This window comes from Stomoxys calcitrans, chromosome 1 (assembly GCF_963082655.1).
Source record: "Stomoxys calcitrans chromosome 1, idStoCalc2.1, whole genome shotgun sequence".
In the NCBI taxonomy this organism is placed as follows: domain Eukaryota; kingdom Metazoa; phylum Arthropoda; class Insecta; order Diptera; family Muscidae; genus Stomoxys; species Stomoxys calcitrans.
In genome coordinates, this window is record NC_081552.1 from 254,627,615 (window position 1) to 254,690,240 (window position 62,626).

General features: G+C 38.6%; 9 protein-coding genes across 9 annotated transcripts; 5 read left to right on the top strand and 4 right to left on the bottom strand.

Annotated features, from left to right (window-relative positions):
- The first annotated feature begins 915 nt into the window (after window positions 1–915).
- LOC106089026 (larval cuticle protein 65Ag1-like) lies at window positions 916–1,353 on the top strand. The gene is made up of 2 exons (XM_013254769.1): window positions 916–1,086; window positions 1,155–1,353. Exons 1-2 carry the CDS (start codon window positions 974–976, stop codon window positions 1,351–1,353), a joined length of 312 nt encoding a protein of 103 aa, XP_013110223.1. The 5' UTR covers window positions 916–973.
- An 11,332-nt stretch (window positions 1,354–12,685) lies between these two features.
- On the top strand, window positions 12,686–13,296 carry LOC106089030 (larval cuticle protein 65Ag1). The gene is made up of 2 exons (XM_013254773.2): window positions 12,686–12,851; window positions 12,920–13,296. Exons 1-2 carry the CDS (start codon window positions 12,724–12,726, stop codon window positions 13,113–13,115), a joined length of 324 nt encoding a protein of 107 aa, XP_013110227.1. The 5' UTR covers window positions 12,686–12,723; the 3' UTR covers window positions 13,116–13,296.
- A 6,619-nt stretch (window positions 13,297–19,915) lies between these two features.
- Window positions 19,916–20,224, bottom strand: LOC131994146 (larval cuticle protein 65Ab1-like). Its single transcript, XM_059360531.1, has one exon. The coding sequence runs from the start codon at window positions 20,222–20,224 to the stop codon at window positions 19,916–19,918; it is 309 nt and encodes a 102-aa protein (XP_059216514.1).
- A 2,150-nt stretch (window positions 20,225–22,374) lies between these two features.
- LOC131994130 (larval cuticle protein 65Ab1-like) lies at window positions 22,375–22,776 on the top strand. The gene has a single exon (XM_059360467.1). It carries the CDS (start codon window positions 22,405–22,407, stop codon window positions 22,711–22,713), a length of 309 nt encoding a protein of 102 aa, XP_059216450.1. The 5' UTR covers window positions 22,375–22,404; the 3' UTR covers window positions 22,714–22,776.
- Window positions 22,777–40,860: 18,084 nt separating this feature from the next.
- LOC106089033 (larval cuticle protein 65Ab1-like) lies at window positions 40,861–41,169 on the bottom strand. The gene has a single exon (XM_013254778.1). The coding sequence runs from the start codon at window positions 41,167–41,169 to the stop codon at window positions 40,861–40,863; it is 309 nt and encodes a 102-aa protein (XP_013110232.1).
- A 3,770-nt stretch (window positions 41,170–44,939) lies between these two features.
- On the top strand, window positions 44,940–45,248 carry LOC106089032 (larval cuticle protein 65Ab1-like). The gene has a single exon (XM_013254777.1). It carries the CDS (start codon window positions 44,940–44,942, stop codon window positions 45,246–45,248), a length of 309 nt encoding a protein of 102 aa, XP_013110231.1.
- A 2,792-nt stretch (window positions 45,249–48,040) lies between these two features.
- On the bottom strand, window positions 48,041–48,343 carry LOC106089045 (larval cuticle protein 65Ab1-like). Its single transcript, XM_013254790.2, has one exon. The coding sequence runs from the start codon at window positions 48,341–48,343 to the stop codon at window positions 48,041–48,043; it is 303 nt and encodes a 100-aa protein (XP_013110244.2).
- A 1,924-nt stretch (window positions 48,344–50,267) lies between these two features.
- On the bottom strand, window positions 50,268–50,576 carry LOC106089035 (larval cuticle protein 65Ag1-like). The gene has a single exon (XM_013254780.1). It carries the CDS (start codon window positions 50,574–50,576, stop codon window positions 50,268–50,270), a length of 309 nt encoding a protein of 102 aa, XP_013110234.1.
- Window positions 50,577–57,253: 6,677 nt separating this feature from the next.
- LOC106089038 (larval cuticle protein 65Ag1-like) lies at window positions 57,254–57,559 on the top strand. The gene has a single exon (XM_013254782.2). It carries the CDS (start codon window positions 57,254–57,256, stop codon window positions 57,557–57,559), a length of 306 nt encoding a protein of 101 aa, XP_013110236.2.
- The last annotated feature ends 5,067 nt before the right edge of the window (window positions 57,560–62,626 follow it).

The window sequence follows — 62,626 nt, forward strand, 5'->3', positions numbered from 1 at the left end:
ATATAGACCGATCTCTCGATTTAAAGCTTTGGGCCCAAAAAAGGGGCATTTATTATCCAATGTCGCCGAAAGGTGTGGCAGTGAGTTGTGTTAAGCCCCTCGACATACTTCTACAAAATGGGACAGATCGGTCCTGATTTGGATATAGCTGCCATATAGACGATCACTCGATTTAAGGTATTGGGTTGCCTAAATTTGGGACAGTGAGTTGTGTTAGGCTCTTCAACATTTTTCTGCAACTTTGCTCAAATCGGTCCAGATTTGGATATAGCTGCCATATAAACCAAAATCTCGATTTAAAGTTTTTACTTGTTTTATTAGAAGAAGCAATTTAAAATTTTTTTTCTGCAACCAGTATACATTTTATTGAAATATTCGAATCGAACTTTATGGCAAAGCTAATTTTTTTTAATTTTGTTTCAACCAATTCACAATTTTTTCCGAAAAAATAAATAACCGAATTCGCAATATATAGTCTTTGATGAATTTCGAATATGTCTCAAGCGATTTGCATAAAATTGAAAGCACATGTCATTGAAGTAAAGTCGAGATCTGTCAAAGATAAAATTGAAGTGATTTCAGCCATCTAAATGATATCAATCAACAGACATCAGAAAATACCAAACTATGGCACGGCTGAATGAGCAGTAAATGGGTGGCTACTGACTTGCTTGCTGCACTATTGACTACTTGGGTTTGTAATTAGCATCTCCATCTGATTAGCAGATTGTAAAACTTTAAGGTGTGAACTCTAAAATTAGTGGCTATCCGGAAAGATTTTTATACCAAATTAAGGCAATAAACCAGTTTTTTTAGTGCTTACACTAAAACGCATAGAAGCCATTGTTTTTATGGGGAATGACAAAAATGGTCTTCGGGACTATAAAACTATTGTCTGGAGCCATCATAGCTCATACAACTTAGAGACTTTGGAATTAAACCGTCATCAGCTGCCATTCAACAATCAATCAAAATGAAATTTGTCATTGTCTTTGCTGCTCTTCTCGCTGTGGTCTTGGCCGCTCCCACCGATGTAGAAATCGTGAAGAGCGAATCTGATGTTGGTCCCGAATCCTTTCAATATGCGTAAGTATCGCTTATAAGCAGTAGTAGTACGAGAAGTTAAAATAAATGTTGTCTCCTCTTCTTTTTAGTTATGCTACGAGCGATGGCACCAATGGCGAAGCTCAAGGCAAATTGAAAAAGTTTAATGCTGAAGATGAAGCTATTGTGGTTCGTGGTTCCTATTCCTATGTTGGCGATGATGGCCAAACTTACAGCATCCAATATACCGCTGATGAAAATGGTTTCCAACCTCAGGGAGCTCATTTGCCTGTTGCTCCTCAAGTCTAATAATGTGTTGTGTTAAATAAAATTATTCTTTAAGAAAAAAGTGTGATTGATTATTTAAATTTAAGGAAACATTCATTAAGACATCCATGGAAAACAGTAACTAATTTCAGAAAACTAAACCTTAAACCTTTAGGGAAAAGTAAATTTAAATATGACTGACTTTAATGGAAAATGTTTCCTCAGAGGCAAAAATGCAAATGCAAATTTGCCCTTGAACGATTCAAATTTGAAGCTCAATGATAAAGGACCTCCTTTTTATAGCCACATTTAGTATCCGCCACCTTCAGATTTAGACATAGCTGTCATATGGACCAAACTCTCGATTTAAGGTCTTGCGCCCATAAAAGGCACATTTATTGTCCGACTTTTCCAAAATTTGGGACAGTGAGTTAAGTTAAGCCTGTCGACATACTTCTGAAATATTGGCACAGATCGGTCCAGATGCCATATAGACCGATCTCTCGATTTATGGCGTTGGGCCTATAAAAGGCGCATTTATTATGCGATTTTGCCAAAATTAGGGACAGTGAGTTGTGTTAGGACTTTCGACATCCTTCTTCAATTTGGCCTAGATCGATCAAGATTTGCATATAGATGCCACATAGACCGATCTCTCGATTTAAGGTTATGGGCCCATAAAAGGCGCATTTATTGTCCGATGTCGCCGAAATTTGGGACAGTGAGTTGTGTTAGACTCTTCGACATTTTTCAGAAACAAGGCGGTCTAGATTTGAATATAGCTGCCATGTAGACCGATATCTCGATTTAAAATCTTGGTCCCATAAAAGGCACATTTATAGTCCGATTTCACTGAAATTTGACACAGCGACTTATGTTAGGCTTTGCGACATCCGTGTCCTATATGATTCAGATCAGTTCATTTTTAGATATAACTACTAAAAAGATCAATATTTTGTTATACACAATTGAACAATGACTTGTACTTTTTAAGATTTGGTTCTAATCGGAATATATTTCGATATAGCTACAAGCTTTTTTCACAGGATTTTGACGAGAGGTTGTTTATGTATATAGCCGAGGTGGTGGGTATCCAAAGTTCGGTCCGACCGTACTTTACGCCTTTTTACTTGTTTCATAGTAATTTCTTTAAGTTTCCTTGGGCTACTAGCTAAGGCCCCAGCCTATCTTTTATCGTTCTACAGGTGTACACTTGGCATAGTTTAGCTCACTACCTTTAACGGATGTTAAATGTAGCTACCTTGGTGACACCGCGGGGAGCTTTGTTTTCACATTCGAGATGAGAGAAGAGTCACCCTCGGGTGGCCATTCCTGGGCCAATTTCTCGTTCGTGTCCTCGGTTAAGTAAACACGACCATTACCAGAGCTTTAACTGGAAATTTTTCAAGTTCGAAGATAGGCTATATCGGACTATATCTTGATATAGCCCCCATATATACCGATCCGCCGATTTAGGGTCTTAGCCCTATAAAAGCCACATTTATTATCCGATTTTGCTGCAATTTGGGACAGTGAGTTGTGTTAGGCCAGTCGAAATTCTTCTTCAATTTGTCTCAGATCGGTCCAGAGTTGGATATAGCTGCCATATAGAACGATTTCTCGATTTAAAGATTTGGGCATATAAAATGCGCATTTATTGAGCGATTTAGCCGAAATTTGTGATAGTGAGTTGCGTTAGGCTCTTCGACAACTTTCTATAATTTAGCTCAGATTGGTCCATATTTATATATAGCTGCCAGATAGACCGATCTCTCGGATTAAAGTTTTGGCCCCATAAAAGGCACATAATCCGATTTCGGTGAAATTTGACACATCCGTGTCGTATATGGTTCAGATCGGTCTATATTTCGATATGGCTACCAAAACGTCCAATATTTTGTTCTACAAAATTGAACAATGACTTGTACTTATTACTCAGCTCAATGTCCATGTCGAATTTGGTCCAAATCGGACATTTATCGGTATAGCTTCTATGGGGCCATAGATTATGCATTTTTAATCGGTTTATTACGAATGGTGGTTTACATACATACCCGAGGTGGTGGGTATCCAAAGTTCTACTTTGTCGAACACCATAGAATGGGGGTATACTAATTTCATCATTCTGTTTGTAACTCCTCGAAATATTCGTCTAAAACCCCATAAAGTATATATATTTTTGATCGTCAAGACATTTTTAGTCGAACTACCCATGTCCGTCCGTCTGTCTGTCGAAAGCACTTTCGAAGGAGTAAAGCTAGCCGCTTGAAATTTAGCACAATTACTTCTTATTAGTGTAGGTCGGTTGAGATTTTAAATGGGCTATATCGGTCCACGTTTTGATATAGCTGCCATATAAACCGATCTGCGATCTTGACTTCTTGAGCCGCTAGAGGGCACAATTCTTATCCGACTTGACTGAAATTTTGCACGAGGTGTTTTATTACGACTTCCAATAACTGTGCCGAGTATGGTTGAAATCGGTCCATAACCTTATATAGCTGACTTTCAACAACTGTGCTAAGAACTGGTCAAATCGGTCCCTAACCTGATATATTTTCCAAATAAATCAATGGGAGATCTTGACTTCTTGAGCCTCTACAGGGAGCAATTCTTAACCGATTTGGCTAAAATATAGCATGATGTGTTTTGTTATGACTTCCAACAACTGTGCTGAGTATAGTTGAAACCGGTTCATAACCTGATATAGCTGCCATATAAATCGATCTGGGGTCTGGACTTCTTGAGCCACTAGAGGGCGCAATTATTATTCGATTTAGCTGAAATTTTGCATGAGGTGTTTTGTCATAACTTTCAACAACTGTGCTAAGAATATGTCAAATCGGTCCCTAACCTGATATAGCTGCCATATAAGCCGATATGGGATCTTGACTTCTTGAGCTTCTAAAGGGCGCAAGTATTACCCGAATTGGCTGAAATTTTGTACAACGGCTTCTCACATGACCTTTAACATACGAGTCGAATATGGCATGAATCGGTTTATAACCTAATACAGCTCGCCTATAGATCGATCTCCCTATTTTACTTCTTCAGCCCCTAAAGTGCGCAATTCTTACTAGATTTGGCTGAAATTTTACACAATGACTTATACTATGGTCTCCAATATTCAGTTCAATTATGGTCCGAAATGAACCATAACTTGATATTGTTCCAATAACATAACAATTTTTTTCTTTCATCCTTTGTTTACCTAAAAAGAGATACCGTGGCACGAGCTCGACAAATACGATCCATGGTGGAGGGTATATAAGATTCAGCCTGGCTGAACTTAGCACGCTTATATTGGGTTGCCCAAAAAGTAATTGCGGATTTTTCATATAGTCGGCGTTGACAAATTTTTTCACAGCTTGTGGCTCTGTAATTGCATTCCTTTCTTCTGTCAGTTATCAGCTGTTACTTTTAGCTTGCTTTAGAAAAAAAGTGTAAAAAAAGTATATTTGATTAAAGTTCATTCTAAGTTTTATTAAAAATACATTTACTTTCTTTTAAAAAATCCGCAGTTACTTTTTGGGCAACCCAATACTTGTTTTCTTTTGAAAACTGTGCATCCCATTACCTGTTAGTTGGTATACCATGATTATCTATGTCATTTTCACATCATATTTTAAATGACTCTTGACTAGAGTTTCAACAGTCAATGCATGATGGATGACATGAAAAAAGAGTTAATCATAATCTTGCAATCGGAGGTGTTTCAATGCTATTTTGTGGGGTGCTAATTTGCAACACCCTTTGCCGCATTATGAACCACTAATCGTCTTTCATTAAAAGCGTAATTGGTTTGCGTTGATAATACAAAACATAAAGCCAGATTAGACTTTTGTTATTTATTAATTAAATACCTGTTGTTTTATTAGTTCGATGCAAAGCGAATTTTCTTAGAAAAAAACCGGGTTTTTATTTGGTTGTTTGTTTTCTGCTCAACAAGAAACCATTCAACTTCATGTCCATTATTCTATTGTTCTATAAATTATGATTTTATTTATTTCGCTTTGGCATTGCGATGTCACGAGAACGTTAGCATTCTTAGTTCATTGATAGCTTGGAAATGCAATGCCTTCTGTGTACCATGTTCTATACGATATTACAATAGGTATGCAAAATTAAAGTCTGACTAAATTTGGATATGTGCTTTATATTAAAAGTACTAGCTGGCTCGCTCCGCTGCGCCTTCTTTAACTCTCTAATATCTATTAAGGGTGAGGACACTTCGCCCTGAATGTGATATCCTGCTACTGTAGTCAATGTCCGCCTATGACGCTGAACGCCTGCGTTCGAATCCTGACAGAACTTCGGAAAAAATTTAAGACGGTGGTTATCCCCTCTTAATGCTGACGACATTTTCGAGGTACCATACCATGCATGGTCATGTAAAAAATTCTCCCAAAAAGGTGTCACACTGCGGCACACCGTACCGCCTTGGCTATAAAAAAAGGCCCCTTATCGTTGATAAACGCAACTTGAATCGGAAAGCGCTTATTGATGTATGAAAAGTTTGCCCCTGCTCGGTTCCTGGGCAAATTTTTACTCTACTCTATGCCTTTCTTTTGAGCCCCATATTACTGTATTGGTAAATATTTCGGGTTTAGGGGGTATATCGGGGGTGGTCACTTGGCCATCAAAGTAAATATAAGATTCGTGCTCTAATTTCAGTAACATTTCGTATGAGTCCCATTATGGCATGAACGGTTAATAAGTTGTGTTTGAAGGTGGGTGGACCCCATGGTCTTTGTCCCGAAAATGAATATAAATTTCCCGAAAATCAATAAATTTCCACCCCAAATAGCTTCTATATAATAGGGAGGGGTGGGGCGGCTCCCCAAACACATGGCTCTATATTGTCGTGGTTGGTGTCTATAAATCCATTTGGCGGGTTTTGGCGGCACCCATTCCCAACAAAAGAAACCATTTTTTTTATTTTGTGATTATTAGAGTGCAAAAAAATAACGAACTAATCGCATTACCAATTTCCGAGAAATGGTATTTTTGAAATTAGGGTAATGAGAAATGCTTTTTAGGGGAGATATTTGAACTCAAATATGGATATCAAATTCATGTCCACTCCCAAATCCCTTTACTTTAAACCCCATTTTGTCATGGTCGGTAAGTATGAACCGTTTGTAGTGTGTTTTGGGGCTGGGGAGGCCACCGGCACTTTGCCCTAATAATAGATATCAAATTCGTTCTTTACTTCCAAATACAGTTGATTTGTGCTCCATATTGCTATAGTCGGAAATAAAGTTTAGTTTAAGGGGTGATTTAGGGCGTACCCCCATAACTGGATATCAAATTCGTTTTCTACTCTCAAATATCCTTATTTGAGTCCCATATTGCCATAATGGGTCAATTAATATATTCGACGTATTTTTAGGAGGAAAAGAGCCACCTTGACTTGAACGCAAATGTTAATGTCATATTTTTAATCTACTCCCAAATATCTATCAGTTGAATCCTATATAGCCTTGGACGGCTGATATGCCCATTTGGGGGTGAGGCGACGGACGGATACTTTTTATATGAGTCCCATATTGACATGAACTTCGAATATATCTGTTTAGAGGAGTTTTGGGGTTGGGAGGCCCGCTGGGTACTTGAACCCAAAATTTAATATGATATTCTTTTTCTAGCCTCCAATACCTTTCATTTGATACCCATATTGTGCCCATCAGCCCTCTTTTGGTTTTGAGTGGAGTTTTTGGTGTAAGGGGGAAGGTCAGCCACCATCTGATATCCAAAAATTATCTATGTTTCCTTTTTTTGATTCTACGGAACAAACAAACAAACCAAGTTTCACATAGTCATGATGGATCATATGCCCGTTTGGGGGGTGGCGTGACCCCCCTACACTTCGATCTGATTTTGTGTACCAGATTCGTAATGTGCTTCCGAATACCTTTCATTTAAGCCCCATATTGATATGGACGACTAGGTTGTCTGTTTTTAGACATTTTGGAGTTAGGGCGACTTCCTGGGTACTTGGACACAATTTTTAATACCATATTCATATTCTACTCTTAAATACCTTTCATTTGATATCCATATTGTCTACATCGGGTGGTATTTTTGGGTGGTATTTTTGGGGTAACGGGAAGGGTCCGCCCCCTTCCGTTATCAACTAATTGTAAAGCATATTTCTTCTTCCTAACCATATTCGTTATCTACTCCCGAATACCTTTCATTTGAGTCCCAAATTGTCATGATCGTCAAATAAACCTATTTTAAGGGGTTTTGGGGCTGGGGCGGGCCCCAGTTATTTGGACCCAACTTTTATTATTATTGAGTCTTTTTTTTACAACATTGTACTCTACTCTTGAATACCTTTCATTTGAACCCCCTATTGTCCCGATCGGTCAACTTTTAGTTTTGGGTAGTACTTTTGGGGTAAGGGGGAGGGTCCGTCCCCCTCCCGATATCAAAAAATTATATAGCCTATGTTTCCTTCCAGACCAACCTACACAATCTGTGAAAATTTCAAGGTAATCGGTTCAGCCGTTTTTGAGTCTACACGGAACAAACAAACACAAATTGAATTTTATGTAGACTCGGTGGTGTAGTGTATTATATGGTCGGCTCCGCCCGACTTTTGCCTTTCCTTACTGGTTTTTTGTCTATTAAAATGTACATTGTACATACTTATAGGGTATATCATTGTTATCGCCTCCTTCCTATCTTAACCCTAAACATCTTATTTATGTTTTCTATGAGGTTTCTATTTGAAAAAACATGAATGCTGACTTGCATAAAACGTTTAAATGGTTTATTTATTAGCTCTTTGTTTGTATACTCTTCCCATACATAGGCAAACATAACACGAGCTGCACAAAAAAACCATACGAAATGGTGATAAGCCAGAAATGTGCAAATTCCAATGCATTTTATGTGCTACTATTCGCACTCATTTGTGGCACTATGAGCATCATTTAAGTATTATACCATCTACCAACTAAGTGTGGCAGAAGCTGCAATTTACCTTGCCAAATATTAACGAAACCTCTAATTAGCCTAACACTAATTCGGGACGCATAAGCAAAACAATGGCAACAATGGGGTTGCGAATGGTTAAGACGAATAGGTCAAGCCCTACACACCAAAAGTTAAATATGTTATATGAACATATTGAATTGCCATTAAAATTCAAGAGTGCACCGATTTCCAAAATATTTTACCATCTACTAATACATATATCCGGAAGTATATCTAGGCTAGTTTTTAGTGGCAGTCTGAAATCATATTTACTTAAGGCTCTATTATGCGGTATGTAGGTGTAAATGCAAAGTTTGCCCATGCATTCCACTAAGGAACAGAGGCAAACTTCTCACATAACAATGAGTGCAGTCCGACTCAAGTTTTAAGCTCAATGAGAAGGATGTCGAAAGCCTAACATAAGTCACTGTGTCAAATTTCAGCGAAATCGGATTATAGATGTTCCTTTTATGGGCCCAAAACCTTAAATCGAGAGATCGGTGTATATGGCAGCTATATCCAAATCTGGACCGATCTGTGACATATTGCAGAGGTATGTCGAAGGGCTTAACTTAACTCACTGTAACAAATTTTCGGAAAATCGGACAATAAATTCGCCTTTTGTGGGCTCAAGACCTTAAATCGAGAGATCGGTCTATATGGCAGCCATATCCAAATCTGAACCAGTCTGTGCCAAATTGCAAAAGTATGTCAAGGGGCGTAATTTAACTCAATGTCCCGAATTTCGGCGACATCGGACAATAAATGCGCCTTTTATGGGCCCAAAACCTTAAATCGAGAGATCGGTGTTTATGGCAGCTATATCCAAATCTGGACCGATCCGTGCCATATTGCAGAAGTATGTCGAAGGGCTTAACTAACCTCACTGTCCAAAATTTTGGGAAAATCGGACAATAAATGCGACTTTTTTGGGCGCTGGACTTTCAATCGAGAGATCGGTCTATATGGCAGCTATATCCAAATCTCGACCAATCTGGGCCAAATTGAAGAAGAATGTTGAATGGCCTTATCAATTCGAATAATTAATGTGGATTTTATAGGCCTAAGACCCTTTATCGACGGATCGGTCTATATGGGTGCAATATAGAGATATAATCCGATATAACCCATCTTCTAACTTAACCTACTTATGGACAAAAAAAGAATCTGTGACTGAGACTGTAGCGTGATTTCAACAGATAGACGGACAGACCGACGGGCATTGGTAGATCGTATTAGATTTTTACGCTGTTCAAGAATATATATACTTTATAGGGTCTGAAATGGATATTTCGATGTGTTGCAAACTGATTGACAAAATGAATATACCCCCATCCTTCGGTGGTGGGTATAAAAACCCAGTATTACGTTACATTTTATTGCACATACATGTAAGAAACTTTTGTTATACCCTCCACCATAGGATGGGGATATACTAGTTTCGTCATTCTGTTTGTAACAACTCGAAATATGCGTCTGAGACCCCATAAAGTGTATATATTCTTGATCGTCATGTCATTTTAAGTCGATCTAGCCATGTCCGTCCGTCTGTCTGTTGAAAGCGCGCTAAATTTCGAAGGAGTTAAGCTAACCTTTTAAAAATTTGCGCAAATCCTTTTCATTAGTGTAGGTCGGTTGGGATTGCAAATCGGTCTATGTTTTGATATAGATTTGAATGAAAATTTGCACGTGGTTTTTGGTATTACTTGCAACAACTGTGTTAAGTATGATTCATCGATCTGGGATCTTGACTTCTTAAGCCAATAGAGCTCGCAATTCTCATCCGATTTGACTGAAATTTCATCATCAGTCATCTACATATTTGGTCAAAAATCGCGGTTGGCTCGTCAGTTTATCAATACAATTGTCTAGTAGTTCCTCCATGATTGTGTCTGCTACAATCGGCGATAATGGAGATCCCATTGGCGTGCCCTTTTTCTGTTCATAAAACCTGTCGTCTGGAATTCTTTGTACACAAGTTTATCATCTCTATAAGTAAATCCATTGGAATTTTTGTATATTCTTGAATAATTGTCCATTTTTCCTTTATTGTCGATATTGCCAGATTGACAGGAACACTGGGGAACAAGGATACAACATCGAACGAGACTAGTAATTCCGTGTCTTTAATCTCTTGGTCGTTGATTCTCGTTTTGAATTCTATTCCGTCCTTTATGTTGTATATTGAGTCCTTCGTAGCATTGTTTAATATCTCTGTGATGTATTTGGATAATCCGGGAGCTTGTTTTATGAATTTTTGGTAGTCCATATATCCTTGGAGCGTTAGCAGTTTTATTCAATAACTTGTTTCTAACCGTCGTGTTAATGATGTTTTGATTAAAAAGGATGTTTATTTGTTTTTGATTTGAATTCCTGATGTTGGGTCTCTTTTTAGTCGTCGATACGTGCAGATGTCTCCTAGGGTGCATCTCATTTTCGCGTCATTCTCTCCCTTTTTCATCGCCACAGTTTTTCTTCCTTTATCTGCGCTTGATATTAAAATTTTTCCTTTAGAAATTTTCGAGTTTGCCCCCCTGTGCTTAGAATAAATGTGTGTCCCCTACCCAAATTATCTTTCTGTAAGTGGTTGTCTATCAATGTAACTAGTCTCACTCTCGCATTTTCTTGCATTTTTCTGCTCTCCAAAGTCTGTACACACTCCTCCCCCTCCGCCAATACATTAAACAGTGGAAATGTTGTTTTTGTTGTCGGAAGAGAGAGTTTGGGGCCCAACGACAATAACCATTCAACATTGGTTGGAATGTCTTGGTCTGTGTTGTTGCCTTTATTTGCCTAAAAAGAGATACCGCGCATAGAACTGACAAATGCGATCCATGGTGGAGGGTATATAATACTCGGCCCGGCAGAACTTAGCAGGCTCTTACTTGTTCAGTATCACTTCTTTTATAAAACATACAGAAAGAATCATGCAAATATCTCTATTCCATCCGATTTTATATAAGCGGCAAAATAAAATTTTCAATTTTTTCAAAAAAAAAATCCAATTTTCCAAATTTTGTTGTTGCCATCATCTTTGATCATGAAAAACGACCATCTTGCTAACGTGATACACCTTACTTTAAAGGAAATATCCATGCCTTTTTCAACGATGTATAAAACATTCTCAATTCGGTTTCTATCTACTCTAAATTCAATTTAGACTTCTCGAAACTAGATGTAAAAATCTTTATTTATGAAATGTTCCTTTATATAGCAGCTTCATCAAAAGAAGTTGTAGACTTATTTCCATTTTTTTGCCGTTTGGCCCACTGTGTGTTGGGAGATACGTATGAGTACGTATGCATTATGTGAAAGATTGCAGAGGCCTCTATAGAGTATGTCCTAATTATTCATGTTCATGGTCAAAAAGAGAAATTTACGGATCAAACACATAAAACAACTGTTCTAGAAGGAATCAGAGGATTGCTGGGAAATTGTTTGTTGTTGCTTAGGGCTGCTTCTTTTCTCTCTCTCTCTCCTCTCTATCTCCTTATATAGATAAGAAGTATTCAAATTATTTTTTACCATCTTCAAACAATCAAATTGTTCCTTAATAATTCAATAACAGTGGTGAGATTAGGGGAGTAATAATCAATAGAATAGCTTCTTTGGTATTTAAAACTAGAATTCTTTTGTCAGCAGTTGTTGTGACAAACGCTACCACAAACTTAATAGACAATCCTGTGCGCTAATGAGGTAGAGTTCAAAAGTTAAGCTAACTTATGATGATCTATTCATGACAGCCAAGTCACATTAATTTTGATTTATTTATGGAGTATGCAAATTAACGAACTACCCATCCGTTTGTCCGTCCTTCCATCCAGCTCTCTGTGCAAACACTCATCCGCATACAACTCGGAAACGAACATTATTATCAAGCCAAAATTAGACAAAAAAATAAAAATAAAAATAAGAAAAAATTTGTGTTTCCTTAGAAATTTGCCTGCAAGAGTATCCATTATTCGTCAAGTATGTTTCGATCCATCGCACCTAACATGGCCAAAATGAGATAGAAGGCGAGATAAGTAGAAAAAATTATAGAAGAAGAAGAAGACAACAAACCTAAGACTGAAACAGAGTGGAAGATTAGATGTCGGATTAACAATAAAATTTTGACAAAGTGTAATTACGGCTACGATGACGATGGTATGGATGCTGACGATGACGATGTGGCTGCTGCCGCCGCTGCTGCATGATAAATATCTTCTTTTATTTTCGGGTCGGGGGAAACAATGGAAACGACATGAAGAAAGACTCTTTTTTTTAAATTATTAAGTTTTAAGAGCAGGTTGTAGCACCGTAGCCAAATGGCTTGCTGTTGGATCTGGCAATGAAATAACTATAAAAATGGAAAGAATCTCAATTTTAGACATCATAAATCTTACAACGTTCTTTGTGAATACAACAATCAACAGATTTCGAACAAATATGAAATTCGCAATTGTCTTCGCCGCCCTCTTCGCTGTTGCCTTGGCCGCTCCAGCCACTCAGGATTATGCCAATGCTGAAGTTATTCGTTTGGAATCCGATGTCAGGCCCGAAGGTTATAACTTTGCGTGAGTATAAACTGAGCAATCAGAACTGTTCCGAATCTAATGGCATTCATCCCCCTTTTGTTTTGTAGTTTGGAAACCAGCGATGGCAAAACTCACCAAGAAGAAGGTTCCTTGAAGAATGTCGGCTCCGAAGATGAAGCTATCGTGGTCCGCGGTTCTTACTCCTTCGTTGCTGACGATGGCCAAACCTACACAGTCAACTATGTTGCCGATGAGAATGGTTTCCAACCCGAAGGTGCTCATTTGCCCAACATTGCCCACTAAAAGAGAGCGCGCATCCGTTGGCTGAAATGAACCCTGCATACACAATCTTTACTCTCATACCAAGTAGACAAGAGCTGTTTAAATCCAAAAAAAAAAACATTGTTGTAAAACAATTAAAAATGTTATAGTATTAGTTGCAAATAAAGGCATAAAGTGTTGAAAACCTTAAAAAAAAATCCAACTGCATATCTTTCAAAGGGCGGAAGATAAAAAGACCAACTTACAAAATGCGGTAGTCAAATGAACAATCCTTTTTGAGAAGTTTACAATTAAACGAGATTCATTGGACAAGGAATATGATTTGCAAGTAAAGTGATGAAGGCAACGGTGTGAATATGGAGTCGGACGGAACGCAGCTGATAAAAGTCTTACTTTAAGAAGTGTTCTTGTCACTAGGTCTTTACACCTACCTCACCAAAGAAGCTGATAATTTTATTAATTATTACTACCTTCATCCTTCTTCTTTTTAGGACAATCTTTAATCCTAATGAAACTGCTTGAAGGTTGATTGGAAAAATCTACAAGTGTGACACGTTATTTATTTACCGACCAATCTACTTAAAATCTGCGATCAAATTTATATTCAGAAGCTGTCTTAAATTAAAGGACCCTTAGTACTTCATAGCTGAGCGAATGATAATAGAACGAGTAACATGAGTCCAGAAGAATATCCATAAAATAGAGGAGAACTCTTGTCTTAAAAAAATGACAGAGAATAAGAAAACAACACACAATTCAATTCTCAATTAATCTGTAATCCTATGCAAAACGCGAGGTCAGACACATGACCACAAAGTGGATCTTGAAATGCATTACGACCCTAACAGCGATCAGAATAATAAATGTAGCACAGATACTTGTCAAACCATGGATGTAATACAAGTAAAATGGCCTGGGCCGAACTTTGGATACCCACCACCTCGGGTATATATGTTAACCACCTTTCGTCATAATCCCGAAAAAAATCGATATGGTCCGACTTGGACTAAATTCGGCACTGACATTGACTTGTCTAGTAAATACAGTCACTGTTCAAATTTGTAGAACAGGTCTTTTTGGCAGCTATATCCATCTATAAACCGATTCCCATATGGGACACGGATGTCGGAAAGCCTTATATAAGTCACTGTGTCAAATTTCTGCGAAATCGGATAATAAAGGCGCCTTTTATTGGGCCAAGACTTTAAATCGAGTGATCGGTCTAGATGGCATCTATTGTATATCGAAATCTGGACCGATCTGAGTAGTATTGAACAAGGATGTCGACTGGCCTAAAACTACTCACTGTCCCAAATGTGACCTTTATGGGTCAAAGACATTAAATTGGCAGATTGGTCAATATGGCGCTCATATCAAGATATAGTCCGATATGGTCCATCTTAAAACCTAACCTGCCTATGGAAAACAATTGAAAGCGTGCTAAGTTCGGCCGGGCCGAATCTTGGAAACTCACCACCATGGATTCAGCTTAAATGTATACAAAATAAATTTAGTTGAAGGCCATAATTTTTATTTTACATACCCAACTTCTGTCAAACCAGCAAACACGAAAGATTCTAGGAACCGAACAAGGAGTTTACAAGGGAGCTATATCAGGTTATAGACGGATTTGGATCGTATTTGGCACAGTTGTTGGAAGTCGTAAAAGAACACCGTATGCAAAATTTCAGCCAAATCGGAAATTTGCGGTTTCCAAGGGCTCAAGAGTTCAAATCAGGAGATCGGTTTATATGGGAGCTATATCAAAATCTGAACCCATATGGCCCATTTGCAATCCCCAATGACCTACATGAATAGTAAGTTACTGTGCAAAATTTCAAGAGGCTAGCTTTACGCGTTCGACCGCTACCGTGATTTTGACAGACGGACGGTCAGACATGGTTAGAATATGGATCTAGAATATATATACTACTAGCTGACTATACTACTACTTTATATGGAACAAAAGTTTCCTTGGAATATTTACTTTCGACAATTAAAGAGCTTTCAGTGAAATACCATGCTACGAAAATAGTAACGCTAGACTAACAGTTTAACCATATAAGTGCCTTTATCTGAACCCCATATGATCTTTATTGGTCTACGAATTTAAGTTTGGATATAAGGTGTACTCCATTCTTAAAATACTTTATTTCAGCCCGATATTCTCATGATATCTAATTTTGGGGTGTTTTCGGGGGTGAGGTAGTCCCCCAGATACTTTGCCCTGCAAAAGTATTAGCATCGTGCTTTTCTTTCAAATAACATTTATTTAAACCCCATATTGCCATTGGCTTAAGAGGAGTTTACACGATGAGGCGTCCCCCAAACTCATGACTCCAAAAAAGGTTATCAAATTCGTTTTCTAATCTCAAATACCTTTCATTGGAGACACATATTGGCATGGTCGAAAAATTTTTACCCTTTGGGGGGTGTTTTGGGGAAGGGGTGATGCCCTAAATACAAGGTCCTACATTTGGATATCAAATTCGTATTCTACTCCCAAATACCTTTATTTGAGCCCATATTGCAATGATCACAAAAAAAATTGTTGTTTGTGGGATATTATGGGAAAAGGGTAGACTCCCAGAAAATTGGTCCCGAAAGTGGGTATCACTTCTTGCTCTACCCCCAATTCCTTTCATTTTAGCTCCACATTGACAAGATCGCTTGAACCCCCTAAATCGGGGTGTTTTGGGGATTGGGATGGTCCCCCATACAGTAAGCCCGAAATATGTATCAGCAACGTGCTCTACCCTCATATATTTATTGTATATATCTTTTAGTTGAACTCCATATTGCCATTGGCCTCAAAATTGGATATCAAATTCTCATTTAAACTCGTTATTGCAAAAGTCAGCAAATATGTCCGGTTTGGGGTATTGGCCTTAAAAACTTTAAAAATTTAGTTCCACTCTCTTTAATACCCAAATTGTCTTGGTGAGCAAATATGTCCTATTTGGGGGTTGTTATGGTGGTGGGACGTCCCTAGACAGATGGTCCCTAATGTTGATATCAGATACGTGGTCTACTCCCACATACGTTTTATTTGAGCCCCATATTGCAATAATCGGCAAACATGACCGGCTTTGGGGGTGTTTTGGGGGTTGGGCGGCCAATCAGTGAGTTGTCCTTGAAAATATATATCGGATTCGTGTTATACTCTAAAAACCCTCTTATTTGAGTCTCATATTGCAATAGTCAGCAAATACTTACTATTTGGATGGTGTTGTGGGGGTGGCGTGGCCCTATAGACACTTTTCCCGAATATTGATTACATATTCGTGCTTTACTCCCAAAGACCTTTCATTTGAGCCCCATATTGCTATGGTCGTAAATTTGCCCCTTTGGGGGATATTTTTGGGGAGAGGCGGGTAGACCCCCAGAAACGTGGTCCCACATTTGGATATCAGATTCGTATTCTACTCGCAAATACATTTCATTTGAGTCCCATATTGCCATGGTCGGTAGATATGTCCGATTTAGGGGTGTTTTGGGGGTTGGGGTGGTCCCCTCTAACACTTGGTCCTACATTTTGATATCAGATACGTTTTCTTATCCTAAATACCTTTCATTTGAGTCCCATATTGTCGTGATTGGTCTAAATATATGTTTGGTAGGTTTTAGGGTGGGGCGGCCCCCCTGGGTACCCCATCCGAAATTTGGATACCAAATTTTTATGTTTAGGGTATTATATGAGAGCACACAAAATTTCGCTTAAATCGCACCACCAATCTCCAAGATCTAGCGTTTCTGAAAATTAGGGTAAGGAGGAGGGTCCGTCCCCCCTTCATATATCAAAAGATTATGCACCATCTATGAGATGGTGCATAATCTCTCACCATCTGTGAGAGATTTCAAGAAAATCGGTTCAGCCGTTTCTGAGTCTATAAGGAACATACATCCTAATCTACAAACACAAATTGATTTTTATATATAAGATTTTTGTGGTCATAGATCAATATTTCGAGATGTTACAGACGGAATGACTAGATTAGTACACCCCCATCCTATGGTGGTGTAGCTATAGAAACAAGTTAAAGCGTGCAAAGTTCGGCAGAGCTGACCGAGTATGACCGATTGGGGTCTTACTTGGTTTGGCTGTTGGAGACCAAACTGGAATTCATTATGTAAAATTTCAGCCAAACTGATTTAAAATTGCGCCCTCTAGAGGCTCAATTTTGTAGTTTTTCTAAATTTTTAATGTTTTCTATAGACAAAATTTCAATTGAAATTTCTTTAAAAAAACATATCTGTGAAAAATGCTTTAAAGATAAAATTTGCCCGGTCCATCGCAAAACTATTTTTTAAAGACAAAGTTTGAATAAATTTTTTTTTCTAAACATCCTTGAAACGTTTTCCAAAGACAAAAGAGTTTAAAACTTTATCAAAAGTTTCTTTGTTGTGGTTCCCGTGACATAAATATAAGGGGAGCAAGTGGTACAAGTCACGCCCTAGGGGGTCATTTGATCGCCCCTCCTTTGGGTGACTGCCAAAAATGACCTTTTAATGATGCTGACTGCGAAGGGATTTGAACCCGTCGGCTATGCAGACGATGTTATAATACTTCTTAGAGGTATGGATACGAACAAGCTATGCAGAAGAACCAAAAAGTTCTTGCAGGGGATTCAATGCTAACCCATGGAAGACTGAAATATGCCTGTTCACGAGGAAAACGAAGGATATCAAAACGATTTCGATATCTGACAAGGTCATATACTTAGGAGTGATATTGGACAAGGAACTAATTAGGAACTCTCGCACTAAGGAACGTACTGAGAAGGCTCAAAGATGTTGGGCACTATGTAGACGGGCCGTAAGCTCGAAATGGGTCTAAATTCGAGGCTAGTCCACAGGCTCTACAGGAGCGACATTGGACCAATACTTACTTACTAACTTAGTAGTTTGGTGAACTACGATGGAGAAAAATGCAATATAAAGAAAATACAATAAGTTCAGAGAACATGTTGTCTTGGCATAGGCGGATCGATGAGCACCACGTTCTCTAAGGCACTGGATACTATTATAGATATCCGACCCATTGACATACAGATTAAGTGCGAGGCAGCCGCGGCTATGAAACTTAAGGCGATCGGAGAATGGATTGAGTATGGGAACAGCTCATACCACCATCGCGGTATAATCGAGGTGACGATAGGAAGCCCAGATGAATTAGAAGAGGTTTTCGATCGGATACCTGAGATGAAACTTGAGGTCGAGTGCGAGACACTACTGCAAAAGGCACAGTCTTAGTAATTAGTCATATGCTATACAATTTTTGGCGGTACAAGGTTTGAAATTTCGTAATTTTAGTAGGTTTTCATTGTTTTAAGTTTGTATTTTAGGTAATCACTACCACAAAATTTTTTTCTGATGTTCTCTCCGGAATTTGAACCCAGTTGTTGAAGGCGGACATGCTAACCTCTCAGCTACGGTGACCCATATTTGGCCATCTCATATAATTGGAACTTCCGATTTGATTTCGTAAGCCTCTAGAAGGCGCAATTAACAGTTTTGGGTGAAATTTCGACGTTCTTGTTTTGTTATACCCACCACCGACGGATGGGGGTATATTTATTTTATCATTCCGTTTGCAACACATCGAAATATCCATTTCCGACCCTATAAAGTATATATATTCTTGATCAGCGTAAAAATCTAAGACGATCTATTGTAGACATGTCCGTCCGTCTGTCTGTTGAAATCACGCTACAGTCTTCAAAAATATAGATATTGAGCTGAAACTTTGCATAGACTCTGTTTTTGTCCACAAGCAGGTTAAGTTCGAAGATTGGCTAAATCGGACTATATCTTGATATAGCCTCCATATAGACCGACCCGCCGATTTAGGGTCTTAGGACAATAAAAGCCACATTTATTATCCGATTTTGCTGAAATTGAAGACAGTGAGTTGTCTTAGGCCCTTCGACATCTTCCGTCAATATGGCTGTGACCGGTTCAGATTGGGAAATAACTGCCATATAGACCGATCCTCCCATTTAGGGTCTTAGGCCCATAAAAGCTACATTTAGGCCCTTCAACATTCTCCCTCAATTTGGCTTAGATCGGTCCAGATTTGGATATAACTGCCATATAGACCGATCTCTCGGTTTTAGGTTTTGGGCCCATAAAAAGCGCATTTATTGTCCGATGTTGCTGAAATTTGGGACAAAGAGTGAAGTTAAGCCCCTCCACATATTTCTGTAATTTGGTCTAGATCGATCAAGATATGCATATAGCTGCCATATAGACCGATCTCTCGATTTAAATGCTTGGCCCTAAAAAAGGCGCATTTTTAATCCGATTGCACTGAATTTTCACACACTGACTTATGTTATGCTTTTCGACATCCGTGCCGTATATAGTTCAGATCGGTTTATTTTTAGATATAACTACTAAAAAGAAAAAAAATATTTTGTTATATACAATTAAAAAATGACTTGTACTTATCAGCATTTGGTCCAAATTGGATCATATTTCGATATAATTCGAATTTTAATGAAAGGTGGTTTACATATATACCCGAGGTGGTGGGTATCCAAAGTTCGGCCCGGCCGAACTTAACGCCTTTTTACTTGTTTTTAATTATTTTTTTTTAGTAAAGAAACAAAATAGTTTTTTTCATAGTTCTCATAGTTTTTAAAGAAAAGGATGTTTATTTAATATTTTTTTCCTCCGTGGACTGACACCAACTTCAAGTTTTGTTAATATATTTTTGTAGCTTTAAAAATTTTGTTTATTTAATCCATTAACAAATCCTTCAAATTTTTGATGATAGTGCCATAAGAACTTTTTTTTATTTTAAGTTTAAATGTTAAACTTTAAGCAACTGGCAAATGAGCACCGCTGGGTTGGAAACCGTTTTCGTCAGCAACATAGGTAACAGTGAATTTTTCGCCAGTCTTCTCATCAGTCCAGGAGTAAGAGCCATTGACGGCAAGGGATTCGTGATCAGAACCGACATTGTTCAAGACACCAGACGACTGATGTTCGACTCCATCGCTGGTTGCGTAGGCGAAATTGTAGTTTTCGGGACCAACATCACTTTCGCTCTTCAGGATTTCAGCGTCTGGACGTGGGGCGGCCAATGCAACAGCAAAGAGGGCAGCAAAAACGATGAGGAATTTCATGGTGAGTTTTGTTTTTTGGTTGATGTTGCTTTGAAAGTTCGAAACTTATTAAGTGATGCTGTTTAAAAACTGCTCGCATTTATACCTCATTCCATGCGTTTAGGAAATAATTCAAATTAGAATAGAAAGAAATTCAACAACATGAATTAAAGGCGTCAAATTTTTTTTCGTAAACAAAGGTAACAAAGGATAAAAAGAAAAGAATTGGATGAATATTGGAACAATATCAAGTTATGCTTCATTTTGGACCATAATTGAACTGAATATTGGAGACCATAGTTGAAGTCGTTGTGTAAAATTTGAGCCCATTTGAGTAAGAATTGCGCACTTTAGGGGCTGAAGAAGTAAAATAGGGAGATCGGTTTATAGGGGAGCTGTATTAGGTTATAAACCGATTCATGCCATATTCGACACGTATGTTAAAGGTCTTGAGAGAAGCCGTTGCACAAAATTTCAGCCAAATCGGGTAATACTTGCGCCTTTTAGAGGCTCAAGAAGTCAAGATCACGCATCGGTTTATATGGCAACTCATGCTAAATTTCAGCTAAATCGAATAAAATACAATAATAAATCGATTTATATGGCAGCTATATCAGGTTATGGACCGATTTCAACCATATTCAGCTCAGTTGTTGAAAGTATATAACAAACACATCATACAATATTTTAGCCAAATCGGATAAGAATTGCTCCCTGTAGAGGCTCAAGAAGTCAAGACCCCAGATCGGTTTATATGGCAGCTATATCAGGTTATAGACCGATTTGAACTATTCTTAGCACAGTTACTGAAAGTCATAACAAAACACGTCATGCAAAATTTCAGCCAAATCAGATAATAATTGTGTACTCTAGTGGTTCAAGAAGTCAAGACCCCAGGTCGGTTTATATGACAGCTTTATCAAGTTATATACTGATTTCAACCATACTCAACACAGTTGTTGGAAGTCGTAATAAATTTCAGCCAAATCGGATAAGAATTGTGCCCTCTAGCGGCTCAAGAAGTCAAGATCTGAGATCGGTTTATATGGCAACTATATCAAAACGTGGACCTATGTAGCCCATTTACAATCCCAACCGACCTACACTAATAAGAAGTATTTTAAAGCGGCTAACTTTACACCTTCGAAAGTTAGCGTGCTTTCGACAGACAGACGGACGGACGGACAGACAGACGGACGGACAGACAGACGGACGGAAGGACATGGCTAGATCGACTTAAAATGTCATGACGATAAAGAATATATATACTTTATGGGGTCTTAGACGAATATTTCGAGGAGTTACAAACATAATGACGAAATTAGTATACCCCCGTCCTATGGGAGAGGGTATAAAAATTGTCCAAAAAAAAATTTGCAATATTTGTGATATAGACTATTTTCAATCCCCAACTGCCTACAGGTAAAAGATGTATGGGTGCAAAATTTCAACGCCATTGCGATTTCCACAGACGGACAGACTGACATGGCCAAAATGACTTGGAATATCAAGACGATCAAGAACATGTATACTTCATGGGATCGCAGATCAATATTTCGTGGTGTTACACATGGAACGACTAAATTAGTATACTTCCCATCCTATGGTGGTGGCTATAGAAATTCTATTCTTTAGTACCAAAAGGCTTAAAAAAAATAACTGGTAGCGGAATGCTATTTATAACAGAAAATAAAAAGCTAAAATGTGAGACAGCTATGCGGTGCCGGCAGCTTGTGCATACCCTTTGGTTTTTTAGCTGCATAACATTAAAAACTTTTCTCCGCCCACTGTGGATTAGTAGATGCATTTAATGATGATAGAGAAAAAAAACTTGTTTATTGTCGCCAATTTTAGAATTATTGTTCGCGAAATATTCTTCAAAGATCAAACAAAATTATGTTAGCAAAAAATTTTGTTTTCCAAAAATTTATAACCACTGTGGGCATTTTTGCTGTGTTGTATGTTCGAGGCGATGCGCTTAGCTGATGCTTTTGCGTGATGACGCTATAGACTGGTGTGCATGCAAATCTTCGAAGAAAAATCTGACACTTTTAATTCATGTTGTTGAATTTCTTTCTATTCTAATTTGAATTATTTCCGAAACGCATCGAATGAGGTATAAATGCGAGCAGTTTTTAGACAGCATCACTCAATAAGTTTCGAACTTTCAAAGCAACAGCAACCAAAAAACAAAACTCACCATGAAATTCCTCATCGTTTTTGCTGCCCTCTTTGCCGTTGCATTGGCCGCCCCACGTCCAGACGCTGAAATCCTGAAGAGCGACAGTGATGTTGGTCCCGAAAACTACAATTTCGCCTACGCAACCAGCGATGGCGTCGAACATCAGTCGTCTGGTGTCTTGAACAATGTCGGTTCTGATCACGAATCCCTTGCCGTCAAAGGCTCTTACTCCTGGACTGATGAGAAGACTGGCGAAAAATTCACTGTTACCTATGTTGCTGACGAAAACGGTTTCCAACCCAGCGGTGCTCATTTGCCAGTTGCTTAAAGTTTAACATTTAAACTTAAAATAAAAAAAAAGTTCTTGTGGCACTATCATCATAAATTTCAAGGATTTGTTAATGGCTTAAGTAAACTAAATTTCAAAAGCTACAAAAAAATATTAACAGAACTTGAAGTTTGTGCCAGTCCACGGAAAAAAAAATATTAAATAAACATTCTGTTCTTTAAAAAATATGAACGTCATATATAATTGCGCCTTCTAGAGGCTCACAAAATCAAATCGGAAGTACCAATTATATGAGGTGGCCCGCTATGGGGCACCATAGCTGAGAGGTTAGCATGTCCCCCTTCAACAACTCGGTTCAAATTCCGGCTAGAACATCAGAAAACATTTCTGTGGTAGTGATCACATAAAATGCAGACTTAAAACAATGAAAACCTACTAAAATTAGGAACTTTTAAACCTAGTAGCGCCAAAAATTTTATTGGATATGACTTATTACAAACACTGTACCTCTAGCAGCAGTGTCTCGCACTCGACCTCAGGTGTCACTCAGGTATCCGATCGAAAACCTCTTCTATTCCATCTGGACTTTCTATCGTTAGCTCGTTTATACAGCGATGGTGGTATGAGCTACTCCTATCCTCTATCCATTCTCCCATCGCCTTAAGTCTATAGCCGCAGTGGCTGCTTCGCTCCTAACCTGTATGACAATAGGTAAGATATCTACAATAGTCTGCAGTGCCCTAGTGAACGTGGTGCTCATCGATCCGCCTATGCCAAGACAACGTGTTCTTTGAACCTATTGTATTATCCTTACACTGCACTTTTCTCCATCGCAGTCCACCAAACTATTGAGGCGTAAGTAGGTATAGGTCTAATCACGCTCCTGTAGATCCAGTGGACTATCCTCGGATTCAGGCCCATTTCGAGCCCGCGGCCCGTCTACATAGTGCCCAATATCTGTGAGCCTTCTCAGTACGCTCCTGAGTGCGAGACTTCCAAATTAGTTTTTTGTCCAAGATTACTTCTATGTATTTGACCTTGTCAGATATCGAAATTGTTTTATGAGTTTAGGAATCCTGGTGCATCAAATTGGTCTACCTTCGTCTTCCTCGTGAACAGGCAGCTTTCAGACTCTTCTGGATTAACATTGAGACCCCTGGATCTAGCCTAGACGTATGCCATCTGCAAGATCTTCTCCGCCCTTCAGCATATCTGATTCGGATCTTTACCTCTTAGAAGTATTATGACATCGTCTGTGTAGCAGTCAGCATCCGTAATGGCTTATTTATGGTGGTCACCCATAAGAGTGATTATAAAATGCCCCCCTGTGGCGTGCCACTTTCTTCCTTATATTTCTCTAAGGACCCTGTCCGGCCGGTTCACTCTGTCCGCCCCCTCGATGTTAGTGTGTACTTCCAGGCATCGAAGGATTCTTCTATTTTATGCATAACCTTAAAAATATTATTCCCTTGATTATTATATTATTGAATGATTTTTTTCGGGGTGTTGTCCTTTTATTTATTTACAATATAAACAATATTTTTTCGATACTTGTCAAATTTTGTATGGATTACTCATCTGAACACCTATGCAGAATTCTTTGTAAATCGGTTTAAATTTACATATTGAGGCCATATAATCTTATCGCATAGTTCACACTTGTAAGATATTAATGTTGACATCGCCCAGCTATTGGCTTATCTTACTGGTTTTATATCTGACTAGCCGAACCGGGCGCGCTCTGCTGCGACTTCTTTAACTCTCTAATATCGTTTTAGAGCGGGGACACTTCACCCTGAATGCGGATATCGAATTCCAGCCATTGTAGCCCATGAGGACAAATCCTGGAGAGATTGGCTACATTTGCCATATATGGTCTTTTAAAAAATTTCCTCCAAAGAGGTGTTGCACTGCGGGTATTTGAACCCAAGTTTTAATACTATATTCGTGTTCTCGACTCCAATACTTTTCATTTGATACCCTTATTGTGCCCATCGGGCCACATTCGGATATGGGTAGCGTTTTTGCGGTAAAGGGGAGGGTCCGCGTCCGCCTCCACCCGATATCTAAAAATTAGATAATCTATGTTTCCTTCCAGATAAACGTACACAAGCTATGAATATTTTAAGAAAATCATATAGTCATATGGGTCTAATGGCGTTTTTGAGGGGTGGCATGACGCCCTATACATCGATCTGATTTTGTATGCCAGATTCGAAATCTACTCCCGAATACCTTTCATTTGAGCCCCATACTGAAATGAACGTCCAATATGTCTGTTTGGGGGAGTTTTATGGTTGGGGCGGCCCGATGGGTACCCAGGTACTTGGACCCTACTTTTATTATGAATTCGTATTTTACACTTGAATACCTTTCATTTGAATTCCATATTGACTCGATCGGAATATTGGAAACATTTATTGTCGACAATTAGAGAGCTTTCAGTGAAATACCATGCTACGAAAATAGTATATCGCTTGAAACATGGCCCTGAAAAAATATCAGCATTGTGCTCTTCTTTCAAATACCATTTTTTTAAACCCCATATTGCCATTGATTTAGTTTACAGTTTTAGTTTTAGGAGTTTACACGATGATTCGTCCCCCAAACACATGGCCCCAAAATAGGTTATCAAATTTGTTTTCTAATCTCAAATACCTTTCATTTGAGCCACATGTTGGCATGTTCGAAAAATTTTTACCCTTTGGGGAAAGGGTGATGCCCTAAATACATGGTCCTACATTTGGATATCAAATTCGTATTCTACTCCCAAATACCTTTATTTGAGCCCCATATTGCGATGGTCACTAAAAATTGCTGTCTGTGGGGTATTTTGGGAAAGGGGTAGACCCCCAGAAAATTGGTCCCGAAAGTGGGTATCACTTCTTGCTCTACCACCCAATACTTTTATTTAGGCTCCACATTGACATGGTCGGTAAATATGCCCGATTTTGGGGTGTTTTGGGGATTTGAAAAACCCCAAGTCCGGAAAATATTGTATATCAACAACGTGCTCCATTCCCATATATATATATATATATATCATTTATTTGAACCCCATATTGCCATTGGCCTCAAAATTGGATGTCACTTTCGTTTTCTAATCTCATTTATACTCCTTATTGCAAAAGTCAGCAAATATGTCTGGTTCGGGGTCACCCCATATAGACCGATCCGCCGATTTAGGGTCTTAGGCCCATAAAAGCCACATCTATTTTCCGATTTTGCTGAAATTTGGGACTGTGAGTTTTCTTAGGCACCTCGGCATCTTTCTTGAATTTGGTCCAGATCAGACCAGATTTAAATATAGCTCTCATATAGACCGTTCAGCCGATTTAGGGTCTTAGACCCATAAAAGCCACATTTATTTACCGACTTCGCTGAAATTTTGGACTGTGAGTTGTGTTAGGCTAGTCGATATTCTTCTGCAATCTGGCCCAGATCTGTCCAGATTTGGATATAGCTGCCATATAGTACGATCTATCGATTAAAGGTTTTGGGCCCACAAAAGGCGCCTTTATTGTTCGATGTCGCCGAAATTTGGGCAGGGAGTTATGTTAAGCCCCTTCTGCTTAACAATTTGGCCCAGATCGGTCCAGATTTTGATATAGCTGTCATATAGACCGATCACTCGATTTAAGGTTTTAGGCCCATTAGAGAGGCATTTATTGTCCGATGTTGCCGAAATTCAGGACAGTGAGTTGTGATAGGCCCTTCGACATCCTTCTTCAATTTTGCCCAGATCGGACCAGATTTGAGTACAGCTGACATAAAGACCGATCTCTCGATTTAAGGTATTGAGACCATAAAAGGAGCTACTATTGTCCGATGTTGCCGAAATTGGGGAGCGTGAGTTGTGTTAGGCTCTTCGACATTTTTCTGCAAATTGGCCCAGATCGGTCCAGATTTGTATATAGCTGCCATATAGACGGATATCTCATTTTAAAGTCTTGGCCCCATAAAAGGCACATTTATAATCCGATTTCACTGAAATTTAACACCGTGACTTATGTTAGGCTTTTCGACATCCGTATTGTATATGGTTCAGATCGGTTTATTTTTAGATATAGCTACTAAAAAGACCAATATTTTGCCATACACAATTGAGCAATGACTTGTACTTATAAGTAGTTGGTCCAAATCGGAACATATTTCGATATAGCTGATATGGGGGCCTAAATTATGCATTTTTCACCGGATTATGACGAAGTGTGGTTTACATATATACCCGTGGTGGTGGGTATTCAAAGTTCTGCCCGGCCGAACTTAACGCCTTTTTACTGGTTTTTAACTTAGTATTTTGGAATAATAGCCTTGGAGTATGTTCTAAGATTGAATGGTGCACTCTAGTCAAAAACCTCTCGGAAACTAACGCCCATCGACTCCAATGCATTCAAATGCAAATAAGCGCAGTTAATGCCTATACAATATTTTAGACCTGTACCGTGTCTGGTGGCGCCTATCTGCTAAGGGTGTGCCGTTAGCCAGCCAAACATCAATAGCAGACTAACAGACAATAGTCGCTAGGTTGTAGTCACTGATTTATCAAAGTCGTCATATATGCAGATAACCTTTGCTAAATTATTAATATGGAGAAAAATATGACAATAAATATTAACTAATATTTTTATACAGTTAAAATCACCATAGAAACGACGATACATGGAGACATCTTTTCTTCAAAGTAAACATACCGATAAGTTAAAACAAACAAGTTTCCTCTAAGACGAAAATAAGCCACATTGAAGTAAAATCATCCATGTCTATGTCAGAACTATAAATAAAAGCAATTTCGTTACGAAAACAGGCCAGATGATTGCTATTTTTATCACTTCGACGATATTTTTAGCATAACACAAATTTTGAATTTCAATGAAAAATTTCACAAGTTGTATTAAAAAAAAAATTTCGATATTAGTTTAAATTTAGAATAGACTTAATGAAACGTTTAAAAATATTCTGTAAATGTTTTATCAAAAAATAATCGTAAAAAATAGAAATAAATAAATAATAAAGAAAAAATCGTATTGTACATAATTTCAATGAATTATTTCCGAAACTTAAAAATTAAAATTTTTTTTAAAAAAATTTCATTTATTTGTTTAGTGAAAATAACACAAACCTCAAAAATCTAAAATCAAAAATTTTTAGACAAAAATTAAACCCCCAAAATCTTCCATAATTTATCTTATCTTACAAAAATTAATTATTAAAGAGACTTAATTTTATTTTTATACCCACCACCGTAGGATAGGGGGTATATTCATTTAGTCATTCCGCTTGCAACACATCGAAATATCAATTTCCGATCCTATCCGTAAAATTCTAAGACGATTTATGTCCGTGTATCTGTCCATCTGTCTGTTGTAATCACTCTAGAACCTTCAAAAATTGAGATTTTGAGCTGAAATTTGACACAGATACGTCTTTTTGATGAACGCTGGTTAAGTTCTTAAATGGGCCAAATCGGACCATATTTGGATACAGCTACTATATAGACCGATTTTCCGGTAAAGGGTCTAATGCCCATAAAAATTATTTTTATTTTTTTTTACTTATTTTTCATCCGATTTTGCGCAAATTTGAAACACTGAGTAGCTTAAAGCTTCCCGATTGTTCAAATCGGTCTACATTTAGATATAGCTACCATATAGACCGATCTCCCGATAAAGGGTCTGAAGCCGATTTCGCTCAAATTTGCAACAGTGAGTTATCTTAAGCCTCCCAAAACCTGATCTAAGTATGGATTAGATCGTTCCATATTTAGATATAGCTGCCATATAGACCGATCTCCCGATAAGGGGTCTGAAGCCCATAAAAGCTTTATTTATTACCCGATTTGGCTGAAATTTAAAACAATAGGTTATTTTAAGCCGTTAATATGGTTTAGATCGGACTATATTTGGATGTAGCTACCACATAGCTGCTATATAGACCGATTTTCCGGTAAAGGGTCAAATGCCCATAAAAACTTCCCGACAACTGACCTAAGTATGGTTCAGATCGGACTATATTTAGATATATATACATATAGACTGATCTCCCGATCAGGGGTCTGAGGGCCATAAAAGCTTTATTTGTTTATCCGATTTCGCTGAAATTTGAAACAGTGAGTAGTCTTAAGACTCACAACATACGACCCAAATATGGTTCAGATCGGACTATACTCAGATGTAGCTGCGATATTGACCGATCTGCCGATAAAGGGTCTGAAGCCCATAAAAGCTCTATTTATTGCCCGATTTCGTTGAAATTTGAAACTGTTGGTAATTTTAGGTCTCCCGACGTCCGTCCCAAATATGGTTTGTATCGGACAATAGTTAGAAATAATTTCCATACAGAGGGATCTGCCGATAATAGGTCCGAAGCCCATAAATGCTTTATTTTTTATCCGATTTTGCTGAAATCTTATATATAAAAATCAATTTGTATTTTTTTTGTAGGTTTGTTTGTATGTTTGTGTGTTCCTTATAGAGTCGGCTGAACCGATTTTCTTGAAATTTTCACAGATGGTGCATAATGATCCCGTGGTGAAAAAAGGATACTACATTTTTTGATGTCTGAAGGGTGGCGGACCCTCCCCCTTACCCTAATTGTCAGAAACGCCAGATCTCGAAGATGGGTGGTGCGATTTAAGCGAAATTTTGTGTGCTCTCATATAGTACCCTAAAAATAAAAATTTGGTATCAAATGGGGTACCTAGGGGGGCTGCCCCACCCTAAAACCTACCAAACATATCTTTAAACCAATCACGACAATATGGGACTCAAATGAAAGGTATTTAGGATAAGAAAACGTATCTGATATCCAATTGTCGGACCAAGTGTTAGGGGGGCCACCCCAAGCTCCAAAACACCCCTAAATCGGACATATTTACCGACCATGGCAATATGGGACTCAAATGAAAAGTATTTGTGAGTAGAATACGAATCTTATATCCAAATGTGGGACCACTTTTCTGGGGGTCCACCCCTCTCCCAAAGCTCCCCCCAAACAGGAATTATTTACTGACCATGGGAATATGGGGCTTAAATAAAAGGTATTTGAATGTAGAAAACGAATCTGCTATCCAAATATGGGACCAAGTGTTTGGTGGGCCGCCTCTCACCAAAAACATCCTCTAAAGGGGAGCCCCAAATGATAGGTCTTTGGGAGTAAAGCACGAATATGATATCAATATTCGGGAAAAGTGTCTATTGGGGCCACCCCATCCCCACAACACCATCCAAATAGTAAGAATTTTCTGACTATTGCAATATGAGGCTCAAATAAGAGGGTTTTTAAAGTGGAACACGAATCCAATATATATTTTCAAGGCCAACTCACTGAGTGGCCGCCTATCCCCCAAAACACCCCCCAAGCCGGTCATATTTGCCGACTATAGAAATATGTGGCTCAAATTAAAGGTATGTGGGAGTAGGAAACGAATCTGATATCAACATTAGGGGCCAACTGCCTAGGGGACGTCCCACCACCATAACAACCCCCAAATAGGACGTATTTGCTCACCAAGACAATTTGGGTCTTCAAGACAGTGGAGCTCGATATTCATAGTTTTTAGGGCCCTCTCTCCCCCGAATACACAACGAAATCAGACATCATGAGAGTATCGGGCTGAAATGAAGTATTTTAAGAATGGAATACACCTTACATCTAAACTTAAATTCGTAGACCAATAAAGATAAAATGGGATTCAGATAAAGGCACTTGCATTGTTAAACTGTTAGTCAAGCGATATACTATTTCCGTAGCATGGTATTTCACTAAAAGATCATTGTCATTGTCGAAAATAAATATTTCAAGGAAACTTTTGTTCCATATAAAGTAAAAGAAGGCGCAGCGACGCGGGCCCGGGTCAGCTAGTTTGAAATACAAATTCAACAGTGACTTATATTTATTAGACCACTCAATGTCCGTGCCGAATTTGGGTGCATAAGTTATCCAAATTTCACCAGATTGTGGCCAAAGTTGGTGGGTATCTAAAGTTCGGCCCGGCCGAACTAAATGCCTTTTTTCTTGTTTTAAATATGTTAGAGATTTTACTTTATTGTCAAATACCACAATATTTGGACAGTGTCTTTGGTTATTAATAAACAACGATAAATGCCTTATCCCTAAGATGGCAACAAAATAATGCGATACTACGTTTTAGTAAACTCTTATTGATTGTCATTTTGCTTCATCCAAAAATCTTCTCTCTTCCAAGTACAAGAACATATTGATTCATATATTCAATCGGTATAGATGCACAAAACTGGTATAATTTTATTGCTAACATAAGAATTGACTGGAAATCTTGCCGAGCAGAAGACTTCGATTTGATTAGAGCTAAAATGGAAACTAAAAACATGTTGATCTTGTCAAAACTATAATACCAATAAAGCACAGCAATAAAACTGCCGGTTTTTTTCTTGGCCAATCCACCAAAGAAGCAAAAATCGGTTATGTCAGGCATGGCGAAGAAGATGATCACAACTTGTTTTTATCATCATACCGGCAAGTTTGAATATTTGATGAATTCTAATAAAATTATTGGCGAAATAAAAGACCGAAAGTGCATTGAGTTGATTTCAGACGTGATGGGGTAATGGCAATCGTAGTCAGAGAAGTGTTATCGAAAGCGAAGAATTACAATAAAATGCAGTTAACAAATCCTAGGATCCATATGATTCTCAATATTGCCACAAACACCAAAAAAATCAAAGACTTTTAAACAGTTTTTATATTAAAACATGTCACTTCAATGATAAATTTGACTATTCTGTTGTGCCATGCACATGTTCTGAATGGAAGTCGCAAAAGTCGCCCTATAGAGGCTGAAGAAGTCAAGACCGCAGATCGGTTTATATGACGTCAGATAAAGGTCCACAGCCTGATATTCAACGCTCTCAAAGGGTTTGCCGTCCTTCTTCACATAAAGTGTGTCTACCAAGTAGTTCTTTATCCGAGCAGCTTCCTTGTAACAAGGCGATTTGCAATGCCTGCTGGGATATGCTTTCTTTTTCTCAACTTTAGGAACAATTAAGTAATCGCTTCCATTGCCCGCTTTCGCTTGGATGGGTGGATGGCATTGGCACCAACAGGTTTACCGCCGAAATAGCCAACGCCACCCTTGCTCACAACTTGTAGTTTATAGAAGTTCTACTCTTCTTTGCACATTCATTCGCCTTTTGCCTTGGTTATGTCAAACAATTCCTTCAAAAAATCAAAGTTTTATTTTTTTCTGCAGCGCTCATTGTCTTTCAGAAGTTTTGGTAGTTTTGCACAAATGGCTTGATCAGCTATATACGGGAGATTCAACGTTTTGCTCCAAAAGGACTTGAACTCTATTGAAATCCTTCGGTAGTGGACTTAAGTAATTTGAAGCGTCCAGTGATGTAATTTTTCATGGACATACGTCTCCGTTTATTTAATGGTCCATCAACAATTGTCACGGTGGCTTGATGGCTTTTGAAACTGGGGAAGGTTCATTCATCCTTGTTCTTCTCCGCTCTTTTAAGCTCTTATTGAATGACATTCAAGTTTTTCTGAATTTGTTGAATGACACAAATCGATCCCATTTATACTACAGGTATTTATGAATAGGCGCATCTTATTTTATGGTGGCTATATACTTGAGTTAACACGTACGCGTTGCAAACTTTCAATAACTTCCAAAGGGGGTCCTTTGGTTTCTGCAAAAAAAAAAAAAAAACATCCCCAACAGGTAGCCAACGGGAAAATACATATCAATAAAAAGCGGAGTGGTTACAATGAAAAGACCCAATGGCCAATTCAGTACAAAATTTATTAGAGCTTATTAGTTTCGTACCACAATCACAAAACCTTAAGTAAAAAGTCATTAAGATCGGCCGGGTCGAACTTTGGATACCCACCACCTCGGGTATATACGTAAACCCCCCTTTCATCACAATCCGATGACAAATGGATAACCTATGCACCAAAATTCGGCACGGACATTAAGTGGTCTTATGAATCACTGTTGATTTTTTAATTCAAATTTCAACAAAAAATCGGGTATTAAATAAAGCTTTTATGAGCTTCAGACCCTTAACCAGCATATCGGTCTATATGACAGCTATATCTAAATACAGTCCTATTTTTGGCATATTTGGGTCGGATGGCTGGTGGCCTAAAACTACTCACTGTTTCAAATTTCAGTGAAATTGTATAAGAAATAATGCTTTATGGGCTTCAGACCCTTTTACGGGGGATCGGTCTAAAGCGCAACTATATCTAAATATAATCCGATCTGAACCATATTTGGGTCAGACGTTGGTAGGCATAAAACTACTCACTCTTCTCTACTCAAGTTCATCAAAATCGTATAAAAAATAAACCTCCTATCGGCTTCAGACACTTTATCGGCAGATCGGTCTATATGGCAGCTATATTTAAATATATTCCGATCTAAACCATACTTAGGTCAGATATTGGGAGGCGTATAATAACCCACTGTTTCAAATTTCAGCGAAATTGAGCAATAAATAAAGCTTTTATGGGCTTCAGTCCCTTATCGGCAAATCGGTCTATATGACAGCAATATCTAAATATAGCCCGATCTGAACCATAAGTTGTCGGGAGGCCTAAAACTACTCACTGTTTCAAATTTCAGCAAAATCGGTTGAAAATAAAGTTTTTATGAGCATTAGACCCTTTATCGGAAAATCGGTCTATATAGCAGCTATATCCAAATATGATCCGATTTGGCCCGTTAAAGAACTTAAGCAGCGTGCATCAAAAAGACGTATCTGTGCCAAATTTCAGGTCAATATCTCAATTTTTGAAGGCTCTAGAGTGATCACAACAGACGGACGGACAAACCGACAGACACATGGACATCGTTAAATCGTCTTAGACTTTTACGACGATCCGAAATATATATACCTTGTAGGGTCGGAAATTGAAATTTCGATGTGTTGCAAACGGCATGACTAAATGAATATACCCCCTATCCTACGGTGGTGAGTATAATAAAACACCCCATGCTAAATTTCAGCCAAATCGAATAAAAATTGCGTCCTCTAGTGACTCAAGAAATAAAGATCCAAGATCGGTTTATAGGGCAGCTATATTAAAACATTGGACCGATATGGCCCATTTACAATCCCAACCGACCTACACCAATAAGAAGAATTCGTGCAAAATTTCAAGCGGCTAGCTTTACTCCTTTAAAAGTTTGGGACAACCCTAAATCGGACTTATTTACCGACCATGGGAATATGGGACTCAAATGAAAGGTATTTGCGAGTAGAATACGAATCTGGTATCCAAATGTGGGACCAAGTTGCTGGAGGTCCACCTCTTCCCCAAAACACCCCCAAAATAGAACTTATTTACTGACCATGGCAATATAGGTCTCAAATAAAAGGTACTTGAATGTGGAATACGAATCTGGTATTCAAATATGCGACCAAGTGTTTGGGGGCTGCCCCTTCCCAAAAACACCCCCAAACTGGTTAAATTTACGACCATATCAATATGGGTTGCAAATGAAAGGTCTTTGGGAGTAAATCGCGAATCTGATATCAACATTGGGGAAATAGTGTCTATGGGGCCACCCCACTCTCATAACACCACCTTAAAAGGACGTATTTGCTGACAATTGCAAAATGGGGCTCAATTAAGAGGTATTTTTAGAGGAGAACACGAATCTGAAAGATATTTTCAGAGCCGAGTCACTGAGTGGCCGCCACATCCGCCAGAACATCCCCAAACAGAACATGTAAGCCGTCTATGGAAATATGGGGCTCAAATGAAGGGTATTTGGGAGTAGACCATCAATCTGATATCAACATTCGGGACCAAGTGTCTAGGGGACGTCCCACCACCATAACAACCCCCAAGTAGGACGTATTTGCTCACCAAGACAGTTTAGGTCTTCAAGACAGTGGAGCTCAATATTCATAGTTGTTAGGGTCCATACCCCATACTTGCTGGCTTTTTCAATAAGGGGTTTAAGTGAATGATATTGGAGATTAGAAAACGAATTTTATATCAAATTTTGAGGCCAATGGCAGTATGAGGTTCAAATATATTGCTGATATATTTTCAGGGCTTAGTCTTTGGGGGACCACCCCACTCCCCAAAATACCCCTAAATCGGTCATATTTACTGACCATGTCAATGTGGGGCTTAAATGAAAGGTATTGGGGGGTAGAGCAAGAATTGCCACATACTTTTCACAACAGCAATTTTTTACTGACCATCGAAAGAAGGCGCATCGGAGCGGGCCCGGTCCAGTTAGCTCTTATAAAACTGAAATACGGACACAGCACATTGGGCGAGGCAATTAAAGCCAGAATATTCTCATTTTTATTCCAAATGTAGTATGAGTATTGTGATGAACTAATGTCACACGTGCACATAAATTAAAACAAAATCAATGATTTCGTTTTCAATTCCCATACCGAAATTATGATGTCTTTTAAATTCCCCATAGCTCATTTTTGAGAGACCTACGAAAGAGAAACTGTATAACTTTGACTTGCTCTTTACATATTAACTATGAAATTCAAATGAACAGAAAGCGAAAAGAAATGAAAAGCAAAACCAAAAGCCCAGTATAAGTCTAGTGACCTTTCATTTCCAAAAATTTTAATTTTTGCTGAAATGAAATGGAATTAATTTGAATTGTTTTCGTTTTTGAACTGCCCCCACAAATATTGCTATCACTAAGCACTCGATCCTGTCTCATTAATATATTTCACATCGATTTTACTTTTAATAAATACAACTTCAAACCAATAAAGAAGAAATTGTCATGTTATTGTCCCACAGTGAGCAGTTCATAAGCGAAATATCTGCGGTATATGGAAATACTGCAACAATGGCATAAATTCATGAATATTTATCTATGCCCTGACGTAGATCAAGATTAGCAAAGTAGATAATGATTTTCTGCATAAAGAGTACCAGGTGATAAAGCATTGCCGAACAACAGTCGAAGAAAGCCTCTGTCATTAATTCACGAATAAGAATATTCGTGAATTGAAGGCAGAATAAACAAATGCAAACAAAATCAAAAGACTTAAGAAACAATCTTGATGTAGAATTTATAGCATTGGAGTCTTATAACAACATAGGGAATCGGAATGAATAAACATCATTGCTCTCTATAAGCTCCAAATGTCAATTTAATCTATGGCAATTATGAAAATTAATGGGAATCCAGTTTGCCGTTATAGTCAATTTAGAACGTTTCACAACAAATTGTGCAGCCATGAATTCATAGATATTTTATATGAGACTAATACAATTTTTGTTTGCTAAAAATTAAGGAATTAGGAATTATTTTACTTTTCAGCAAACAAACAGCATTCGACATATAATTCAACAAATGATCTCGGCCTTTGTTTGGACATAGCTGCCATATAGACCGATAACCTGATTTTAGGTCTTGGGCCCATAGAAAGTAAATTAATTACCAGATTTCGCTCAAACTTGGAACAGTGAATTTCGAGTCAATATTAGTGTTAAATTAAGTACAGCAAGACACTTAAGACTTCCTGACGTCCATGAGAAGTTCGGTTGATATGTGTATTGGGATATAGTGCCCATATAGACGAATCTCTCGCCTGAAGGTGTTTCAGCCATTAATGATACATTTGTTATACGATTATACTTGGTAGAGTGTCTTTCAATAGATCCCTACACAGTCTTCCCGAAAATGATGCAGATTGGATCATATTTAAATATAGCTGCTATATAGTCCGATCTTACGATTTATGGTCTTTAACATATACAACGCCCCCATTTATTAGCCGATTTCGTTGAAATTTGTAATAGTGTGTTTTGATAAAACTCTCGATTTCGGTTCCGAGTTTGGTCCATAACGGAGCATATTTCGATATAGTAAAGTTGTTATAAGGGCCACCGTAGCGCAGAGGTTAGCATCTCCGCCATGACGCTGAACGCCAGGGATCGAATCCTGACGAAACCATCAGAAACAGGTAAGAGCGTGCTAAGTTCGGCCAGGCCGAATCTTATATACCCACCACCATGGATCGCATTTATCGTGTTCTATGCGCAGCATCTCTTTTTAGAAAAACAAAGAATACTGAATAAGAACTGTTGTGCTATTGGAGCTATAGTCCGATTCGGACCATAAATGAATGCTGAACATTGTAGAAGTCATTGTGTAATATTTCAGTTCAATTTGATAAGAATGAACTGAAGAAGCAAAATCGGGAGATCGGTTTATATGGGAGCTGTATCAAGCTATCGATCGATTCAGACCATATTAGACACGTAAGTTGAAGGTCATGAGAGAAGCCGTTGTACAAAATTTCTGCCAAATCGGATGAGAATTGCGCCCTCTAGGGGTTCAAGAAATCAGGATCCCAGATCGGTTTATATGGCAGCTATATCATGTTATGTTCCGATTTTCGCCATACTTGGCACAGTTATTGAAAGTCATAACAAAACACCTCATGCAAAATTTCAGCCAAATCAGATGAAAATTGCGCCCTCTATAGGCTCAAGAAGTCAAGATCCAAGATCCGTTTATATGACAGCTATACCAGATTATGAACCAATTTGAATCATACTTAAAAAAGTTATTGAAAGTTATACCAAATTACCACGTGCAAAATTTCAGTCAAATCGGATGAGAATTGCGAACTCTAAGGGCTCAAGAAGTCAAGACCCAAGATCAGTTTATATGGCAGCTATATCAACACATAGACCGATTTAAACCATACTTAGCGCAGTTATTGGAAGTGATATTAAAACACCATATGCCAAAATTCAGTCAAATCGAATAAAAATTGCACCCTCTAGAGGATCAAGAATCAAGACCCAAAATCGGTTTATATGGCAGCTATATCAAAACATGGAACGATATGGCCCATTTACAATCCCAACTGATCTACACTAATAAAAAGTATTTGTGCAAAATTTCAAGCGGCTAGCTTTACTCCTTCGAAAGTTAGCGTGATTTCGACAGACAGACGGACGGACGGACAGCGGACGGACTTCTAGATCGACTTATGACATGACGATCAAGAATATTTATATTTTATGGGGTCTCAGACGCATATTTCGAGGTGTTACAAACAGAATGACGAAATTAGTATACCCCCAACCTATGGTGGAGGGTATAAAAACATTTCTCATCGGTGGTTACCCCTCCTAATTCTGGCAACATTTGTCAGGTACTATGCCATGTAAAACTTCTCTTCAAAGAGGTGTCGCATTGCGGCACGCAGTTCGGACTCGGCAATAAAAAGGAGTCCCCTTATCATTGAGCTTAAACCTGAATCGGACTGCACTCATTGATATGTGAGAAATTTGCCCCTGTTCCCAATTGGAATGTTCATGGGCAATTTGCAAACATGTATCTAAAATGTTTACAATTTCGCCTTTATTGTTTTCACAACGGAAGCAAGCATATTTAAAAGCAGTAACTATGTGTTGCAATACAATTGAATCTGATGATTGTAGCATTGTAAACTCCAACAAGTAAAAGGGCGTTAAGTTCGGCCAGGCCGAACTTTGGATACCCACCACTTCAAGTGTATATGGAAACCACCTTTTATCAAAATCCGGTGAAAAATGCATACCTTATGCCCCATAGTAGCTATATCGGAATATGTTCCGATTTGGACCAAATACTAATAAGTACAAGTCATTGTTCAATTGAGTATAACAAAATATTGATCTTTTTAGTAGCTATAACCGATCTAAACCATATATGACACGGATGTCGAAAAGCCTAACATAAGTCACTGTGTCAAATTTCAGTGAAATCGGATTATAAATGCGCCTTTTATCGGGCCAATACTTTAAATCGAGATATCGGTCTATATGGCAGCTATATCCAAATCTGGACCCATTTGAGCCAAGTTGCAGAAAAATTTCGAAGAGTCTGCCACAACTTACTGTCCCAAATTTCGGCGAAATCAGACAATAAATGCGCCTTTTATGGCCCCAAAACCTTACATCGATGGATCGGTCTATATGGCAGCTATATTAAAATCTGGACCGATCTAGAGCAAATTGAAGAAGGATGTCGAAGGGCCTAACTTAACTTACTGTCCCAAATTTCGGCAGCATTGGACAATACATGCGCCTTTTATGGGTGCAAGACCTTAAATCGAGAGATTGATCTATATGGCAGCTATATCCAAATCTGAACCGATCTGCCCAAATTGAAGAATAATATCGATGGGCCTAACACAATCGATATAGGCCAAATTGAAGAAAGATGTCGAAGGGCCTAAATGAACTTATTGTCCCAAATTTCGGCAGCATTGGACAATACATGCGCCTTTTATGGGCCCAAAACCTTAAATCGAAATATCGGTCTATATGGCAGCTATATCCAAATCTGGACAGATCAGGGCCAAATTGAAGAAAGATATCGAAGGGCCTAACACAACTCACTTTCCCAAATTTTGACAAAATCGGACAATAAATGCGCCTTTTATGGGCGCATGATCTAAAATCGAGAGATCGGTCTAAATGGCAGCTATAACCAAATCTGGACCGATCTAGGCCAAATTGAAGAGGGATGGCGAGTGGCCTAACACAACTCACTGCCAAAAATTTTAGCAATATCGGGTAATAAATGCGCCTTTTACGGGCCCAAAACCTTAAATGGAGAGATCGGTCTATATGGCAGCTGCATCCGCATCGAAACCGATGTGGGCCAAATTGAAGAAAATTGTCGAAGGCCCTTACACAACCCACTGTCCCAAATTTCAGTAAAATCGGATAATAAATGGGGCTTTTATGGGCCTAAGACCCTAAATCGGCGGATCGGTCTATGTGGGGGCTATATCAGGAAATCGTCCGACATAGCCCATCTTTGAACTTAACCTGCTTATGGACCAAAAAAGAATATGTGCAAAGTTTCAGCTCAATATCTCTATTTTTAAAGACTGTAGCGTGATTTCAACATACAGACGGACGGACATGGCTAGATGGTCTTTTCCGGTGATCAAGAATATTAATACCTTATAGGGTCGGAAAAGAATATTTCGACGTGTTGCAAACGGAATGACAAAATGAATACACCCTCATCCTTCGATAGTGGGTATAAAAAAACATGGAGGATGTTTGGGACAAAATAGGAACAGATAGGAACAGAAAAAAGAAAAGGTCTTTGGTAGCAGAGTACGATTTCTACTCTCAACTTAGGGTTGACATAGGATAGACCTGTGGATCTCTAAAAATAGAAAAACAAAAGTAGACACATAGCGCTGAATGTGTCGATCACCAGCTTAAAAATTCTTGAACAAAAATCCATTTTCAAAACGGCATTCTGGGGTGCAACGAAGCGCCCCAGGGCAGTTATTCTGCTATAAAAACACACTTTGCCTCGAACTCTTGACACTAAGCCTCTAATTTGCATATGAGAATCATACTCAACCCTTATCTTTTATTTGAGTCCTATCTTGTAACAACCGGTCTATATAGCCGATTAGAAAAATTGATCATATGTCTTAACTTTTCATATATTACTCCAAAATATCTTTAACTAAAATCCCATATTCTGTACCGATTAATCTATATACTCGTTCGTGGAGTTTTTGGGATGGGACAAGTATCCTCCCGATACTTGTCCCCAAAATTGCACTATCTGATTTGTGTGTTTGGATCACTTCTTATGAACAAAACAAATTCGTATAAATCGATTCATCGATCTCCGTTATATCCCTGATATATCCTAAAATGTTGTGATTCTTCGTCTTCGTTAATGATCACATATAAAAGGGCGCACAAAAAAAGATTGGCCCAAGAATTATAAGACCTTTTGGAAGTTTGCTCTGCTGATCTATAACCAAATTTAAGTAAAAACCACTACTAATTAAGATATCGCAAGATTTTTACATAAAAGGATGGATTTTGTAAGGCTTCATTCAAAAATGAAATACGTCGGCTTCAACAAAGTCTTCAAAGTAAAAATATATGAGCTCCCGAAAAAAGAAATAATCCAAATAAAATTCGGCAGTCATTGCACACTTTTAAGAAATCGTCAAAATACGTTTTGCAATTGTGTTCCACACTTCAAAGGACGAATTTTATATCGTCCACCTACATTACGGCAAGATCCTACTTCTTAATTCGAAGTCTTTATCTCAAATAAGCCCCATTTCATCCAAACACCAAAAAAGTCCAATTTCTTTTTTTTTAATAAAATTTATTTATGTTTGAAACAAAACAATATACGGATCAACAAAATTAGGCAACTGGCAAATGGGCACCTTGTGGTTGGTAACCATTTTCATCAGCAACATAGTTGACGGTGAAAGTTTCGCCAGTCTTTTCATCAGTCCAGGAGTATGAGCCGCGGACAACGATGGCTTCATCATCAGAACCCTTGTTCTTAAGTTGACCTTGGGCCTCGTGTTTGCTGCCATCAGATGTCTCGGAAGCGAATTGGAAGCTTTCAGGGCCAACCTCGCTGTCTTGACGGACAACTTCGGTTTCAGGACGTGGTGCGGCCAAGGCAATGGCGAAAAGGGCAACGAAAACGATGAGGAATTTCATGATGATCTGATTTGTTTGTTTCTTCTATTGCGTAGACAAGTTGAATGGACACATAGAGGCTATGTTCGTAGGCCTTTTATATGAATCCGAAATCCGAAAGAGACATCATGTTAGAATACTTTTCGTTGTGCTAGCAGAACAATAAAATGGGAGACACAAACCAAAGAACGCTAGTGAGTCGGTCTCCTCCCTCCACAGTAAGACTAGAAGTTATTATGTTAATGCGCTGCTTATTGATTTGGTTTACATATCATTTGCCCCATGAAAACCGACTTATGAATATAAACTAAAGAACGATTTTGTGTTCAGACTTTAAAGATGACATAATTTATTGAAAATGCTTTGTTGCTAATGCCCAAGATATTGTTTGTAGTGCGACAAATAGAATAGATAGCATATAATAGTTGAATTATGGTGCGATGCCAATCGTCTGCAATGATCTCTTGCAAAATGCAATTTCTTACAGCACTCAAATCCCCTTGAAAGTTATTAACAAATATTTTCTTAAGAAAAACTAAAAAAGTTTTAGTCAATTGATTTTTAAACCCACCACCGAAGGATGGGGGTATATTCATTTTGTCATTCCGTTTGCAACACATCGAAATATCCACTTCCGACCCTATAAAGTATATATATTCTCGATCAGCGTAAAAATCTAAGTTGATCTAGCCATGCCCGTCCGTCTGTCTGTTGAAATCACGCTACGGTCTTTAAATATAGAGATATTGAGCTGAAACTTTCAAAGATGGTTTACATGAGACTATATTTCCATATAGTCCCCATATAGACCGATCCGCCGATTTAGGGTCTTAGGCCCATTAAAGCCACATTTATTATCCGTGTCCTGATATTGCCTGCGTCACAAAGAAGTTTACGTCTCCTTTATTTCTTGTCGTATATTGGAGATGAGCTTAAAGGTCCATCTGCGTGGCATGTCATTATTCCATTGTGACTGCCAAATGCACTGCGTGGCTTAACGAATATCATCCAAAACAGACTCCTATTTGTGGTTCAGTTTGGCGTCATATATTCTCATCCGTTCTAGGGTCTGTAATTGTATTGGCACCATAACGGCAATGACCAAAACTGCGGGTTCAGACATTGTTCTGTAGGATAACGTAACTCTTAGAGCGGCCGTCCTCTGTACTGAAAACAGCGCCATAAACCTGTATCTGGTCTGTAGGAAATAACCCCAAATCTCACTTCCATATAAAATAATACTATTGCAGGTCTCCATCATTAGCTTACGCGTGCCTGATAGAGGTATTCCGATAATCGCCTTTAATCACTCTAAATGGGCCGTTATCTTTTCCGCTTTTATTGCCGCTTTATAGTCGGGCCCAAGTATGGTACTCGTGCAGCGCCCGGCGTAATTTCATACCTCCTCATACTCTCGGCGGATGTGTAGAATAGCACTCGATCTCTCAGATATCTTATCATTATCCTCATCAGATACTCAGACACTTTTAGGTCCATCTTCATGACCCGCAATACGTCCACCCACCTGAAACGTCTGGGCTGTAAAGGTAAATTTGATGCCGAGCCGTACCCCTATGTATTTCACGTGCCTTCTAGTTACTCCCTAGTCCCCGATCCGCATATCTTTCAACCAATTTCTAGTTCTGATCATGACCTGCTCTAATCTTCGTTGTGCCTCGTCCGTATTTCTTGCTGTGATGACAGCGGCAATGTCTTCGGCGTATGCGACCAGAAATGTGTTTACTTCCATCTCCTTCCACAGTATTCCGTCGTAGCTGACGTTCCACAGGTCGGGCCCAAGTATGGAACTTGTGCAGCGCCCGGCGTAATTTCATACCTACTCTACTCGCGGCGGATGTGCAGAAGAGCACTCATTCTCTCCGATATCTTCTCATTATCTTCATCAGATACTCCGACACTTTTAGGTCCATCTTTATGGCTCGCAATACATCCACCCACCTGAGACTGTTAAAGGCGTTCTTGACGTCCAGCGTTACCAATAGGATTATGGGTCTGCTATAAAGATTTTGCTATTGGCCTGCTTCCACAATCTCAACTACGTTCTTTAATGCCCCTATTGTCGACTTCCCTGGGCAGAAGCTATGTTGCTGTCTCGAGAGTCTTCACCCTCCGGCGATTGCCTCCGCGAGTCTGGGCTTAATTATTATTATTTGGAAACATTTCAGGTCGATTCTCGGCGATTATCTTTACACCTTCTACTGAGAATCCGATGGGGCCGAACGCATTCCGCTTGCATGTATGTCTGTGCAGAGAATAGGGTGGTTTCAATATTTCGCATTGTTTTGGCATCCATTTCCGTATCTTGGCTTTTCATTCCAAACTTTCTCATTATCCATTATCCAGAGTAGAGTAGAGTAGAGTCGAGTAGAGTCGAGTAGAGTCGAGTAGAGTCGAGTAGAGTCGAGTAGAGTCGAGTAGAGTCGAGTAGAGTCGAGTAGAGTCGAGTCGAGTAGAGTCGAGTAGAGTCGAGTAGAGTCGAGTAGAGTCGAGTAGAGTCGAGTAGAGTCGAGTTGAGTCGAGTCGAGTCGAGTCGAGTCGAGTCGAGTCGAGTCGAGTCGAGTAGAGTCGAGTAGAGTCGAGTAGAGTCGAGTAGAGTCGAGTAGAGTAGAGTAGAGTCGAGTAGAGTAGAGTAGAGTAGAGTCGAGTAGAGTCGAGTAGAGTCGAGTCGAGTAGAGTCGAGTCGAGTAGAGTCGAGTCGAGTAGAGTCGAGTCGAGTAGAGTCGAGTCGAGTAGAGTCGAGTCGAGTAGAGTAGTGTAGAGTAGAGTAGAGTAGAGTCGAGTAGAGTCGAGTAGAGTCGAGTAGAGTCGAGTAGAGTCGAGTAGAGTCGAGTCGAGTAGAGTCGAGTAGAGTCGAGTAGAGTCGAGTAGAGTCGAGTAGAGTAGAGTAGAGTCGAGTCGAGTCGAGTCGAGTCGAGTCGAGTCGAGTAGAGTAGAGTAGAGCAGAGTAGAGTAGAGTAGAGCAGAGTAGAGTAGAGAGTATAAGTAACTGTGTTACACTGGATTTAATTAATTAAACGATGAACTAACAAGTAAGCTCACAACTTACCCGAAAACTTTGGCACATCCGCTAACTTCAAAAGTCAATTCTTGGTTACAAAGCAATTTTAATACCCTTATGGCTAATATGAAGAGTTTTCTATCTTAACTTGGAGCAAGAAAAAATTGGTTGTTAGGCTAAAAAATTTCGAATCCAAAATGAATTTTAAAGAATACCGGTCTTATTTTCTTCCCTTATATTCTCTTAAAATTACGTATATTATATGTAGACTGTAAAACCACAAATCTCATGTTTCATTTAATCTAAATCATATCTTCAAATTAGGCTTCATAAAAAATGAATGAACGAACTACCGTGCTGTAGCAAAAACAATTTAAAGACAAGTCAAATCAAATCAAATGGCATGCATATTTATATCATCAGTAGACAACCTATCAACCTGCCTAATGGCTCATGATTTGCAAAAATTATGGTGAATTTTATGACTGCAAAACAAAGAGACATAAAAAAAAAAACTTAAAACACCCCTTAAGTCAAAAGCCTATTTTATCCAAAAATATATAATGCTGATTAGCATAATTACTTCTTGGCACACGCACGAAGGAGACACCTTGATGTATTTTGATAATATTCTTCTATATTTTTTTTTTTATTCTTTCGACAACACCAACTTCAGAGCTACCCAGATACAAAAAATCATATAAAAGACCCCAAAAGATGACCAGTTGGTATCTATTCAATTCGCTTGGTCAATAGAACAACTTCAATCAAAATGAAATTTCTTATTGTCTTCGTTGCTCTCTTCGCCGTTGCCTTGGCTGTTCCACGCCCTGAAACCGAAGTCGTCCGTCAAGACAGCGAGGTTGGCCCAGAAAGCTTCCAATTCGCTTCCGAGACATCAGATGGCAGCAAACACGAGGCCCAAGGTCAACTTAAGAACAAGGGTTCTGATGATGAAGCCATCGTTGTCCGCGGCTCTTACTCCTGGACTGATGAAAAGACTGGCGAAACTTTCACCGTCAACTATGTTGCTGATGAAAATGGTTACCAACCACAAGGTGCCCATTTGCCCGTTGCTTAATTTTATTAATCATTCTGTTGTTACCTTATGAAATAAAGTGGATTGAAGAAATCTTTAGAAAAAATAGTTTATTTTGAATTTAGTCGCAAGCATCTAGCCACGAATTTTGGAAGACCCTGCGAAGTACAATATAATGCGACCGACCAGTTCGCTCTGCTGCATCGATTAAATTTCACCCACACAAGTGGATGATAGAGGCGGAGCACCAACCAAAATTATTCACCGCTGGTTTAGAATCCAACCTTGTTGGACCATATCCCGTCGCAAAACAGTGTTGCAATTGTTAAAAATACATATTTCACACTCTGGATTTACGGAAGTGGCGATACTTGGATTGATGACCACGAACAATGCCAAAGCGAATTACGTGACGAAAAGGCTAATTTCTTTAATAGTATTGTGACTCCATTTGCTCGAAATCGTCTTTGACCACATATTTGCGAGGCATATTGATTTTATAAATTTTTTCTCTAATTCTCTATAGTCTCTCCACCTTCTTTGTTGAGACATTTGGTAAGTTGTTAGTAGTCCACTTCCCTAGATATCGGCATAAGCACATTTAGTACGGATCAGTGGAATCGGCACCACACAGTGTGGTACAGCTCCTTTAAAGAGTTCTGTGCTCAAGGAATTTTCAACAATGTGCAAGTCTTAGGGTGATAGTTTGGATAATGAATGTGTGTTTTGAGTTAAGAGATCATGAGTAGTATTGCAAAGATTAACGTCTCTAGCTATGGATTCGAGTGGATCGCTGAACTCTGGAAAGCGAAAGAGATTTACGTATCTTTCCTACGCTGACGATCTTGATGCTTCTGATAACTACATTGGGGATTATTAATGGTGCTCTCAGATGCAGAGAATCTTGCGCAGCATTATACGATCTACGTGAGCATGCTAGGATGACAAAACTGGTGCTGATCACTTGTGGAAGAAGAATATCCCTGTTTATGATTCCTAAGCTGCTAAAGTTCTTAATTGCTTGCAGTAGTTCTAGATAACAAATTGAACTGAAACATAAGATAAGACCTTTGCATAGTAATTTTTATACTCCCACCATAGGATGGGGGGTATACTAATTTAGTCATTCTGTTTGTAACTACTCGAAATATTAGTCTGAGACCCCATAAAGTATATATATTCTTGATCGTCGTGACATTTTATGTCGATCTAGCCATGTCCGTCCGTCCGTCTGTCTGTCGAAAGCACGCTAACTTCCGAAAGAGTAAAGCTAGCCGCTTGAAATTTTGCACAAATACTTTTATTAGTGTAGGTCGGTTGGTATTGCAAATGGGTCATATCGGTCCATGTTTTGATATAGCTGCCATATAAACCGATCTTGGGTCTTGACTTCTTGAGCCTCTAGAGTGCGCAATTCTTCTCCGATTGAAATGAAATTTTGCACGACGTGTTTCGTTATGATATCCAACAACTGTGCCAAGTACGGTTCAAATCGATTCATAACCTGATATAGCTGCCATATAAACCGATCTTGGGTCTTGACTTCTTGAGCCTCTAGAGGGCGCAATTCTTATCCGATTTGAATGAATTTGGCACGACGTGTTTTGTTATGATATCCAACAACTGTGCCAAGTATGGTTCAAATCGGTTCATAACCTGATATAGCTGCCATATGAACCGATCTTGGGTCTTGGTTTCTTGAGCCTCTAGAGTGCGCAATTCTTATCCGATTGAAATGAAATTTTGCACGACGTGTTTCGTTATGATATCCAACAACTGTGCCAAGAATGGTTCAAATCGATCCATAACCTGATATGGCTGCCATATAAACCGATCTTGGGTCTTGACTTCTTGAGCCTCTAGAGTGCGCAATTCTTATCCGATTGGAATGAAATTTTGCACGACGGATTCCCTCATGACCATCAACATACGTGTTTATTATGGTCTGAATCGGTCTATAGCCTGATACAGCTCCCATATAAATCGATCTCTCTCTGTATTTTACTTCTTGAGCCCCCAAAGGGCGCAGTTCTTATTCGAATTGACTGACATTTCTCCAACATATAATTTAATTGTGGTCCAAACCGGACCATATCTTGATATCGTTCTAATAGCAGAGCAAATCTTTTCTTATATCCTGTTTTGCCTAAGAATTGATGCCGGGAAAAGAACTCGACAAATGCGATCCATGGTGGAGGTTATATAAGATTCGGCCCGGCCGAACTTAGCACGCTTTTACTTGTTATACTTAGCGAAGATAAGTTCAGTTCTGGCTTATGGCTGTCATGTTTGGTGGTCGGTAGCAGATCATATAACAAATCTAAAGGACCTAACCAGGGTTCATAGGGTTGCACAAAAGATCAGTACTAACCCCATGGAAGTGCGAAACTCGGTAGGACGGCGAAAATCCTATGGGGAGATCGTGAGAAGACGAAAATGTTACCGAAAGGAAGTAAGAAGGAGATCAGTATAGCTTTCGGTGTCATAACGGGACACATAGAACTACGGGTTCACTTATGTAAAATTGGTACGTTTAGTGGTAGCATGCATATGAACATGATGAAACTTTGGAGTATTTCCGGTTTTCGCGTCTAACAGACAACGGCACTTAGGTGGGGACACAATACCAGACATGAACCAACTTAGGAGCGTGGCAGGGAGAACAATTAAGGATTTTGTAAGTAGTAATTTCTAATTTGAATCTTATATGTTCATGTTAAATCCATTATGATGGTTGAGTTTAATACCTTTTTACGTGTCACTAACTTTAAATTCAATTTTATTTTTTTATAACAAACAACAAATAATATACCATATATAACATATAATACAAATTAGGCAACAGGCAAATGAGCCCCAGATGGATGGTAACCACTTTCATCAGCAACATAGTTCACGGTAAATTGTTCTCCAGTCTTTTCGTCAACCCAAGAGTAGCTACCCCTGACTGCAAGAGATTCGTGTTCGGTGCCAACATTCTCCAGATGTCCTTCAGAGGTATGTTTGTTGCCATCGGAAGTTTCAGAAGCAAACCTGTAGCTGGATGGCCCAACTTCGCTGTCCAGTGTAAGGATTTGTGCATCAGGGCGAGCCAAAGTTGCAGCAAAAAGCATAACGAAGAATATGATAAACTTCATATTGTATAAACAGTCTTATTGTGATGTCTTTGTGACTTGAATGATTTCAGTATAATCTCGCTACATTTTTATATAGTTGATCGACAAGCTGTCCTTAGAATGAGCGCATAAATATGGTTAAAGAATATAAATAAAGCAGAAATGTATTGACTGAGATGCCAAATGATATTTTCTAAAATTAAATTGGCAAACATTAGTGGTGTATTTTTATTGTTTCTTTTAAGTTTTGTGTCATTTTATGGCAGAGTCGTAAAAGTGTAGGCCAAACAGATGCCATGAATCTCAAGTTGCATACTAAATAAATTTGCCATCAACAGAGTTTTCTTAAGTTTGGAACATGGTTAAATATCCATCGATTTTGAGTATATGATTGCAGTACACTAAGGTTATTGATATTGCAGTATTGACATTCCTGTCAACCACAAAGAAACCATTTCTAAGCAGAACTCAAGGAAAATTTACGAAGCAGAAGTTTATGGCATTTACAATCACCTAGTAGGAGATTTTAATGTTAATATCAATCAAACTAATAAGTTTGACCCAACCATCCGGCTACTGCCTTAACTAAACTAAGTAAAACGGCATTGGATACCCACCACCTCGGGTATATATGTCATTTATTGTCCGATATCGCCAAAATTTGAGACAGTGAGTTAAGTAAAGCCTCTACTTCTGCAATTGGGATATAGCTGTCATATAGACCGATCTCTCGGTTTAAGGTTTTGTGGCCATAAAAGACGCATTTATTGTCCGATTTTGCTAAAATTTTAGACAGTGAGTTGTGTTAGGCTCTTCGACGTCCTTCTTCAATTTTGCTCAGATCAGTCTAGATTTGAATATATTGAGTTGCCCAAAAAGTAATTGCGGATTTTTTTAAAGAAAGTAAATGCATTTTTAATAAAACTTAGAATGAACTTTAATCAAATATACTTTTTTTCTAAAGCAAGCTAAAAGTAACAGCTGATAACTGACAGAAGAAAGAATGCAATAACAAAGTCACAAGCTGTGAAAAAATTTTCAACGCCGACTATATGAAAAATCCGCAATTACTTTTTGGGCAACCCAATAGCTGCCATATAGACCGATCTCTCGATTTAAGTCTTTGGGCCTATAAAATGCATATAATTGAATTGAATTGTTTTGGACCCTTCAACATTTTTCTTCAATTTGGCCCAAATCGGTCCAGATTTGGATATAGCTGCCATGTAGACCGATATCTCGATTTAAAGATTTGGTCCCATAAAAGGCGCATTTATAATCCGATTTCACTGAATTTTGGCACAATGGATTATGTTAGGCTTTTCGACATCCGTGTCGAATATGGTTCAGAACGGTTTATTTTTAGATATAGCTACTAAAAAGACCAATATTTTGTTATACACAATTGAACAATGACTTGTACTTTTTGGTATTTGGTCCAAATCGGAACATATTTCGATATACCTGCTATGGGGCATGAGGTATCCATTTTCAACGGATTTTGACGAAATGTGGTTTACATATATACCCGAGGTGGTGGGTATCCAAAGTTCGGCCCGGCCGAACTTAACGTCTTTTTACTTGTTTATTGTCTTTAACTCACGTATTGTGCACAATTTTGTTATATTCGTCCAAATCAGCGAACATATTAATATGAGCCAAACCATCAGTTTCAATAGTTGTAACTGTTGTATTTCAAAAACAAAATCTTACAATAATGCATTCTGTACTGAGCACAGAATAAAAAATTGATCAGACAGACGGACAGACATCGCTAAAACTACCAACAAGAAAGTGATTCTGAGCCTATTGGTTTGCTTGACAAAGGGTTTCTCTCTTCTTGACAAAAAAACTTTTTTTTCTTTAAAAAGAAATTTGAACTAAAATTTATTTTAAATAACAATTATTATCTAAAACTTAATACTACATGTGGCAAAGATGCACCTTAGGCAACTGGGATATGGGCGCCTTGAGGTTGGAATCCGTTTCTGTCAGCAACATAGTTGACGGTGTAGGTTTGACCATCATCACCCACATAGGAGTAAGATCCCTTAACGGAGATGGCTTCATCATCGGTGCCGAGATCCTCAACTTGACCTTGTTCTTGGAAGGTCTTGCCATCGCTGGTCTCCACGGCGAAGTCGTATCTCTCGGGCTCCACATTGGCATCGTAGCGCAAAGTTTCCGCATCCCTGGGATCGGCAGCCAAAGCCAATGTGGCGAACAAGGCAACGAAAACAATGATGAATTTCATGATGAGATTTACTCTGATTTCTGGTGTGTCGATGTGTTCGAGTACCGAAGGCTTTGAGGTTTATGAATAAATTTCCTAGCCCACTTGGTATTTTTATATCACCTCAATCTTCGGCCCCAAATGAAAAGCAACAAAATTATGTTAATCGTGTAAATAAATTTATCGATATCCGATTTCATATTCGAAACGATTGAATTTCAAACATTGATGCTTTACATTCGTTCACATTGGGCTAGGTTATGGTTTGATAAATGTTTGTGGCTTTTTGTTTAACTTTTTTTGATTGCTTATCGCAGCTCTGCAGTAGGTTGATGACCATGCAAATGCCACCGGTGGCAGTCCATTCCATCGATTCCTACTACACATCTACCCTACTGTGAATTTTATTGTAAAGATGTTCGCTTTAATTAGCTCACATTTGTCAAAGTGATGTCTTGCACAAACTTGAACTTGGCTTCTTTTATTGGCCTTTTTTTTAAATTAAAAAATGAATTCGTTTGATTTTGATGAATGATTGCTGCCGCCTTGCCTCAATGGCAATATGGTACATTTAAAAGCCATGAAAAGCAAACTTGCCAAAATTAGGGATTAGCCTCTCAAATGAATTTTCACACTTTAACCACTGGCACAAAGCCAAAAATATGATGAGCTGTCGGCTTGATAACTTGAAAGACTTCAGATCACTCAGTTCTAAACCGAAATAAATAGGAAATTGATTTAAAAAAGTTTGTCAAATGATTTTTCTTTCATTTCAGCCTACACACATACAGACTTCTTCCGGTTTCCGAATTTGCAAAGCGCAAAAATTGCTTTACGTATATTTTCCAAACTTTGTAATCTCAAGGTCGGAAATCACTTGAAGTGTCCCTTGCTGGATAGACGTTTGAATTCTTAACTGGCAAGGTTTGCTAAAGTTAAGCCAAAGAAAATCTTTCGTTGTGCGTTTTCGTGTACCGGAACAGGCCTAATAGACACATATTTTTATTCACAAGTTTCTAAGTAATGACTAGGTTAGATTAGATTTTGATCCTTAGGGCCAAAATACCTTAACCTCAAATATTTTTTTTCATCTATAGGCCGGAGAAGTTTGGTACAACAAATTTTTTGCATGGGTTAAGGGGACATATAGAGTAAAAAAAAAAAACATAAACCCAAATGTGGGATCTGGGTAAGGAATTTGAGAACTCGAGGGGTTTTTTCCACATCTTCTTAAAATTTCACTCAAAATGCATCTACAATATGTCGCCTTAACAAAAAAAGAGGTAATTAAGCAGGTTTTTTTCAATAAAGTCTAATCAATGAAAATACTTTTCTGATCAAAAAAATGTAAACAAGTAAAAAGGCAATGCATACCTTATCCACTATAACAGCTACAGCGAAATATGTTCCGATTTGGCCCAAATACTAATAAGTACAAGTCATTGTTCAATCAATCTCCAATAATAAACCGATTTGAACCATATACGACACGGATGGTGAAAAGCCTAACATAAGTCAGGGTGTCAAATGTCAGTGAAATCGGATTATAAATGCGCCTTTTATGGGGCCAAAACTATAAATCGAGATATCGGTATATATGACAGCTATATCCAAATCGATCGACCGATTTGGGCCAAGTTTCAGAAAAATGATGAAGAGCCTTACACAACTCACTATCCCAAATTTTTGGCTCCAAAACCTTAAATCTAGAGATCGGTCTATATAGCAGCTATATCCAAATCTGTACCGATCTAAGCCAAATTGCAGAAATATGTCGAGGAGCTTAACTTAACTCACCGTTCCAAATTTCGGCAACATAGGACAATAAATGCGCCTTTTATGGGCCCAAAGCCTTAAATCGAGAGATCGGTCTAAGGGTCTAACACAACTCACTGTCCCAAATTTCAGCAAAATCGAATAAAAAATGTGGCTTTTATGGGCCTTAAACCCTAAATCGGCTAATCAGTCTGTATGACAGCTATATCCAAATCTAGACCGATCTGGGCCAAATTTAAGAAATATGTCGAAGGGCCTAACACCACTCACTGTCCCAAATTTCAGCAAAATTTAATAATAAATGTGGCTTTTATGGGCCTTGGAGCCTAAATCGGAGGATCGGTCTGTATGGCAGCTATATCCAAATCTGGACCGATCTGGGCCAAATTGAAGAACGATGTCGAAGGGCCTTACACAACTCACTATCCCAAATTTCACCAAAATCGGATAATAAATGTGCCTTTTATAGGGCTAATACCCTAAATCGGCGGATCGGTCTGTATGGCAGCTATATCCAAATTTAGATTGATCTAGACCAAATTGAAGAAGGATGTCGAAAGGCCTAACACAACTCATTGACTCAAATTTTGGCGACATCGGACAATAAATCTGCCTTTTATGGGCGCAATACCTTAAATCGAGAGATCGGTCTATATGGCAGCTGTGTTAAAATCTGGACCAATCTAGACTAAATTGAAGATAGATGGTGAGAGGCTTAACTTAACTCACTGTCCCAACTTTCAGCGATATCGGACAATAAATGCGCCTCTTATGGGCTCAAAGCCTTAAATCGAGAGATCGGTCTATATAGCAGCTGTATCCAAATCTAGACCGATCTGCGGCAAATTAAATTAGGATGTCGAAGGGCCTAACACCACTCACTGTCTCAAATTTCAGCAAAATTGAATAATAAATGTGGCTTTTTAGGCCTAAGACCATAAATCGAGAGATCGGTCTATATGTCAGCTATATCCCAATCTGGACCGATCTGGGCCAAATTGAATTAGGATATCGAAGGGCCTTACACAACTCACTGTCTCGAATTTCAGCAAAATCGGATAATAAATGGGGGCTATATCAAGCTTTAGTCCGATATAGCCTATCTTCGAACTTAACCTGCTTACGGACATAAAAAGACTCTGTGCAAAGTTTCAGCTCAATACCTCTATTTGTAAAGACTGTAGCGTGATTTCAACAGACAGATGGACGGACATGGCTAGATCGTCTTAGATTTTTACGCTGATCAAGTATATATGTACTTTATAGGGTCGAAAATGGATATTTCGATGTGTTGCAAACAGAATGACAAAACGAATATACCCCCATCCTTGGGTGGGGGGTATAAAAATACACACTTTTCACATTTCTGATTTCCAAACTGTATAACTTTTAACTGAATAGTCATAGTGTGGACACTTTTTGGCACGTCGTTGTAAATTGTGTCACAAATCAAAATCAAAATAGTAAGAAACTAATATCAAACCACAAACGCCTTCGTAAATAGCGAAATACGAAGCAGGTCTCGGTCAAAATTGCAAAAAAAAAGCATTAACAGTCGAATATCTGAAACCAGTGGAGATATTGTGTACCTGACTGTTTTGTAGGGATTTTTGATCATTATCCAGCAAAACTTTGAAAATCGGACCACAAGCGAAGATTTAGCAGCCCCAACAAATTTTCGAAATACCGAAGTGACCGAATTTAGGGGCCTGACAAAAGGCGCCCGGACAACCTAGGGCCTTGAAATTTTGCCCACGATCTCGCTTACACCTCAGCTCTATCCAATTTCAGAGAGATTACTCTATCGGTATTCACACGGCATATTTTTTACCAGTTTTTTTTTCGATTTTCTCTCACTGTGCGATGGGAGAATGGATAAAGGAATTGGGCAGAATCAACGCGATATAATCGAGACGACGATAGAAGACCTGCATCAAAGCTAGAGGACAAAGTACTCCTGGGGGTCTACATTGAGAACCCAGGGACTGAGATCTGTTTTCGGCTGCATCATTAAGAAATGCATTAGGACGCTGTGGTCACGAACTGTCTTAGAGTGTAACAATGTCTTCTATGAAGATGGCACGATCCACGATCCGGGCGGAGTAAGGGGGTATGAAAGAACAGACGATTTGGCTGTGAACGCCATATGATGCCATCAATAAACTTGGTTAACCCGAAGACGTTCGAATCGGTCCAGTCGGAGTTAAGGGCGTTGGCGACAAACGCATGTAACACTGTGGAAAAGCGAAACTGTTCGTAAAACGACGAAAATTCTTCGGGGAGATCTAGATCGTGAAAAACGATGTTATTACTGAGAAGAAGTGAGAAGGATGTCAGTATAAATTTCGGTATCATGACGGGGCACATATGACTACGAGCCCATATGAAAAATCGGTGCGGCAAGTGACAGCAAGTGATAGCATGTGTAGGACATGTGGGAAATATGATGAGACGTTTGGAGCATATCATCTGTCATTGCCGGTCTCGCGGCTTACAGACACTGACATGCCTTTGACCGTTTCTTCTTTTATATTCTTACCAGGTTTGTGTCTTAAGTCTTTTGTTTGCCAATGTTTATAACCACCGCCATAAGATGAGGATATACTAATCTAATCATTCCGTTTGTAACACCTCGAAATATTAGTCTAAGACCCTATAAAGTATATATAGTCTTGATCGTCTCGACATTTTGAGGCGATATAGAAATGTCCGTCCGTCCATCTGTCGAAATCACGATAGCGGTCGAACGCGTAAAGCTAGCCACTTGACATTTTGCACAGATACTTCTTAATGTATGTTGGTCTTTGGGTATTGCAAATGGATCATATCGGTACAGAATTAAATATAGTTCCTTTATAAACCGATCGCCCGATTTGAATTCTTGAGTCCCTGGAAGCAGCAATTATTTCCAATTTACCTAAAATTTTGTGGATAGTATTCTGTTACGACTTCCACCAACTGTGCTTCGTACGATCCGAATCGGTCTATAACCTGATATAGCTCCAATAAACCAAAATTTTTGTCAGATTTGGATAAAATTTAGCATTTAGTATTCTGCTATGACTTACAATAACTGCGCCAAGTATGGCCAAAATCGGTCCATAAGCTGATATAGCTCCCATATAAACCCATCTTCCGATTTGACTTCTTGAGCCCTGGAAACCACAATTTATGTCCGATTTGGCTGAAATTTAACACGTGGTATTCTGTTATGACTTCCAATAACAGTCGACTTCTTGAGTCCTTACAAGCCGAACGTTTTATCCAATGTGACTGAAATTTTGCATGCCGTGTTCTATTACGATTTCCAATAGCTGGGTTTAAATCAGTCATTAACCTGTAGTAGCTCCCATGTAAACCGGTCTCTCGATCAGCATTGTTCGATTCCTAGAGCTTTAATTTTTGCTGGTTTAACAGAAGTTTGGTATGTAGAATAAAGTTATGCCATGCAACGACATTTATTTTCAAAATTTTTAGCATAATCCATGGTGGTGGGTTCCCAAGATTAACCCGGTCGAACTTAGCACGCTTTTACTTGTTTTTCTTTGATTTTTTACACCCCACACCATGGGATGGGGAATATACTAATTTTGGTGGGAGGCATACAAGTTTCGTCATTCAATTTGAAACACCTCGGTATATTCGTCTAAGACCCCATATGATATGATCGTCATGACGATATAACTATGTCCGTCCATCGGGCCGTCTGTCTGTCGAAGGAATAATGCTAGGCGCTTGAAATACCTCTTAATAGTGTAGGTCGGTTTGGATTGTAAATGGGCCTTATCGGTCCACGTTTTGATATAGCTGTCATATAAATGATCTTCAATCTTGACATCTTGAGCCGCTAAAGGACGCAATTAGCATTCAATTTGGCTGAAATTTTGCATGATATGTGACGCTTTGATGTTCACCACCTGTGCTTATTGTGGTCTATACATAATCTGATATAGCGCCTATATCAGTTAAGGCCTCTAGAGGCTCAAGAAGTCAAGACCCCAGATCGGTTTATATGGCAGCTATATCACGTTATGGACCGATTTGAACCATTCTTAGCACAGTTGTTGAAAGTCATAACAAAACACCTCATGCAACACCTCAGCCAAATCGGATAAAAATTGTGCCCTCTATCGGCTCAAGAAGTCAAGATCCCAGATCGGCTTATATGGCAGCTATATCAAAATGTGGACCGATATAGCCCATTTACAATCCCAACTGACCTATACTAATAAGAAAATACTTGTGCAAAATTTCAAGCGGCTAGCTTTACTCCTTCGAAAGTTAGCGTGCTTTCGACAAACAGACTGACGGACGGACGGACATGGCTAGTTCGACTTAAAATGTCATGACGATCAAGAATGTATATACTTTATGGGTTCTTAGACAAATATTTAGAATGACGAAATAAGTATACTCCCATCTTATGGTGGAGGGTATAAAAACAGGAGCGAAGACGAACCCCAATAAACACTACCATGCTCAAAAATGCATGACTCTTTTTCAATTCATCCCTTAAAAAAAAACATGAACATTAAGAACAAAGAGTTTCCTCACCTTCAAGTAACAACAGAATCAACATCTTTAAAGAGTAAAATGCATTTTTAATTTTCCAAGTTAAGCTAAAACCACGCATGTATTGTATATGCATAAATGCTCCATGAGCATTATGTATGGTAAATTTGATAAAAAAAAAAAAAACCAAAAAAAATCTCATAATTTGTTTAGCATTGCATTGCCATAAAATAGATAAAATAAACCTGATATTATGGTAAACGGACTATTTAATTTACACCATTAGAGCATTAGCCTTTTGATATGGTTTGATATATAAAGGTTTGGCGTGGTCACCAATGTATTCACAAATAGCAAACGCAACCTATCGCATATCATAAGCAAAACGCCAAAGAACACATCAAATCATAATGAAATTCGTCATTGTTTTCGTTGCTTTGTTCGCCTTAGCTTTGGCTGCTGATCCCAAGGATGCTGAAACCTTGCGTTACGATGCCAATGTTGAACCCGAAAGATACGATTTCAATGTTGCAACCAGCGATGGAAAGAACTTCCAAGAACAAGGAGAAATTGAGAATCTCGGCAGTGAAGATGAAGCTATTGCTGTTAGAGGATCTTACTCCTATGTGGGTGATGATGGTCAAACCTACACTGTCAACTACATCGCTGACAAAAATGGATTCCAACCCCAAGGTGCTCACATCCCAGTTGCCTAAGAAGTAGCCATTTACAGTGGATTCATTTAGCTGTTGTTATGCCATATAGTTTTTAAGTAGAAGTAAAAAATATAAAATTAAAAAAAAAAAAGAAAACCATTTTTATTTATTGAATATGGTAAACATATGAGAAAAGGATAAAAACCAGGCCAGGCCGAATCTTTTATACCCTCCACCATGGATCGTATTTATCGAGTTTTATACACGGTATCTCTTTTTAGTCAAACAAAGAATAAGAACATTTATGCTATTGGAGCTATTGTATATTATTGGGTTGCCCAAAAAGTAATTGCGGATTTTTCATATAGTCGGCGTTGACAAATTTTTTCACAGCTTGTGACTCTGTAATTGCATTCTTTCTTCTGTCAGTTATCAGCTGTTACTTTTAGCTTGCTTTAGAAAAAAAGTGTAAAAAAAGTATATTTGATTAAAGTTCATTCTAAGTTTTATTAAAAAGGCATTTACTTTCTTTTAAAAAATCCGCAATTACTTTTTGGGCAACCCAATAGGTTATAGTCCAACTCGGACCATAAATGAATTGAATGCTAAACATTGTAGAAGTCATTGTGTAATATTTCAGTTCATTCGGATAAGATTTACGCGTTGTAAGAGCTCAAGGAGCAAAATCGGAAGATAGGTTTAAATCGGAGCAGCATCAAGCTATTGATCGATTCAGACCATATTAAACACATATGTTGAAGGTCATGAGAGAAGCTGTTTTACAAAATTTCTGCCAAATCGGATGAGAATTACGCCCTTCAGAGGCTCAAGAAATCAAGATTCTAGATCGGTTTATAAGGCAGCTATATCAGGTTGTGTACGGATTTGCGCCATATTTAGCACAGTTGTTGGAAGTTGGAACAAAGCACCTCATGCGAAATTTCAGCCAAATCGGATGAGAGTTGTACACTCTATTGACTCAAGAAGTCAAGATCCAAGATCGGTTTATATGACAGCTATACCAGATTATGGAACGATTTGGACCATACTTCGCACAAATGTGGAAAGTGATACCAAAACATCACGTGCAAAATTACAGCCAAACCGAATAATAATTGTGCCTTCTAAAAGCTCAAGAAGTCAAGGCCCAAGATCGGTTTATATGGCAGCTATGCCAGATTATGCACCGACTTGCGCCATACTAAGCACAGTTGTTTGATGTCATAACAAAACACCTCATGCAAAATTATTGCCAAATCGAATATAAATTGCGCCCTCTAAAAGCTGAAGAAGTCAAGACCCAAGATCGGTTTATATGGCAGCTATATCAGGGTATGAACCGATTTGAACCATACTTAGCACAGTTGTTGGAAGTGATACCAAAACACCGTGTGCAAAATTTCAGTAAAATCGGTTTATATGGCAGCTATATGAAAACATGGACCGATTTGTCCCATTTACAGTCCCAACCGATTTGTGCAAGCGGCGAGCTTTAGCGTGCCTTCGACAGACAGACGGACGGACGTGGCTAGATTGACCTAGAATGTCATGACGATCAAGAATATATGTATGGGGTCTTAGACGCATATTTCGAGGTGTTACAAACAGAATGACGAAAATAGTATACCCCCATCCTATGGTGGAGAGTATAAAAAAATCGGTTTACAGATTTTCTTTAGCGTTTACAGAATTCTTTAGCGGATCTGAAGCCGGGAAGACCAAAAGCCTGATGGAAAGATCAAATGGTGGGAGACACCTCGAAACTTTATGTCAGAGATTTTAGAATGAGCGCAGAAGAACGCTATTCTATGTGCGGCTAGTAGAACAAATATTCTGTCATAGCCAATTAAAGTAAAGGTGTTGCTTTGCGGAACGCCAATCGGATTTGGCAAATAAAAGAAGCACTCATGGATATGAAAGAAGTATGCCCTGTTCCCTAATGGAATATTTATCGGAAATTTAGTAGTTTTAGTATATCTAAGTCTGAGCCGATTTCTATCAAACGCACCCTGCAGAGACACAAGACATTCTATAGTGAGGATTAGTAAACAAATGAGCACAATATTGCCATTTTAGTCCAAATCAGACGAACATATACATATATGTATAAGAGCTATATCTAAATCTGAGCCGATTTCTTCCAATTTCAATAGGCTCCCTCACTAACCCAAAAAAAAAGTCTGCACAAATTTTCAAGATGATCGGAAAAAACTACGATCTCAACTTAGAGTACAATTTAACATGGACAGACGGACCTCTTTTAGTCAAAAGGTGATTCTGAGTTTATCGGTATACTTCTCAATGGGTGTATATCTCTTCCCTCTGGATGCTTCAAATAAATGCACTAAGTTATAATACACCATGCCTCAGTGGTGGTGTAGAGTATAAATAGGCAACCTGCAAATGCAATTTTTGACCATGAACATTCCACTAAAGAACAGGGGCAAACTTCTTACATATCAATGAGTGCAGTCCTATTCAAATTTAAGCTCAATGATAAGGGGCCACTTTTTTATAGCCGAGTCCGAACGGCATGCAGTAGTGCGATACCTCTTTGGAGAGAAGTTTTGCATGACATAGTACCTCACAAATGTTACCAGCATTACGAGGAGAAAACCCCCGCTGAAAATTTTTTCTGATGGTCTCGCCAGGATTCGAACTCAGGCGTTCAGCGTCATAGGCCGACATGCTAACAACTGCGCAACGGCGGCCTAAATAGGCAACCTACCCACTTCAAATATTACATAACTATTTCTTATTTATGTAGGCCGGCTAGGATTGTAAAATTAACCAAATTGGTGCACATATAGATACCGCTTCCACATAACCCGTTATTTTTCGATCTATAAGCCGATGTTTTTTCTGGAGGGCTTATATAAGCTTGTAATCTTATCCTTATCTTTCACTGTGACTTTCACATAGCTGCACCTTTTAGGATGCATATCCAATTTCGGATTGTTTCACATACGTGAATTGACCTCAGGAACACGAATTTTTAATTCTTATACCCGCCACCATAGGATATGGGATATACCAATGCGACCCCATAAAGTATATATGCATTCTTGTTCGTCTTGACATTCTAAGTCAATCTAGCCATGTCCGTTCGTCTGTCAAAATCACGATAGCGTTAGAAAGAACAAAGATATCTGCTTGAAGTTTTGCAGAAATACTTTTTCATCTGACATTAATCATTTGACTTCTTGATCTCATAGAATTCTTAATTTTTATACCCACCACCGAAGGATGGGGGTATATTCATTTTGTCATTCCGTTTGCAACACATTGAAAAATCCATTTTTGACCCTATAAAGTATATATATTCTTGATCAGCGTAAAAAACTAAGACGATGTCCGTCCGTCTGTCTGTTGAAATCACTATACAGTCTTGAAAAATAGTGATATTGAGCTGAAATTTTACACAGATTCTTTTTTTATCCATAAGCAGGTTAAGTTCGAAGATGGGCTTTATCGAACTATATTTTGATACAGCCCCCATACAGATCGATCCTCCGATTTAGGGTCCTAGGCCCATAGAAGCCACATTTATTATCCGATTTTGCTGAAATTTGGGACAGTGAGTTGTGTTAGGCCCATCGACATCCTTCTTCAATTTGGCTCAGATCGGTTCAAATTTGGATATAGGTGCCATATAGTCCTCTGATTTAGAGTCTTTGGCCCATAAAGGCCACATTTATTATCCAATTTTGCAGAAATTTGGGACAGTGAGTTTTCTTAGGCCCCTCGATATCTTTCTTCAATTTGACCCAGATTGGTTCAGATTTAGATATAGCTGCCATATAGACCGATCTTTCGATTTAAGGTTTTGGGCCCATAAAAGGCGCATTTATTGTCCGATATAGCCAAAATTGTGAGTCATGTTAAGCCCCTTGACATACTTCTGCTATAAGGCACAGATCGGTCCACATTTGGATATAGCTGCCAAATAGACCGCTCTCTCGGTTTAAGGTTTTGGGCCCATAAAAGGCGCATTTATTGTCCGATGCCGCTGAAATTTGAGACAGTGAGTTATGTTAAGCCCCTCGACATACTTCTGCTATATGGCACAGATCGGCCCAGATTTGGATATTGCTGCCATATAGACCGATCTCTCGGTTTAAGGTTTTGGGGCCATAAAAGGCGCATTTATTGTCCGATGCCGCTGAAATTTGAGACAGAGAGTTGTATTAGGCTCTTCGATGTCCTTCTTCAATTTGGCACAAATCGGTCCAGATTTGGATATATCTGCCATATAAGCCGATCTTTCGGTTTAAGGTTTTGGGGTCATAAAAGGCACAGTTATTGTCCTATGCCGCTGAAATTTGAGACATTGAATTGTATTGGGCCCTTTAACTTTTTTCTTCAATTTGGCTCAAATCGGTCCAGATTTGAAAAAAGCTGCCATTTAGACCGATCTCTCGATTTAAGGTTTGGGGCCCATAAAAGGCGCATTTATATTTCAGCGATTTCACTGAAATTTGACACAATGGCTTGTGTTAGGCTTTTCGATACCGTGTCGTATATGGTTCAGATCAGTTTATTTTTAGATATAACTACTAAAAAGACCAATATTTTGTTATACACAATTGAATGACTTGAATTTATTAGTACAATGACACAATGACTTGTAATTTTTAGTATTTGGCCCAAATCGGAACATATTTCGATATAGCTGCTATGGGGCATAAGGTATGCATTTTTCACCGGATTTTGACGAAAGGTGTTTCACATATACCCGAGATGGTGGGTATAAAAAGTTCGGCCCGGCCAAACTTAACGCCTTGTTACTTGTTTCCAATTTGGGTTAATTTTTGCAAGGAGAGTTTTGTTATGATCTTAAACACACGTAGTAAATATGATCCAAATCGGTGTATAACCTGATACAGCTCAAATATCCCGATTTTAGCCCCTGGAAGCCGCAGTTGTTATCCGATTTGGCTGAAATTGCATTAAGTGGGTAATTCCACCAATCAGACTTTTACCAGCTATAGCTTCCATAAAACCAATCTCCCAAGAAGCTTGAATACGACTCAACCAATTGATATGAAGTTTGTATCCTCGTAGTTCCTTTAAAGGATGTGCGTGAGCAAAACATTTCTGAACATTTTATTGATTTTTTTCAAAATC

Bases quoted from the DNA above. Each gene is read 5' to 3' on its own strand.
- LOC106089033 (XM_013254778.1), bottom strand. From the start codon at position 41,169: ATGAAATTCCTCATCGTTTTCGTTGCCCTTTTCGCCATTGCCTTGGCC.
- LOC106089045 (XM_013254790.2), bottom strand. From the start codon at position 48,343: ATGAAGTTTATCATATTCTTCGTTATGCTTTTTGCTGCAACTTTGGCT.
- LOC106089026 (XM_013254769.1), top strand. From the start codon at position 974: ATGAAATTTGTCATTGTCTTTGCTGCTCTTCTCGCTGTGGTCTTGGCC. The intron at 1,087-1,154 runs GTAAGTATCGCT...TCTTCTTTTTAG, and splicing joins CCCGAATCCTTTCAATATGC to TTATGCTACGAGCGATGGCA.
- LOC106089035 (XM_013254780.1), bottom strand. From the start codon at position 50,576: ATGAAATTCATCATTGTTTTCGTTGCCTTGTTCGCCACATTGGCTTTG.
- LOC106089032 (XM_013254777.1), top strand. From the start codon at position 44,940: ATGAAATTTCTTATTGTCTTCGTTGCTCTCTTCGCCGTTGCCTTGGCT.
- LOC106089030 (XM_013254773.2), top strand. From the start codon at position 12,724: ATGAAATTCGCAATTGTCTTCGCCGCCCTCTTCGCTGTTGCCTTGGCC. The intron at 12,852-12,919 runs GTGAGTATAAAC...TTTGTTTTGTAG, and splicing joins CCCGAAGGTTATAACTTTGC to TTTGGAAACCAGCGATGGCA.
- LOC131994146 (XM_059360531.1), bottom strand. From the start codon at position 20,224: ATGAAATTCCTCATCGTTTTTGCTGCCCTCTTTGCTGTTGCATTGGCC.
- LOC106089038 (XM_013254782.2), top strand. From the start codon at position 57,254: ATGAAATTCGTCATTGTTTTCGTTGCTTTGTTCGCCTTAGCTTTGGCT.
- LOC131994130 (XM_059360467.1), top strand. From the start codon at position 22,405: ATGAAATTCCTCATCGTTTTTGCTGCCCTCTTTGCCGTTGCATTGGCC.